Source organism: Schistocerca nitens, chromosome 5 (genome assembly GCF_023898315.1).
Source record: "Schistocerca nitens isolate TAMUIC-IGC-003100 chromosome 5, iqSchNite1.1, whole genome shotgun sequence".
NCBI lineage: Eukaryota > Metazoa > Arthropoda > Insecta > Orthoptera > Acrididae > Schistocerca > Schistocerca nitens.
The window spans coordinates 104,282,748-104,354,836 of record NC_064618.1 but is presented as its reverse complement, the minus strand read 5'-3'; positions in this window follow the sequence as shown (position 1 = coordinate 104,354,836).

The following is a 72,089-nucleotide window of genomic DNA, read 5'->3' as shown; positions in this document are numbered from 1 at the left end:
AATAAAAAGGTGTTAGCATGTGGACGTAAATGTGCTGTTCCAGTCTCTTCTGTACCTAAGGTCCATCACCGTTCCCTTTGGATCCCTACGTAATTCGGTGCTCTCCGATACACACTATCAAACAGCGGAGGAGTGGTACTCACGCGTCAAGTTTAGGTTACAATATCTCCGGATGTAATTAACATTTTACAATGCAACAAACGGCACTGATTACATATTTGTTTATATGTTCAGATGTGCTAACAAAACTAACATGGTTCCATTTAAAAAAACGTATGTTTGTGTTAAAAAACATACTTCCGTGCATTTTTGTATGGTTTATATTAAACAATTATACTAGCCCGTCTCCTCACGTTCGGTCTGTGGAATCGGTTCGTCGGTATTTGATGTGGTTTACGAAATATATCCAGCGGTAACGTTAGGTGACTCACCCTGTATATAAGTTTATGACATCCAGTTTTATAAATTTCCTTTTTCTGACGGACACACGTCCAAATCGTCCGCTCATAGTAAACTCTCAAAACGCTGACATCTCTCTCTCCCCACATCCACCACTGCTGGAGGCTCGCCTCCAACAGCCCAACGCTACGCGCTGTTCACTTACAGCTGCCCAACATTCCACTAGCGAAGATTCCAACAATGAGTCCAACCAATCACAGACTGCGCACAGCGCACTCAGCGATTTTCATACAGATCGCTACGTGGCGTTACCAACGTCCTTGTTGGTGCTTCACGTTTGATGTTTTTCCTGTGCACCCGTGAAGTTTCGAACCGTTCTGGCAGGTGGCAAAGCCTTAGTTCAGCGTCAAAATGGCCTGTACAAACGACTCACGTTAGAAGCAGCATGCTCCTATTGAATTCTTGTGTGCAGAAAAATAAACTGTTTGTGTGCAGTGTATGGCGATGCTGCAATTGATAGGAGAACAAGTGAGTGGTGGGAAAAGAAAGATACAGCCTCAGGAAATGCAGAAACAGAGCTCCATGATCAGTCACGCTCGGGACGTCCTGCCACAGGCATCGCTCCAGTTTAGAGGCATACGTGAGGACTCCGAATAAATTCAAGAACCGTTTCCGACGTGTTGGATCGGACATGGATCCAGCAAAAATCTTGCACGAACACGATAATGGTCACCCACACACAAGTTTGAGAACACGGGAACACATCGCCAAATTGGGTTGGACTTACTTGTCTCATGTATCCTGAAGTCCAGATCTGGCACCCTCGGACTTCCTTCTGTTCGGGCCGCTTAAAGATTCCTTACAAGGAACACACTTTGAAGATGACAAGACTGTCAGTCATGCAGTGAAAACGTAGCTATGTCTACAGGACAAGAGCTTTTACCAGCAGGGAATACATGCTCTTGCACAACGTTGGCGAATGGACATAGAACGTGATGGTGACTACTTAGGAAACTAGGACATGGACAAGACATGTTGATGTATATTGTCACCAAATTCTGACTCTTAACAATAAATATATTCTGAGAAACACAATATGGGGCATTAATTATTGATCGACCCTCGTAATCTCCATTCTTGATTATGACAGTTTCCCACTTTCTTGCAACATCTGTATTCCGGACAGGATACCTTCATTGTTGAGCTGTCAGATTGCTCGGGTCACATCGCTGGACGCCTCATGAGTTGTATCAAAACGCTTTCCACGGTTCCACAGAGGTCCTCCTTCAATTTGGGAAACAAATCAGTCTGGTCGACTCATATGAGGACTAAATGGTGGGTGGAGAAGTATTTTCCATCCATATGTGTCGATCGATTCTCTCACTGCTAGGGCAGTATGCGGTCTTTCATTATCGTTCACAATAAGGACACTAGCTGGTTACATGTCAGGCCTTCTTTGACTAATTTTCTGTCGCAAAACAATTTGCAGGAACAACTTGTTACAGGCGTTCCCTGGAGCACTCCATTCGTAGCAATGACTCCATTCATGTCACGCGCAAAGATCATCACGAGTTTAATCTTTGATTGTTGGCGTTGGAATTTTTTCTGTCGTAGAGAATCGTAACGTTTCCACTCTGATGACTGACACTTTAGTCCTGGCTCAAAATAACGCATGCAGGTTTCATCAACCCCCAACAGTCCGTTTCAGAAACTGTTCTCCTTCTCTTCGATAACGTTGATACAATTCTTCTGCAATGCTGTTCAAAAATGGCTCTGAGCACTATAGGACTGAACATCTGAGGTCATCAGTCCCCTAGAACTTAGAACTACTTAAACCTAACTAATCTAAGGACATCACACACATCCATACCCGAGGCGGGATTCGAACCTACGACCGTAGCGGTCGCGCGGTTCCAGACTGAAGCTCCTAGAACCTCTCGGCCACACCGGCCGGCTGCGATACTCTTGCGACCTGCTTGCTGATCTTTAGAAAGATCATGCAGCAGCCATATGGTAGCAAGTTTTCCCATCTTTAAGTTTTAAGCTATGATTCTGTAAACTGAAATGAGACATTCTGTCCTCATGTGCAATTTTCTCATATGGTTTTCCGAGACTCTCAAAATATCATTAACAGTGTTCTGAGAGGTCTAGTCTACTGCAGTTGGTGGGCTTCCATTTCTTGGGTTATCCTCAGTGTTTAGCAGAGCTACACCCAAGCGAACAGACTATCGTGATACCGTGCTACAATCCAATACACTATTCCCACACGCCTCTCTCAAAGCTTTGTTAATTTCAGTTGGTTTCTTTCCATGTAGAGGCTGTATTTAGCTGTAGGGTTGTTAGTCACTACGTATAATGCTAACACACCAGATTTAAGCTTCCATTTTAAAACCAAATTACTCACGACACGGCCACGTGAAACAGAAAATACACATACGACAGTGACGCTAAAGTCTCGCTCACAAATGACGTCAGTGTCAACCTGATCACGCCAGCATAACGTCCGCCCATGAGCAATGTCCAGGACTTTTGAAACGAATCTTGTATTTAATAATAAACGCGGTTACTTTCAAATATTACGATAGCTTATATCTGAACACAGACATTTCAGTTTATTTACTTATCGTATGGCATTACACACATGAATAAAATATGGCGTTTCAGCCTTCGGTCGCTATACTTTATTTTCAATTACCGGTTTCGGGCTAGCTGCCCATCTTCAGATAATATAATGTAGTTACAGAGTAACTTGTTCTGTACGGACAAGTTACTCTGTAACTACAATATATGATCTGAAGATGGGCAGCTAGCCCGAATCCGGTAATTGAAAATAAAGTATAGCGATCGAAGACTGAAACGCCATATTTTATTAATGAACGATCGCGGAATTCCCATTGAGGCGATTATGTCTAGTTTTGACTACACACATGGTTTACACGGGCTGTGTGATAAAATATACACTGATTAGTGAAAACATTATGGCACTGCCCACAGCAACCTTGGATCCGCCTGGTGGCGTTGCGGGTACGTGAAGAGGTAAGAACAGTAAGCAAGTGGAGCAGACATGGACGAGAAATCACTCTAGCGAAGATACGAGCTGCAAGTAGAGAAATCCATTGTTACGCAGATCCTGTGGTCGAATTTTCATGTGCAGAAGGCGTGAGCATCTACGGAAAGAGGTAGAAGGACTGTGAAACTACCACTAGGCACTAAATCGTTGTACGTCCACGACTCTTCACAGAACATGGGGTTCGGAGGCTTGTCTGTATAGACGTTGATCAGTGTTATCTCTGCTGAAAGAGCACAACGCTGGTGCACGCACAGGTCTTTCGGAGCACATCGTTCATCGTACTTTCTCGAACTATGAGCTCCGTAACAGACTACCCCTATATGTTCACATGTTGACTCACGACATCGTCAATTAGGATCGCAGTGGGGACGGGACAATCCGAATTCGACCGTCGGCCAATGTAAACGTGTCTGCTCTTCATGTGAATCACATTTTTGCTACACGTGGTTGTGGTGGCCTACACAAACGAGGTGAACGGTGGCTCGAAACGTGCAGTGCGCCACGGACGCAGAGTGGTGGGAGCAGTATAATGCTGTGGGAGATATTCTCCTGCGTTTGTATGGGACCTGCTATAGTAATCGAAGATGCGGAGACAGCTGCGAACCATCTGCATCCCTTCATGCTCGATGTCTTCCTCAATGGCGATGTCATCTTTCGGAAGTATAATTGCTGTGTCTGGAAACCAGAACCATGCGACAATGGTTTGAGGAGCATTATTGTACTCTCACGTTGATGTCTCGACCACCTAATTCGTCTGATTTAGATTCTACGGAACCCGCCTGGATCGCTATCGGGCGCCGTCACCAGGTACGCAAATGAACGGCACGTTATTTGCGCAAATTGCCGCGTGGGTTTAGCCGAGCGGTCTCGGGCGCTGCAGTCATGGACTGTGCGTCTGGTCCCGGCGGAGGTTCGAGTCCTCCCTCGGGCATGGGCGTCTGTGTGATTGTCCTTAGGTTAAGTAGTGTGCAAGCTTAGGGACTGATGACCTTAGCAGTTAAGTCCCATTAGATTTCACACACATTACATTTGCGCACATTAGGTGTCCTGTGGGTAGACATGTCATGCCACATACCTCAAAAAACCTACCAAGCAACTGTTAGTTCCCTGATACGCAGAATTTGTGGTGCGTTTCGTTCCAAAGATGGACAAACAAGTTATTAAACAAGTGGTCATAATGTTTTGGCCATGAATACATAAAAGGCGTATACAATAAGACATCAAAAAACATAGCATAGTAGAAAACTGCGTAACTTATAGCTTCATATTCTGACATCCAGGCTGGTGACCCATTCGAGGCAGGATGGAGTGGCCTTCAGTAAGTCAGCCACGTTGGTCTGATAGGCTCTCTGTTCATAGAAATCAATACAATGAAATGAATACCCTTAGCTGCACATAGGCGTTGATATACGTTAAAGGGGCAATTGAAATTGTGTGCCCCGACCGGGACTCGACCCGGGATCTCCCCGAACCGGTGCACACATTTTCAGCTGTCCCCGTTGACGTATATCAATACCGGTTTGCTGCTAAGGGTATTCATTTCATTGTATTGACTTAATTATAAGTTAATTCTAACGAGCTGCACGATCACCGATGGTATCTGTTCTTTGGACAAGTCCGAAAGAACAAATACGTTCTTCATATATATAGTTAAGGCTCACCGTCCATTTGACCATCTTCTGTGCGGATGCACACACATTGCCCGAACTCTACGGGAATCGGCAAAGTCACAGTAATGAAATGGACAGGGGCACTACAAATATAGTGCGGGACAATAAGTTGGGAATGTGGGTCTCATGGGAGGCGTGCAAGAGATAAGTCCCTGCAGCCGCACTATCCTCTGTGTCCTCGGTGGCTCAAACGGATAGAGCGTCTGCCACGTAAGCAGGAGATCCCGGGTCCTAATACCTCTGAGGGTGGACCTCTTCTACTACAAGGTCTTTGCTCTCCGTACTTTGACAGGAATTAGTGCGGCCAAAATGAATCCAGTAAACATCGGCTATAAACTGCGCAACTTAAGTGTTATCAGGGCTTGTTCATCTTTGCTGCTGTGAACGAACAAGTGTTGGTAACTCTTAAATACACAGTTTAGAGCCCGTATTTACAATTGATTTTTCATCCATACTAACTCCTCCCAAAATATCGAAATCAAGGAGGTTGCAGCAGAACAGGACCACTGTGTGAGGTATCAGAACGATTTTCGCTTATACTTTCTACACTATCGTTTCAGGGTCCCTTATCTCAAATTTATACATTTACCCTTCTTCATCACCGCGGAAATTTTATAACATCACCGCGGAACCACCGGGTATTTCAACAGCGTCTATTCGTTAGGTGCTGTCAGATCTATAAAGACTTTTTTAGTTTCAGGAATGATGAGGAAGTGGGAGAATATCTGTCATGGGAACTTAACTGAAAAGGTTTTCGAGGACGCCGGAGCTGGTGTGATGACACTGGTGGTGGAGGTGGTGATGATGGTGCTGGTGATACTAGCATGGTTGTAGCAATGGTGGCTGCTGACGGAAATGGTACTGCAAAATAACGGGAAGTAGCAGATTTTGCATGCGAGGCCGGCTGGTGTGGCCGTGCGGTTCTAGGCGCTTCAGTCTGGAACCGCGTGACCGCTCCGGTCGCAGGTTCGAATCCTGCCTCGGGCATGGATGTGTGTGATGTCCTTAGGTTAGTTAGGTTTAAGTAGTTCTAAGTTCTAGGGGACTGATGACCACAGATGTTAAGTCCCATAGTGCTCAGAGACATTTGAACCATTTTTTTCTTGCATGCGAGTAGTAAGACTGGGAGGATTGTTTGGGTTGGTGTTAGTCCGCCGCTGTGGACGAGCTGTTCTAGGCGCTACAGTCTGAAACCACGCGACCGCTACGGTCGCAGGTTCGAATCTTGCCTCGGGCGTGGATGTGTGTGATGTCCTTAGGTTAGTTAGGCTTAAGTGGTTCTACGTTCTAGGGGACTGATGACCTCAGATGTTGAGTCCCATAGTACTCAGAGCCATTTGAACCATTTGGTCGGTTTTAGGAAGGAATTACTGGAAGAACAGGTGGCGGAAGCGAATACGGAAAATAGCTACAAAAATATCTCTCAGCAGGGATGGTATACAAACGTGTAAACATGGTTATGGTGGGAAAGATAACTTCGCTGGTTAGTATAAAACTGGCTGTATGATACAATGAAGGAATTACAGTCCACAGTAATGGCAGGGTGAAATGTAGTGTGGAAGATCGTGCTGGAGACTCGGGCGACAGTGATATAGTTTGTGATTGTGCAGGGAAAGTTTGAGGTAGCGACAGATTATATGAATTACAGTTTTTAAGGAAAGTTCGCAACTCAGGCAAGGGCAAGGGCGAAAAGCCTGGGGATGGCACTGTCTGTAGATGTTGATAACTAACAGCGAAGCCGACGGTATGGCAGACTATGGGTAACTGCTATGACCTCGTAAAAGGGGTAACTGCCAGTGAGAGTGATGACTTGTGGTAAGATTATGTTTGCCGATGCACGTGATGGCTGGTGGTGTAGGCTATTACTGCGCATATGCGTCAACTTTGAGAATAAAGGCATTGGTTGGCGGTAAAGGTGATGCTCGGGGAAAGGTGGTGAGCAGCGGTAAAGGCGATGATCGGTGGTAAAATTGATGACTGATGGCAAAGGCGAAGTTGACACTGTAGGCGATGACAGTGGTTAAGGGTAATAACTGACCTTAAAGTTGATGAGCAATGGCAGTAAAGACAATGATTAGGGGTAAAGGCGATGGCAGGCAAAAAATGCATTTTCTGGTACTAAATGTAGTGACTGGTAGTAAGGTGATGGCTGACAGTAAAGACGATAACTGGCAGTAAAGGCCATGACTAGTAGTAGTAAGGGAGATATTTGGAATTAAAGCCGATGGCAGGTGATAAAAATTGTGAATGGCACTAAAGGCAATGACTGAGAGTGTGGGTATTGACTGGAAGGCTAACGTTGAAACCAATGACCGGCCGTAAAGTAGATAGGTGGTTCAAATGGTTCAAATGGCTCTGAGCACTATGGGACTCAACTGCCGAGGTCATTAGTCCCCTAGAACTTAGAACTAGTTAAACCTAACTAACCTAAGGACATCACAAACATCCATGCCCGAGGCAGGATTCGAACCTGCGACCGTAGCGGTCTTGCGGTTCCAGACTGCAGCGCCTTTAACCGCACGGCCACTTCGGCCGGCTAGATAGGTGGTAATTGCGGAGATAAGTGGAATGACTGATTTCAAGGTTGATTACTGGCAGTAAATGAAGTGACTGGAAATAAACGCTATGACCCCTGATAATGACAATTATTGTCATTGTAAAGGCGATGGCTCATGATAAAGCTGCTACTAAAGACGACGACAGGCAGTAATGGCAAACAGTGACAGGGAAGGTGATGATTGGCAGTAAAGCCAGTGGCTGATAGTAAAAGCAATGACTGGCATCAAATGCATTGACATCGCGAATAACGAGGATGACGCAGTAAAGAGGATGAAGGACGTAAAGGGAATGAGTGGAGAGAAAGTCTATAACGGGTGGCGAAGAATTCCGTTGACGACGTAATATTATTTATTGATGACACTGAGTGTATTCCAGGCAAGTTACCTAATGGTTTGGTGAGGATTACAACCTTCACACAGCAGCCACAAAAAATATCGACCTTTCCTGGCGGAGGGGAGGACGACGAGAGGAGGTGGCTAGTGTGCCTCGACGTAGCAGATAACCATCTGATAAGTGAAACAACTACAGGGGTTTATGGACAGGCTACGATAATCTTAAGGACATTAGGATCTTTAAAGGAAAATGAAAAATTATTTGTGGTAGGGAACTAGAATTCGATAAGGAAAGGAAATCAAGGAAAAAAAGTAAGAGGAAATGGACAGGGGCATAGGAATGAAAGAGGAAGCCGGCTGATAGAGTTTTGCATTGGGCATAATTTAAACATCGGTAACGGTTGCTTTACGAAAAAATCATGAAGCAGGTTCTGCGCATGGAGAAGGTTTCTTAATGATAAGGAAGAAATTTGTAAAGCAGATTTTGAGCTGGAAGTCATTTCCAGAGCTGGATGTCGACTCCGTCCATATTTCATTGTTTATGAACTTCAGACTGAAACTCAAGAAACTGTAAAAACTTAGGAAATTAAAGAATGGGGCCTAGACAGATGGAAAGAATCGTTATTTGTTGAGAATTCCAGTGGGAGCATTTGGAAATGTTTGACGGAAACAAGTGTAAGGAATATTACAGAAGATGTATGATAGATATAGTTCACAGACGGTACATTAAATGCTGCAAAGAAACAAATAGGGAAAATAAGGAAAAGTCGAACCCCAGTAAGAATCCTTGGATAACAACGAAGATATTGATAGTAACAACGAAAAGACAAGTATAAAACGCAGGAAATAAAGGAAGTGAAAGCGAATGTAGACTTTTAAACATGCTGGACGTCTTAGCAAGAATGGCCACACGAGGCTGTAGAAGGCACCTCTTTCCAGAGGAAAGATAGGCGCCGACTACAGGAAAATTAAAATAACCCTTGGAGGAAAGAGAATATGTTGTGAAAAAATTAAGAATTCAAATCGCAGTGTGGTGCTAAGAAAGAAGGGAAAGCTGAAATGTGAAGGTAATATGTAGGAAAGTTGTAAAACATAAACAAACTTGAACGAAATAATATAGAAAAGGAGGACTAAATAAATGAAGAACAGATGGAAAATATGATACTGTGAGACTAATTTGACAGAATACTGAAAGACAAGACGAATCGGGGCCCTGGACGACATTTACTCAGAATTACTGAAATCCTTGGGAGAGGTAGACATGGCAAAGGTATTCCACTCTGTATACAAGACATACGACACACGAGAAATATCATCAGACTTCTGGAAGAACGTAGAAATTTAGTTCCAAAAGAGGCAGTGGCTGACAGGTGTGAACATTAGGGAACAATACTACAGTCTAATAAAAACACAGAATAGTGGGAAATCTGGAAGAGGCAGGCCTCGGGGAACATCAGTTTTGGTGCCGGGGAAATGTAGGAGCACGTGAGGTAACAATAGCACTTATCTCTGAATATATGTTAAAGAAAGGCAAGTCTAAAACTGAAGCGACTCTAGATTTAGAGATAGCTTTCGATAATATTGTCTGCAATAAGGAAAGTTATTCACAGCTTTTGCAGAAACCAGGCGGTAGTTTGGCGCAAAAAGGCATGAAAGGGAAGCCGTGGTTAAGATGGGGTTGTAGCCTCTCCCCAGAGTTACCCAATCTATACATTGAGGGAGCAGCGAAAGAGACAAAGATATTGGGAAAGGGAAGTAAAATTCAGGGAGAAGAAATTAAAACACAGAAGGTTACTGACGACACTATGGTTCTGTCATAAGCGGCTAAGGACTAGGAAGAGCAGTTGGGTGTGAGGGATCGTGTCCTGTAAAGAGATTATAAAATGAACACCAACGAAGTAAAACAACGGTAATGACATTTAGTGGAATCATATTAGCCGAAGTTGCATATAACTTTTCCTGTTTGGTCATCAAAAAGAAACTGAAAGTAATAGACGAGCATTGCTAATTGGGCAGCGAAATAACAGATGATAGTAATAGAGGAAATATAAAATGCTGACAGGCATTAGCGAGAAAAGGATATCTGAAAGAGATGAATTTTTTAACATCTAATTTCAGTTAAGTGTTAGCAAGTCTTTTCTCAATTTATTTCTCCGTAGAAGCCTTGTATGGAAATGATACGTGGTTCGAGTGACTAAAGACCAGGTACTGAATCGAAGTGGTGAATAATGACACTTACGGGGGGGGGGGGGGGGAGGGGAGGGGGGGATCGCAGAGGGAGACAACGGGAAGCACGTTGAAATGGTTATAGACCGTAGCGGTTATTCAGGAATGATAGACAGTCTGAAGAGTGTAACAACATCAACAGCAGCAGCAACAACAACGTAGAGCTATCAGGTGGTTGTGGCGATATTTTGTTGTGTACCATATTGATTTGGAATTACGCTTTGTTGTGTCTATCCTCTACTCCTAAATAATTCTCTCGGCTTACTCTGTGTGGGTGATCTAGTAGCAGCCGACTGGCGAACGTGAGACTAGGGAATCTATAAAAGATACAATCATAGCTTCCAGAAAAGATAAAATTACGTAAGACGAACATTTTGTTAAAAGAATTATTGAAACAGACGCCTTGTCATTGAACAGTTTAACTAAATGGTTGTTGCCTCATGAAATAAATAAATTGGCACTTCCCTCATTGCACTAAATTTGAGTACTTCAGCAGTAGGTGTTTGTTGCTGGAGAGTGTTTTGGAAAGGATGTAGGGTCGAAAAATTAGGGTAAGGTGAACCCCGGACCAAACTACTGAAAAGAGGAAGAAGACGAGTGGGAATAAAAGGAATCGTGACATGGGTATCCCATGAACTCGCCCTTGCCCTTTAAAAATGTGTGTGTGTGTGTGTGTGTGTGTGTGTGTGTGTGTGTGTGTGTGGTGGGATGGCGGGAGGGGGTAGGGGGGGAGGAGGAGCTAAGTATATAAGCAAGGCTCTAAACTTAGCAGAATGTTATCCTACATACAGGTACTACTATATAGGTCAAGGAGTGTTCAGTGGCTGCGAATGTGTCGTAGGATGCGTCTGTCGCTGCAAAGTAGGCTGTTCGTACAGTAGCAGGCGCCGACCAGTCCACAAAATCATTTTTTAAGCAAATCATCCGACTAGAAATACGTTAGAAAAGGAGTCTAAAAGTCTCCACGAACATTTTTCATCCGTTCATTTAAAAGCAAGAAGCTTCAGATAAAACATCTATTTCCGCTCTCAGGAACTTAATTGCGATACAGCCCTCAGTATACACACAAAGTACTTCAAGAATGCCATCTTCAAAAACTCAGCAAGCAAAGCCACAAGTCGGTCAGCATTGGATCGGTCACAGATAACATATTCAGCGTTCAGTTTCTGTCTACATGTTCAGGGAGCTGAAGCCAGTTTAATTGTGAACAGTTTCTTTTTATTTTGGCTTTTCCTGCTTCTGTGTCGTAGGGGCGATTGAGAGTCATAATTGCGTTAATATCAGTCTATAGTGCACAGAGGAATAAAACTATTTACTCTAAGCGAATACCCTTTGTGCTCGATGAAATTTATTGACGCACTGGTTCCTGACGTTAGCTAATTAGCAACTGTAGTTACGTAAAATTAGATAATAATGCTGAAACTAATAATCAAAAGTTACATATTTCAATAATTGTAAGTGATCTGTGCAAAGATAGAAGTGTAGACTGTTGCTATACTACATTACTTTCTTCGGGAGATACACATGTGGAAAGCACCGAATGTAGACTCGCGACCTGGAATCTGTTCCCCCAATGTTCGTAAATCTGTAGCATTCTTCTGAGTTATGACCCCTGCGTTGTCTTAGATTCCGCTTGATTCTCCCATCGCTGGTGCAGGCAGACTTACTCAAACGCTGGAACATTTCCTGCTACCATTGAAAGAAAGAGAAACGTTACATTTTACTCACTATTCCGTTCAATAACGAGGGGAAACCTGCACTTTAGATCAACATGTCATTCGCTGCTGCGAAAACATGACCGGTGCTACAATTTGTCGACAGACGATCGCCTAAAACAACGCAAAAAGGCGAAAGGGCCGACTGCTTTCATGTGGGATCGCATTTTTACCGTCAACAGTGCGACACAAAACTCCACCGCATTCCTGCTGCCGTTTGACAGCGCTTTACGGCCTGGCGCCTCTCTATTGGAACATCATTCCAGCGTGTCACAAGATTAATGGAATGAAATAACAGTGTCGGCGTGTTTTTTATGCCTGTTTTGGAACATTTTATAACAGAACTGAAAATTTCAACAGTGACGACGTGTCGCCCCGTGTGCTGACATTTGTTTTGACTTTTCCATTCATACAAGTTTGCGTGCGACAGCGCGAACAGCGGAAAAGGGGGGAAAATAAAAAAAATAAAAAAAATAAATAAAACAAAACTGCCCAACAGTTAGAGACCGCGCGTCATCCTGCTATGGCCTGTGGCTAACTGGGCTCACGTGCTACGTCATCATTTACATAACGACGTCACAAGTACTAATAATAAATAGCTGCACCAGAATGCTCGGCTGCCTGTTCCACTACAAGTGCGGTTAGGTCGCTACCAGGTGCAAGTAACTGCAGTAATGTGATATCAGGGTTTTCATTAATCTCATCGTTCCTTCCACAGCTTGTTCTGGAACTTGTTCTAGGGGTTTTGTATCACTGCTGTAACATAAGCAGCTAACTAATGCTATGTATAAGCAGTTTTTGTTTCTTCCTCTGCGCTTAACGGTAGAACTGGCTGTCTGAGTTTTGAACCACTGTACAGTCAAGAAAGTATAAAATTGTTAAAGGAAAATCAAGAATACAGAAATACAAGTCACTGAGGAATGAAATGAATACAAAGTGCACGCAAGATAAGACGAAATGGCTGCATGAATAATGTGAAGAAACTGAAAAAGAAATGATTGTCGGAAGGACTGACTTAGTACATAGCAAAGTCGAAAAACGTTCCGTGAAATTAAAACCAAGGGTGGTAACATTAGGAGTGAAGCGGGAATTTCACTGTTAATTACAGAGAAGAGAGCGGATAGGTGGAAAGAGTACAATGGATGCCTCTATGAGGAGGAAGATTTGTCTGATGCGACAGAAGAAGGACTAGGAGCCGATTCAGAAGAGATAGGGGATCCAGTAAAAATTTAAAAGAGCTTCGGAGGACTTAAGATCAAATACGGCCGAAGGGATAGATAACATTCCATCAGAATTTCTAAAATCATTGAAGGAAATGGCAACAAAACGAATATTCACGTTGAAGTGGAGAATCTATGAGTCTGGCAACATACCATCTGCCTTTCGGAAAAATATCATCCACACAATTCCGAAGACTCCAAGAGCCGACAAGTGCGAGAATTATCGCACAATCAGTTTAACAAGTCATGCATCCAAGTTGCTGACAACAATAATATACAGAAGAATGGAAAAGAAAATTGAGAATGTGTTAGATGACAATCAGTTTGGCTTTAACAAAGGAAAAGACACCAGAGACGCGATTCTGAGGTTGCGTTTGATAATGGAAGCAAAAGAAAACAATGATCAAGGCACGTCCATGGGATTAGTCGACCTGGAAAAGGCGTCCGGGAATGTAAAAAGGTGCGAGACGTTCGAAATTCTGAGAAAAATAAGAGGTAAGGTATAGGGAAGACGGGTAATACACAATATGTACAAGAGCCAAGAGGGAGTAATAAGAGTGGATGACCAACAACGAAGTGCTCGGATTAAAAAGGGTGTAAGACAGGGATGTAGCCTTTCGCCCCTACTGTTCAATCTGTACATCGAAGTAGCAATTATGGAAACGAAAGAAAGGTTCAAGAGTAGGATAAAATTCAAAGGATATCTATGACACGATTCGCTGATGATATTGCTATCCTGAGTGAAATTGAAGAAGAGTTACATGATCCGCTAAATGGAATGAACCGCCTAATGAGTACAGAATATGGACTGAGAGTAAATTAAAGAAACACGATATTAATGAGAAGTAGCAGAACTGATAACAGCGAGAAACTTAACATCAGGACTGATGGTCACGAAGTAGATGAAGTTAAGGTATTGTACTACCAAGGCAGCAAAGTAACCAATGATGGACGGAGCAAGAATGACATTCAAAGCGGACTAGCACTGGCAAAAAGGGAATTCCCCGCCAAGATAAGTCTACTATTATCAAACATAGGCCTTAATTTGTGGAAGAAATTTTTGAGAATGTACATTTGGAGCACAGCATTGTATGGTAGCGAAACGTGGACATCGGGAAACCAGAGCAGAAGAGAATCGAAGTATTTGAGACTTGGTGCTACAGACGAATGTTGAAAATTAGTTGGACTGATAAAGTAAGGAATGAGGAGATTCTGTACAGAATCGTAAAGAAATACACTCCTGGGAATTGAAATAAGAACACCGTGAATTCATTGTCCCAGGAAGGGGAAACTTTATTGACACATTCCTGGGGTCAGATACATCACATGATCACACTGACAGAACCACAGGCACATAGACACAGGCAACAGAGCATGCACAGTGTCGGCACTAGTACAGTGTATATCCACCTTTCGCAGCAATGCAGGCTGCTATTCTCCCATGGAGACGATCGTAGAGATGCTGGATGTAGTCCTGTGGAACGGCTTGCCATGCCATTTCCACCTGGCGCCTCAGTTGGACCAGCGTTCGTGCTGGACGTGCAGACCGCGTGAGACGACGCTTCATCCAGTCCCAAACATGCTCAGTGGGGGACAGATCCGGAGATCTTGCTGGCCAGGGTAGTTGACTTACACCTTCTAGAGCACGTTGGGTGGCACGGGATACATGCGGACGTGCACTGTCCTGTTGGAACAGCAAGTTCCCTTGCCGGTCTAGGAATGGTAGAACGATGGGTTCGATGACGGTTTGGATGTACCGTGCACTATTCAGTGTCCCCTCAACGATCACCAGTGGTGTACGGCCAGTGTAGGAGATCGCTCCCCGCACCATGATGCCGGGTGTTGGCCCTGTGTGCCTCGGTCGTATGCAGTCCTGATTGTGGCGCTCACCTGCACGGCGCCAAACACGCATACGACCATCATTGGCACCAAGGCAGAAGCGACTCTCATCGCTGAAGACGACACGTCTCCATTCGTCCCTCCATGCACGCCTGTCGCGACACCACTGGAGGCGGGCTGCACGATGTTGGGGCGTGAGCGGAAGACGGCCTAACGGTGTGCGGGACCGTAGCCCAGCTTCATGGAGACGGTTGCGAATGGTCCTCGCCGATACCCCAGGAGCAACAGTGTCCCTAATTTGCTGGGAAGTGGCGGTGCGGTCCCCTACGGCACTGCGTAGGATCCTACGGTCTTGGCGTGCATCCGTGCGTCGCTGCGGTCCGGTCCCAGGTCGACGGGCACGTGCACCTTCCGCCGACCACTGGCGACAACATCGATGTACTGTGGAGACCTCACGCCCCACGTGTTGAGCAATTCGGCGGTACGTCCACCCGGCCTCCCGCATGCCCACTATACGCCCTCGCTCAAAGTCCGTCAACTGCACATACGGTTCACGTCCACGCTGTCGCGGCATGCTACCAGTGTTAAAGACTGCGATGGAGCTCCGTATGCCACGGCAAACTGGCTGACACTGACGGCGGCGGTGCACAAATGCTGCGCAGCTAGCGCCATTCGACGGCCAACACCGCGGTTCCTGGTGTGTCCGCTGTGCCGTGCGTGTGATCATTGCTTGTACAGCCCTCTCGCAGTGTCCGGAGCAAGTATGGTGGGTCTGACACACCGGTGTCAATGTGTTCTTTTTTCCATTTCCAGGAGTGTATGTGGAAAACACTGACAAGGAGAAGGGACTGGATAACTGTAAAGACATGACGGAATGACTTCGATGCTACTAGAGAGAGCTGAGGAGAACATAAACTGTAGTTGAAGCGTACGTTTTCATGAGAGCTAGTTGAGTTGTTGTAGGCTTTAAAGGACTTTTCCACAGTGAAATATCCTTGCCAGTTTATAGCCGAGTTGATAGGATATTTGGGTGGGGGGAATCTTTCCGAAACATTTGTGGGATGGGAGCTATTTCTATAAAATTTCAGTACAATATATCTAAGGCAAAATATGACAGTTTGTAGTACATGATTATGCGTATTGATCATGTTCATACACATAATAAAATTATGGTTTGGTCGACAAGTTAATCACCTAACCGTTATAAACGTTTGTGTATTCGATTCGACGTGGAATGACGGAAGGAAATAACGATTGCGGAAAGAATAGCTTTCTTTTACGGCGAAATCTCAAACACTTTTATAAGGCGTTTGCTTATGCTAGAAGCTGCTAATTTTATGGAGATTCAATTGCTATTGGCCAATTTCAATATATCTGACGGTACAATGCAGCGTAAAATAAACCACACACCCTGTGGCGTCACAAGAGGGGTCTTGATACGAATTGCTATATTTTGCTGAGGTCAGCGACGTAATTATTTTTCCTAATGCAAGTTGTGCATCTTTTAAAGACAATACAATGAAATAAACAGGAAACCGGGGTTAAAGCCCGAAAAGTCAGCTGAATGATGCCAGAAAAGGAACAAGAGTTAAAAACACCTTCAAGTAGTCACCATTAACTACAACACACTTCAGACATCGATAGTAAAATTGTTGGAAACTTATTGTGGAATCGCTGTAAGCCACACACCGTCGGGTGGCTTGCGGAGTTTGGATGTAGATGTAGATGTAGAGCACAGTGGAGACGTGTTGTCGGATATCCGCAGCAACAGTGAACGATAGTGGGTACCACGTTTTCGATCTGCGAGCATCGGTTGCTGTGTTTCGAGGTTGACTGGGATTGTGTGTGTTGACCCGAACGTAGCTCACCCTCCTCTAAACGACTCAGAGAGAGAGAGTCAGACATACAGACAGCACACACACGCACACATGCACGTTTTACTCATTGCTTCAGCACCGCGCACTTGCACTAACATTCCACGAGAATCTGTCGCCGTTCTCCGAAGCAAAACTTGACACGTTTCTCCATTTTGCGGTGCATTTTTCAGTGACACTGGTGCGATGAATGCGTGCCCATGACCGGCGAATGCCTTTGAGAATGAGAGTAGACGGGTTGACGATGAACAAAGACAGTGTGAGCACTATTGTTCACGACTATTCGCAGACGTTTAGGATATTCATCAACACGTGAACACGGTGATTCCATCAGAAACTTTTCTTGACGGTTTGCAGCTGCTTTACGTTCGATCACAAAGGTGTGTAGTAGGAAATGGTGATTATTTTGGAACGCAGTAAAAGTGATCCTTTTATAGCTTTTGTTTATTTTATTTTATGACACCATTCATCGATCTTTTCAGACGCACCCAGTCTTAATCACAATCCAACACAGGCACCTGCACATAAATAATGAGCGTTAGTTGTCCAAGTGCCTGTTAGTAATTTCTCTTGAGTGTGTTTAATATACTGGATGAACAAAAAGTCTACAGACAAAATTTCGGAAGTTTTTCTGGGATGTTTTATGAATATTTTTTACGCAAGGGTCAATTGCTTCGTTACAGAATAATAATGTAAATACGTTTATTCTGCTTGATGTCCCAATTACCATTGTTTCTCTGAAAATCTATTCACAACAGCGAAATATCCTGGTAATACGCCATCACCGGAGCATACAAGAAAAGTATTTTGTTGTTTGTCTGTTCTGATCCTCAGTCCGAAGACTGTTTTGAAGCCGCTCTCCAAGCTACCCTACACTGTGTAAGGCTCTTCATCTCTGGATAACTACTACAGCAAACATCCTTCTGAATCTGGTTACTGTATTTATCTGTAGGTTTGTCTCTACGATTTTAACAGCCCACATGCTCCTCCAATAGTAGTCTGATGATCCCTTGATGTGTCAGAATGTGCTCTATCAATTGATCCTTTCTTTTAGTCGGGTTGTACCACAAATTTCTTTTCACCCCAATTTTATTCAACACTTCCTCATCTACCCGCCTAGTCTTCAGCATTATTTGGTAGCACCACGTTTCAGAAACCTCTATTCTGTACTTGTCTAAACTATTTTAACCATGTTTCAGTGATGGCACACGTTTCTACTTGACTTTCGAGCAGAAAATGTTGAAGGTTATCTTTGTTTACCTTGAGCGAACTTTCGTTGCATTGGATGATTTTATAGGCCATTTTAGGGTGTAAAGAGTGGGGTCAACATATGTTGGTTTGACACCCAGATCGAATCTGTTAGTAGTACTGTAGTGAGCCCTTTAATAGCCTGCTGGTACGATATACCATTCACCACTCTCATTAACATACTTAATATGGTGTTGATGAGGCAGTCCCGACACTACTCTGTTGGCTGAGTCTGTGAAACTGTGGTGGGTAGGACCTGTGCCACTGTCGTCGTGACATGGGGTGTCTGCTGCCGATAGTTACATTGAGCCACTGTTGAGTCGGGAGAGACGGGGATTTTGTACCCTATGTGATAAGTTTTGGGGTGGAACTAACTGCATTCGAGTGAGGCCCGTTTTCAAATATAGCTGTTACTTCTCGGAAGGTAATAGTATTGACAGACACCATCATCATCATAGCCCAGATTGGCGTATGCTTCCTTCTCTGTTCCCGTTTCAAGTAGATCTCAGCTGATGCTTCCATGTCTTTTTAGGACGCCCGACATCCTTTTCCCCTGAGGTGCATATTTGTATGCTATTTTAGGTAATGCTTCTTTTGGTATCGTTTGAATGTATTCATGCCAATTCTTCCTGTATTTCTCCATTTTCTGAGGTATCCTTTTGACACCCAGTTCATTCTTTCTTTCACTATTTTTTATCTATTTTGTGAGTTTGTAAGCAGCAAGAGGTCTTAGGAATATCAGCTCTGCTGCCTCAGTCCCCCTACTTGGACTGGAGGTTAGAGCCCAAGTCTCTGACCCATAAATTAGAACTGAACCGCCGTCACATTATAAAATTTTAGTACTGCCTATTTTTTAACAGTCTGAAGAGAGTGCGGTTTACAGTACCTACCAACTGCTAAAATTTTTGCAGTTAGTGTTCCTGATCATTGTGTGTAACATACGAGACCTCACAAGTTAAGTATTTAAAAGTATTCATTGGTTCAAGCGGTTTGTTATCAATTATTATTTTTGTAACTAACTGCTTGTTATCGTGGAATATCATTATCTCAGATTTACCTTTAGATGTTGTCATACTATAATCATTTGTCACCTTGTGCGAGGACCAAATTCCTTTCTGTAATATATCTTCTGAGTCCGATTAGATTATCTGATCATCTGCAAACAGGAGCGCATTTACAACTTTATTATTAATTTTATAATGGGGCATTATTTTGTCTGCCACGTCTTTATGACGTCGTCTACGGACATATTAAATAATGTGGGTTTTAAAGGACATCCTTGTCTCGCAACTTACCAGATGTTTCTCGCAAACGAAATTACTCTTTATACTTCGAGTTTATTATGTATATTCACTGACGAACGAAAAAAATATGACCACCTGCTTAACAGCTTGTTGGGCCATTTTCATAACGCAGTAGATCACAGATTCTGGGTATAATCGATTCTACAGTTCGTTGGTAGATTTGTGGAGTATGTGGGACCAGGTGTCTACTTCCAACTCATGTAACTCCCTTAAACAACTGGCAGCTGATTTGCGCATGAGGTGGTGGCGTTCAGTAGCGACCCAGATTGGAAGCGTCGGATTCACATCAAGCGAATCTGGTGGCCAAGACATTAAGGCGAATTCACTGTCATGCTCCTCGAACCAGTGAAGCATGCTTCTGGGTTTAATATAGGGACAGTTAAACTGTTGAAAGGTAACATCATCGTCAGGGAAGACGTCGACCATGAAAGCATGCTGGAGGTCCGCAGCTGGCCTGAATTCTTCGATTACTACACAAGTCCCATGCAAGCGCAGGAAAATACACACATAAAAATGTTTTGCATCACCTCGATTCCAAGAGTTCGGAAACCAGTACAGAAAATTGGAATAAAGATCAACATGAACATCAGTTCATGAAATCCACACATTGCATGTTGCACCACCCTTCAGAGGTGGTGTTTCAGATTGCTGTACACAACGGTACCTCTAATACACAGTAACACGTCCTCTTGCATTGGTGCATGCCTTATTCATCGTGGCATACTATCCAAAGGTTCGTCAAGGCATTGTTGGTCCAGATTGTTCCACTCCTCAACGGCGATTCGGCGTAGATCCCTCAGAGTGGTTGCTGGGTCACGTCGTCCATAAACAGCCCTTTTCAATCAATCCCAGGCATGTTTGATAGTATTCATGTCTGGAGAACATGCTGGTCACTCTAGTCGAGCGATGTCGTTATCCTGACGCAAGTCATTCACAAGATGTCCACGATGGTTGCGTGAATTGTCGTCCATGAAGACGAATGCCTTGAAATGTCCCCTTTGAACAATTATACAAGACTGTGCATAAACTGACACACAATATTTTTAGCGCAACGCAATCTGACTTTCAAAAACCCCTACAAAAGAATGGCCCTGACTAACATTAATCTATACGTTTCACAAATCACTTACCTCACAAAAATCTTGGTTACTCGAACTACTGCAATACAGCGAGCGCCACTACAGCCAGCTAAATAAAAGATTCAAACTACGGAAGGCACTAACTACTGATAGGCATAGTTAGCAAATGAAAGAATTTGGTAGAGATCAAACAATGTATTTACCTTAATAGTCATCAAAATCATCATATATATAGTATTTCATAACATCCAGTCTTACAAATTTCAAAACTCTGCCATCTCTCTCCCCACATCCACCACTGCTAGCGGCTCACCTCCAACTGCGCAACGCTACGCGCTGTTCACATCCATCTGCCCAACACTACAATGGCAGACAACAATGCAAACTAGCCACAGACTGCACACAGCACAGCCACTGATTTTCATACAGAGCGCTACGTAACGTTGCCAATAAGAAAACATAAACAGCCTACTTACATAGCCCCCATGCTCCCCACAAAAAATTTTACAAATTGTTTTGGGCAGTGGCCAACAATGATTTGAAAGAATTTTTTATAATTACAGTAAGAAAGATATCAAATGCACACACTTATTAATACAATGTTGGTCAAAAGCTAAAATTTTCTCACAGTCCATGAAGACAGTCCTGATCATTCATCACAGTAAAACTGCCTGTTTTGGGCACTGGCCAATAATGATTTGAAAACAAACTTGACAAAAGAATGCTACGCTAGCATACAATATAACGTCACAGGCTATCCTACTCACGTAACTCCAAGAAGAAGACAGAGAAATTAATGTTCGTTCTGTATTATTTATACTAGTCACACATTCTCATCTTTGTTTGATATTTATCGTCTGTGGCGGTTTCAGTACTCGCCGACACAGATATTATCTAAAATAAATAATAAAAAAAGTACATAATTTTATACAATAACAAAACATGATACAGAATGTTTTCTCTTTATCACATAATATGTCTTTTGCTAAGAGACGTTACAATGCCCCCTGGCAGCAATTGACTAACGTTAAGAATGTTCGGCAATATGCTGCCACTAAGGTCCGTTTTGTCATTGTTTGTCACCTTATTTGGAATATTCACAATTCACTTGTTTGCTATTTTGCACTATAGTTTTAATCACACTCTTTATGGTTTTCTCACACTTTGCGAGGTGACCGTAAACCTGGTCCCAGGGTCATTACAGTTTTGTGGCTCCCCCATTCGGGCTACGTGCGGTCAGAAAACCTGGGAAAACTGCGCCGGAGCCATGGTCATCTCGCCTGGTTTGTTGTAAAACGCAGTCTGATTGTTCATCAAAAACGGTTGGCATTTATCAAATGTTCACAGATAACGAAGGTTATTTATGATAAAATGTTAAATTTTTAGTCCCCTTGTTGAAAATGTACCTTTTACTCTCTTTCACATTCGTGGTAATATTTGTGTTCTGTGTCACACTAAAAGTCAATCATTCAATAGTTTTACAGTAGTGTAATGGATTGTCTCTACACTTACTCACGACAAATGTTCTACCATGGTAAGGCATTCGTGTCAGTTTGCTTCACTAATATGACGAAAACATATAACATATATCATCGATCAAGTGAATGTTTTGAGTTTATCCACAGTAAACTAAAGAAAAACTGTTTTTCACGAAATTTCGTGTCCTATAAATCATTTTCATGTTAGTACATTCACAGCGTAGATGGTAGTTTTCGGTTGAATGTCGACAATGTCGTACGGAGCGGGCGGTGCCAAGCAATTGCTGCGTAGCGTCGTCTGGAATGCGGCGTGCCAATGACCGCTGGGGTCGACGACCTGCTCGCCATAACAGCGACGGAGTGTCGGGGTGGCGCCCGTGCAGTCGCGAACCGCGCCGAACCATTCACCATTTTCGGCGTGTTGCAGTGGTTTCCCGCAACCGGCTGGCTGGCGGCACGGCACCCGTCTCTGCTTCTCCGCATGGCTCCCCGTCACAACGCATGAAACAAATATTCCACAATGGTGTACTGTCTTTAAGGATACAGATTATTAGCTGTGGAAGAAAATGCAACTTGGTTAAAAGCGTTTATTGTTCAGTAAGCCGTCGCTGCGCTGGTATGCACAGGATGTTTTGGCGTGATAACAGGTTTCTTGTGGCTTCACAAGTCAATCGCATTGTGACACTGGTATTCAGGGTTCGTCACACATACGTTGTACTACACACTTTCATTTGTTCTCACGGTCGATACGCTGCCAGAGCGTCTCTCAACACGCGAAAATGTTTCGGTTCACACACTGTAAACGTTTCCGTCGAGCGATGTTTGTTTGAATCGACTCCGAACGGATCACTAACTACCGGTTTTACACACAGTAAATTTATTGTTCGTTGAGCACTGCACTATGACAGTTAGTCACTCAACACTTGACTTATACCGACGTATATATTGGTGCAGATACAACAGTCATTTTCTGTCCCTACTACACACAATATTCCGTCCTTTCCTAGATTGTTTATGCACATAGTTTATTTTTAATGCATATCAACCGTTCTTAGCATAATCACTCTCATCTACATTGAGTCCATTGTGTTTACCATGTCATTACACACTTTTAATACTATTACTAGGCATATATGGCTTTTTTGTAATCATTTAAAGGTGTGTGATTTTTGGTACATAGCTTTCTTTTCCTTTTTCAGTGTAGCTTGCCAGGTTATCACCCATCTAGCAAACAGATTTTACCATGTGCATGACAGCTGGACTTGGGCATATTGCTCAATAAATACTTCATTTAGTACTAGTATTATTTTTAATGATCTGTCCTACAGGACTACAGTGTAGTTGCCGCGTTGATTGACTTGATTCGCGTACCGCGTAATTAATATTCAAGGAAGTGTACCAAATACACGGGCTTCAATTGAAGCATCGATATATACAAAGCGTAGGTTACACGGAACGGGTTTGTCTTTGATTGAATTCTGCTCCAGTGTCGTTCTGAGATCACTATTGGCAGTAAACGTTACATCACATAATTGTTTCGTACTACAAAGTCAATTTTTGGCCAGTAGAGACTCACTCTCAGGGTTCCTTAATTCTAACACAATTACATCTGTTACATTACTATATGAGATTTCATCATTAATTGTACTTACTTACTACAAATGAAAAATGATTCAAGAAATTAATCATTATTTTATCAACAAAAAGATTATTCATTGCTCGATGAGCATATAGTATTTTAATGACACTAATTGTCTGTAAACAAAGTCTTCCATTTGCATGCTATTGCTCAGTTTACTGATTCTAGTTTCATTCTATGCTTACTTATTAATGCTTTACTTCCTCAAAATTTTAACTACACACAAATTCTTTCTTAAAACTAACATACTTATACTCTAAAACATAATTGAAATCGTCTTACTGCTACTATTTACATCTGACAGGTCATTGAATAAATAATTTTACATCTTTACGTGGATACAATCCTTTTATTTTCCCCGTCTGGGGATGTGCTAACAAATAGCTACATTCGTATGGCACCTTTATTACGTCAAAGGGCCCTGAATATACTAATTGCCACTTACTATTTTGCTTTAGGGTGGCTGAGGATTTGGGGTGGTTACGAATAAGCACCATGTCCCCTACCTTGTATTTCTGTTTGTTAGTTACACCTCGGTCGTACTTCTTTTTTCTCTTTGCGGCACAGCTTGTTAGGTTGTCCCACACCTTTTTTATCTTTTCCTCTCTTGTTTCTGCCCTGGCTGGTAGTCTCGGTAAAGGCGTGAGCCATTCACTCTGTGTCTCGTTAACCCCTTTCAATATCTCTACCGGTGGGTATCCTGTACTTGAGTGGGGTGTTAAATTGTGTATTTCTACAAATTTAGGTACCAACTCAGGCCATTTTGTGTTTCGGTTCCCTATGTAAATTCTAAGGAACTTATTCAATTCTCTGAATGTTCTTTCGACTAAACTTGCTTCTGGATGGAACCGTGATACCAGAATATGCTGTATACCTTGTTCCAGTAGGTAATTTTTCCAAGTGCGACCCGTGAAATAAGTGGCATTGTCAGTCGTTATGGCTTCAGGTTTCCCTACTTGAGGCAAGTATTCTTGATTGATCCGTCTATGGTTTTGGCAGTAGCTGATTTCATACAATAAATTGCCAAGTATTTGGAAAAAATATCGTACATGGCCAGTATATATTTCATACCTCCTCTGGCCATGGGATAGGGACCAGCTACATCCAAAGATACTAATTGAAGCGGCCGAAGTGGAACTATGGGATGAAGTTCAAATTTTGTAGACCTATTATAGTGTTTTGCTTTCTGGCATATAGCGCAAGTCCTAACTGCTACCTGAATTTGGTGTTTCATTCGGGGAAAGTAGCAGTATCTCGCGATGAGTTCTGCGCACTTCCCGATCCCTGCATGGCCCCATGCCAAGTGCGTGTGCCATATTATGACTTTGACGGACTGGTTAGGTATACATACTGCCCAGCAGTCTTCTTTCGTGCTAAGTTTATGATACAAAAGATTTTCCACAATTTTAAAGCCTTGCTCATCTCTATTGTTGGCATCATTTTCAATATTACTAATGATTTTTGCCCACATCGGATCTGATCTCTGTAGTTCAGACATATTTTTACACATATATAGAAAATCCTTTCTGTACGCATTGTCTCGTACTAAAAGCACTATATACTCGGCGGATTGTTCTAGCATTTCTGCCAACTCCGGTAATCCTACCGGCAGTCGCGACAAAGCACCCGCTACTATGTTATCATGGCCTTTTATGTACATAATCTTTATTCGGTATTCTTGTAAGGTAAGCATCCATCTCCTTAGTCGGGTATGGAATAGCTTGCATGACATCAAAAAACTTAACGCCTCGTGGTCACTATACACTTTAATCTCCTTCCCATATAGATAGTAATTAAACTTTTTTACAGCCCAGACTACGGCGAGCGCTTCCAGTTCGGTTGCCGAGTAGGCTCTCTCGCAGCTAGTTAGAGTCCTGCTGGCACAGCCGATAATCTTTATTGTTGCCGGGTCGTTGCCTTCCTCCCACTGGAACAGGCACGCTCCCAAGCCATAGGAACACGAGTCCGTCGTAAGACAAAAATTTTTTGATAGGTTCGGGTGCTGCAAAATATTTGCATTCAGCAGGGCGGTTTTAATTGCTTCGAAAGCTTGCTGACATTTGTCAGTCCAAACCCACTGCACATTTTTTCGCAGTAGATTTAACAATGACGCGTCATTTAACAAATGATTAGGTACGAACCTTCTGAAAAAAGACGTAAGTCCAATGAACGCTTTCAATTGTCTCTTAGTTCGGGGGCTCGGAAATTCTCGGATCGCCTCTAGTTTTTTGTTGTCTGGGCTGATACCAAGCGGCGTGATAAGGTGGCCTAGAAATTTAATTTTATTGCGTCCGAATTTTGACTTTTCTAAATTTGCTGTCACACCTGCTTGCTTAAATTTCTCTAATACTCTATGCAGCAATTCCATATGTTCGTCCCAAGTAGCAGTCGCGATTACAAGGTCATCAACATATACTGTGATTTTTTCTAACAAGTCTGGACCCAGTACCGTGTCTAGAGCAGTAATAAATACTCCAGCACTTACATTCAACCCGAAGGGAAGTACCTTGAATTGGTAACTTCGCCCTCCGAATATGAAGGCTGTGTACTTCCTTGATTCTGGTGTAAGTGGGATTTGCCAGTACGAACTTTTAAGATCGACCGAGGTCAAGTACTGCACTCCGTGGAATTTTTGTATCTGCTCATCTAAATTTTCTGGACGAGTTCTGACAGGTATAATAATTTTATTGATGTCCCGTGCATCTAACACTAGCCGGATTTTTCCGTTGGCTTTTGCCACTGCTACAAGAGGACTACTGTATGGGGAGAAAGAGGGCTCAATGATATCCCACTCTAACATCTTCCGAATCTCTTTGGCCACTACTTCCCCCCTCGACCAAGGGATGGAGTAAGATGCGCGTGTTTTGTGGGGCATCACCTCTATGTGATAGTGGTACCCCTTCACTATTCCTGGTCGGTCGGTAAATACCATGGTACAGGGTGTTTCAAAAATGACCGGTATATTTGAAACGACAATAAAAACTAAACGAGCAGCGATAGAAATACACCGTTTGTTGCAATATGCTTGGGACAACAGTACATTTTCAGGCGGACAAACTTTCGAAATTACAGTAGTTACAATTTTCAACAACAGATGGCGCTGCAAGTGATGTGAAAGATATAGAAGACAACGCAGTCTGTGGGTGCGCCATTCTGTACGTCGTCTTTCTGCTGTAAGCGTGTGCTGTTCACAACGTGCACGTGTGCTGTAGACAACATGGTTATTCCTTAGAACAGAGGATTTTTCTGGTATTGGAATTCCACCGCCTAGAACACAGTGTTGTTGCAACAAGACGAAGTTTTCAACGGAGGTTTAATGTAACCAAAGGACCGAAAATCGATACAATAAAGGATCTGTTTGAAAAATTTCAACGGACTGGGAACGTGACGGATGAACGTGCTGGAAAGGTAGGGCGACCGCGTACGGCAACCACAGAGGGCAACGCGCAGCTAGTGCAGCAGGTGATCCAACAGCGGCCTCGGGTTTCCGTTCGCCGTGTTGCAGCTGCGGTCCAAATGACGCCAACGTCCACGTATCGTCTCATGCGCCAGAGTTTACACCTCTATCCATACAAAATTCAAACGCAGCAACCCCTCAGCGCCGCTACCATTGCTGCACGAGAGACATTCGCTAACGATATAGTGCACAGGATTGATGACGGCGATATGCATGTGGGCAGCATTTGGTTTACTGACGAAGCTTATTTTTACCTGGACGGCTTCGTCAATAAACAGAACTGGCGCATATGGGGAACCGAAAAGCCCCATGTTGCAGTCCCATCGTCCCTGCATCCTCAAAAAGTACTGGCCTGGGCCGCCATGTCTTCCAAAGGAATCATTGGCCCCTTTTTCAGATCCGAAACGATTACTGCATCACACTATCTGGACATTCTTCGTGAATTTGTGGCGGTACAAACTGCCTTAGACGACACTGCGAACACCTCGTGGTTTATGCAAGATGGTGCCCGGCCACATCGCACGGCCGACGTCTTTAATTTCCTGAATGAATATTTCGATGATCGTGTGATTGCTTTGGGCTATACGAAACATACAGGAGGCGGCGTGGATTGGCCGCCCTATTCGCCAGACATGAACCCCTGTGACTTCTTTCTGTGGGGACACTTGAAAGACCAGGTGTACCGCCAGAATCCAGAAACAATTGAACAGCTGAAGCAGTACATCTCATCTGCATGTGAAGCCATTCCGCCAGACACGTTGTCAAAGGTTTCGGGTAATTTCATTCAGAGACTACGCCATATTATTGCTACGCATGGTGGATATGTGGAAAATATCGTACTATAGAGTTTCCCAGACCGCAGCGCCATCTGTTGTTGAAAATTGTAACTACTGTAATTTCGAAAGTTTGTCTGCCTGAAAATGTACTGTTGTCCCAAGCATATTGCAACAAACGGTGTATTTCTATCGCTGCTCGTTTAGTTTTTATTGCCGTTTCAAATATACCGGTCATTTTTGAAACACCCTGTATATTCCGATAGCAGCTGCGTCAACTGTTGCTTTTGTATGTTGCTTAAACTTTCAGATTCCTGTACTTTGGTTTGAAATGCATCAACATTTGTTTCAAAATTTCTATCTTCTATACTCGGATAATAGAGATCCGTCACCGGTGAATAATCATTGAGGTGTAGTACCCAGGGGTTCCTACATTTGATATTAATTCGGTTGCAACATGGCATAAGTACCTCCTTCGATTTCATCATAGACAACTCAATCCTCCTACCGTTATTAACTATGCTTAGTTTTCCCGAGGAGAGGTCGATCACTGCGTCCCTCTCACGGAGAAAATCTACTCCCAGAATGCAGGCCACCTTTAACCCTTTAACAATGAGGAACGAGCTCACTATGGCTTCGCCCTTCTTACAAATCTCCACCTGCACCTGGTACTTAACTAATTGGCGCTGTGCACTTATAGCTCCAGACACCTTGCAATTATTAACCGGGAAAGTCGGTATGCTACGTCCCTTCCCCAGCGCTTTCAACAGTTCTGTACTCACTACACTCACTGAGGCACCTGTGTCGATGATTATATTCACGGCAACATCATTGATTTTCGCTTCTATTATGGCTTGCACATTTTCGTTGCTATCTTTCGTACATTCATGCGGTTCGGTCAGTAGATCTTTATCCATACTGATACCGTCGTTGTATCGCAGCATATGTATTCCAGGCATATTACTGTCATTCGTGTTGCTCTCACTCCACCCCTCGGCCAGCGATGGAGAGCATATCCAGGCCGATTCTAGTTTGTTGGATGGCTTTCTTGCGAGGTACTTGGACGGCTATTGTCCGCGACCTCTACTACGTGTACGTTTTGATTTGTAGGCCGCCACGACTGCGCAATAGGTGCGTTTTGCAGTGGTGGTCTGTTGTTATCGTACCGGTCATTACCTTGCCGTTCTGGGCTTGGTCGCTGATTCTGATTCCAATTGCGATTACTGTCGCTGTAATTGCTATGCCACTGAACTCGCGCTTTTTTCCAGCGGTTGGTCCCTGGCAGTCCGGAATCGTACCGGTCGTCAAATCGACGCTTTTTATTATGGGACGGCTGCCCATACCCGTTCTGACTTCTCCCATTATTGCAATTTTGCAAGTGCTCTTGCCGCTTGTTACCACCCCCACCATTTCCATGGTTGTGGTTTTGTGCACTATTATTTCTGTCATGTTTACACCCTAATCCATTGTTCCGTGAGTGATCACACGCTGCTTTTGCGTCTTCCTGGATTAAGTCTATTGAATCTAGAACAGACAGGAAATGTTCCATGTCGCTCTCTGGTACGTGTATTAATTTCTCTTTGATATGAAGGGGTAAATGTGATTTCAGGAGTCTTATTATGTCTCTTGGTGAGATAGGCTCATCCCAGTAGCGCGTCTTGTTTATATACTTCTCGAAATACCGTCTCAAATTCCCAAGACGGGGTGAGTATGGTTCGGGATTGTATACTTCTTTTCTTAGCCGCTCTCGTATACAAGGCGACCAGTATTTCGACAAAAACGCCCTTTCGAACTGTTCATACGTCATGTAGCTGTCTGCTACTTCCGTAGCCCACAACGCTGCATCACCCTGAATGTATGACATTTCGTATTGAATTTTCTGTGCTTCGTTCCACACACTAGGCAAGATATTTTTAAAGCTTTTTATGAATACTACTGGGTGTACTGACTTCCGTTCAGTAGTAAACGTTTGAAACTGCCTATTTTTAATCAAACTTTCTTCAACCAATATTTTTGGACTATACTGGTTTGCTCCTGGGACATAGGCTGTGTGCTCCGAACCGAAGCTACAGCTCTTCGCATTATCGCCTAAAGATTCACCATTGTTGCGTCGCGTATAAGTTTGTGCGTTGCCAAAAACATTGGCTGTTGGCGACATAGTTTCATGTTCAAGATGTTTGCTGCTCTGTGCTAAACCCTTTTCCAAGTCGGATATCCGTTTGCTAATATTCACTTGCCACTGCGGAATATCTTCACTGAGTATTTGTTTGATGGTTTGCACGTCGTTCTGTACCTGACTATTTACTGCGGTACTGAACGATTCGGAATCTCTATCTGCCATAGCTGCTTGTACCTTAGAATTAATATTTTTGTCGATCTCACTCTCCTTCGCTTCTAGCCATGAGTTGAATTCGGTTTCGATTTTAATCGCTTGTTCGTTCCACTTCTGCTCTACAAGCTGTGTGGAATCTATTTCTAGCTTTTCTAATCCGTTGGCTAAGACACCTATCTCGTCTACCCTGTTAGTGTTTGCTACTTGCAGGTTGTTGACCTGTACAGTCAACTCCTGCACGGCCTTAGGTATCGACTCATAATTCTGTTTCATACAGGCAATCTCTTTTTTCATAATTTCTAACGATTGCACAAGTTGCTGGTCCCGCTCAGCTTGCTGGCGATCCCGCTCACCCTGCTGGGCAAGAAACTTTTCCTCTAGCTGGCGATCACGCTCAGCTTGCTGTGCGAGAAAGATCTCAATTTTTTCGTCCTTTTCAGCTTGTTGTTGTGCAAATTTTGACTGGTAATCCAGCACGCGCTCTAATATCGCCTGAAGTGAATACCCACCAGACAGATTACCACTCTCTGGTTCCTGCTTTTCTGGGGTTGGTGCAATTTCTTTATCTACATCTCCTTGAGCACTGGTGGGCGGTGGCATCACTTCCTGTGCCCCTGCCCCCACATTTTCGCATGGTATATCCTCAAAGAGAGTACTTGTACTGCTTAATGCACCCGTTTCTACATTTCCTGCACTAACTAATGGCTGTTCCTCAGTATCCATATTGCTCGGACGTTGACTACGCAATTTAACCATATTCATAAATTACCTACTCGAACACAAGATCTGACAGTTTTTCCACTTGCACACAAAACATGTTAATTTATCTACAATACACTGCACACTAAAAATTACTATCTACACTTAACTTTGCCCTGTCATAAACACTAACATCAAACTACGCACACCACTAGCGATATGAGATCACTTCACTGGAGTTAAGCTTCTACAAACAGGACAACTACACTGTAGTCTTACCTTTAGTTTATCTGATTTCGGGGTTCGGCTGCCCCCGGATTATGTAGTCGTTACAGTTTGTCAGTTCTATCAGGATCGTTTCCTCTGACTCGCTTGCAGTGGTGCGTTTTTTCATGAAAGAATTTTTGTACATTCATTAATACATGGCATTAATCATGATACACATACATACATTTATCACTAAATACATACATGTATATAACAATAGACAATGAAAGAAAACACATAAAACAGTTATTTTCGTGGCCACTGCAAATTCGGGCCCCGCGTTTTTGGGCGACAGTTTCGCTTCGTGTCTCTTGTCTGTTTGTTTTGTTTTATTATTATTATTATTATTCGCGTAACAACCCATATATTAAATGAAATATGTTACTACAAAAAGAGACCCGAAATACCTTTTAGTGATGCTGTGCTATGCCTTTCTTTGAATCATTAATTTTCAACAAAACAAAATGTATTATGTTCCCATTGTTCTGGATATGGCTTTCTATTAAAGGAACATTTTATCGTTACTGTAACTCGCCCTAAGGTTCAACATATCTTCCTTACTTTATAGTTATTGAAAAGGTTAATGAAAATTTCGTCGTTATCAATACTGATGTTACAGTACGCAATGATTGTTCAACATCATAATTCTGCAGTGGATTTTTGTTAACAGTAAAACAATAATAAGTACCACGGCTAACACGAGAACATGAGACATTTATCGGAGAAAAAGATGTTTTTACTATAAGGTTGCCAGACCAGAACTACGCACAGCAAGATTTCTTTTATGTGATGAAAATAAATTATCTTTTTTTCACTATTCGTTCTATATTATCAGTAGCCCGCGTCAACCTGTAAAACACATCATAAAATCTGCTGCTCTGCTCTGCAATTCCGAAGGCTGAAAGAAATAATTTTACTTCACTATTACCTGACCGCTTCTGTGCGGTATGATAGATTTCATTTACTGCAATTTAAATGAGCCGCGGCAGCGGCTGGTTCTTTCGTAGCGCCGCTCTGCGCCACGAATAATATTTAAACAACTGAAAATGTCTTAAAGGAATGGGATAAAATACCAGGCAAGCTTGACATAAATCATAATGCAAGGTTTCACTAAGTAACTCTATTCAAAACATTTAAACAATTTGATTAATTACACACCGTTTTAAAATCTTGCTTAATGGCGTCCCTCTTACAAACTTGACAAAAGAATGCTACGCTAGCATACAATATAACGTCACAGGCTATCCTACTCACGTAACTCCAAGAAGAAGACAGAGAAATTAATGTTCGTTCTGTATTATTTATACTAGTCACACATTCTCATCTTTGTTTGATATTTATCGTCTGTGGCGGTTTCAGTACTCGCTGACACAGATATTATCTAAAATAAATAATAAAAAAAGTACATAATTTTATACAATAACAAAACATGATACACAATGTTTTCTCTTTATCACATAATATGTCTTTTGCTAAGAGACGTTACAGCAGACAACAATGCAAACTAGCCACAGACTGCACACAGCACAGCCAGTGATTTTCATACAGAGCGCTACGTAACGTTGCCAATAAGAAAACATAAACAGCCTACTTACATAGCCCCCATGCTCCCCACAAAAAATTTTACAAATTGTTTTGGGCAGTGGCCAATAATGATTTGAAAGAATTTTTCATAATTACAGTAAGAAAGATATCAAATGCACACACTTATTAATACAATGTTGGTCAAAAGCTAAAATTTTCTCACAGTCCATGAAGACAGTCCTGATCATTCATCACAGTAAAACTGCCTGTTTTGGGCACTGCCAATAATGATTTGAAAAAAATTTTCAGAATTACAGTAAGAAAGATATCAAACGCACACACTTATTAATACAATGTTCGTCAAAAGCTAACATTTTCTCACAGTCCATAAAGACAGTCCTGATCATTCATCACAGTAAAACTGCCGTTTCTTTTCTCAAAGTCTGAGCAGTAAAACACAATGCTCACAGAAGTAGTGGATTTCCATGCAGTCTTGAAGAAGTAGCGTTGTCCTTCCAAAGGAAAGACAGTGCTGACTCTTGACATGCTGACAGTTAATGGGCCACAACAGAGCAAACCCACCACAGAGTCAGTCGAAGTTTTGATGAATATTGGTAGGTAGGTCATCACAGAGCAGACCCACTGTAGTCCTGGTAGAGATTATGGTATTGGTGGGCCACCAGAGGTGCAGACCCACTGCAGTCCTTGTAGAAATAATGGTATTGGTGGGCCATCAAAGATGCAGACCCACTGTAGTCCTTGTAGAGACGGCCAGCAGCCATCTGTTGCGACTCTGCAGGTGCACAATCACCATCAAAGAGTCTTGCGGAGAATATTGCAAGTACATAAACCACCACTTGTGCACTCACAAAGTTTTTGGAATTGTCCTTAGAACCAGAATCATTCTCACTAACCGCTTTTTCGCAATAAAGAACAGCGGTAATTGTTTATTTCCTATTGTACTTCGACGAAACGTGAGTAATTCATAGTCATACTAACAGTTTTTGTCAGTATTTTGCATCCTAGTCTAAAGTCCTCCATGAACTAAATTTAGTGAAGAGCTGCATTAGCGTAATGGTTAAAGTGTTTGGTTGCAAGGCGAAACGTTCAGAGCTCAAATCTTGGTAAGTGCTTAATATTTTCTTTATTTAAAAACAATATCTAAGTATCTTACTTCATGAATTTTATTCGTTTGAATGTAATTTTTTGAAATTTCTAGTGGCGACTGAAATCAACCATACAGAAAGTATACGCTATGGACTTTTACTTCTGCAAACTCTGCAAAATTTCGTGCAGTGGTTTACTACATTTAATGCTGCACAACAACTGCGTTGAACATCGAAACAAAATTCAGTCGTTTATGGGGGGAAGGTAACAGTCAAGAAGATGTGTAAAAATAAAATTTTTGGGGCAAATAGTTTTTGTGAAATTGAATGATAAGTGTACCAGTCCCCTGCTGAATTATTAACACACGTGCAAACACTAACAGTCCCTACTTCTCACGTATTGTCCATTTACTATGACCAATAGAAACGTGTGCAGTGAAATGTAACTTAAAAGTTACTTAATTTGATGAACTGGTGTCAATTACAATTTTATAAAACAAGAATACAATAACAAAGGTACAAAATACATCATTAAAAACATAATAATACAGATAACATTTGTAGGAATACAGGCTTTACAAAAGAATAGAAATATACATATACATCAGTGTTACAGGAATTATGACATAAGTACAGACATAAAAGATCAGAATATCTTTTGAAACATCAACTTCATGCATGAGCATTAAAACAAAACAGAATAAATAATGTCTAACAGAATAAATAATGTCTAAACATCAGAAAAATTCTACAACGTAAATCTTATTAGCTAAACACATAAAGACAGGAAAAACACAAATTCACATAGCATAATAACACAAAGGTACAGGGCAGGGTTTGTTTTCCGTGTGACATTTGGTACTGCAGTCCAACCCAAAACTTCATTCTGCAGATCTTTCCTCTTATTTCACATTTGCTCCAGCCAAAAAAAATCCTATCCAAGTATACTTTCTGTATTCTGTTCACACCCTCTTTCAAAAATAATTTTTCTCCACTGTACACTACTTTTTTGGCCAAACCATTTTCTTATAGCCTCTCAATACATTTCTTCCAATTCATCATAGTTAGTTTCTTATATAATCTACCTCCTCTTAAGATAACTTAAATCTACTGAGCTCAGATGCTAAACTAAGGGACGAGGCAATGCAGCAGCACAAAACAATTAATACAAACAGAAATGAAAAAAAATGGAAATTGTCAAAGCAAGCTACAGTAAATCTAAATTACCAAGCAATGCAACTTTACAACTAATATGAGTCAATGTGCAGCAACAAGAAAAATAAATCAGTAGTAAAACTAGCTTAACAGAGTAATACAAAGTGAAATTTAGTAGCACTATGCCTGGCAAACAGCAGCAGCAAATGAAATAACTTATATCTAAACATGACATAGCTCAAGCAAAAAAAAAAAAAATAGTAAACTAAATACAACAATCTAGATAAGGGGACTGTCTATTCACATCTTAATGTCTATGTAATTAAAGTGGTGCACCACAAGAAGCTATTCTACCAAAAAAATTACCAAGTAGCTGAAAAGAAAATTCCGTATGCAATTCCTGTGAAGGGAAATGTCTTTTTATGCTCCTTCGTTTTTTTTTAATAAATCGTAAAATTATTTTCTGGATCTGTAGGCAGAAAATATTTATATTAGTACATCTATTAAATTTTATTTTAACCAATGCTGCTGCAACTAGAAACTAAATATTAAACAAAATGAGCAAATCTCTCAAATAGAAAGACAATAGATGTAAAATGTTTCTCATCATTTCATTAGGCATTTTAGTAAATATCATAAATTAAGAGCTCCACAGTATACTCATATGTTTACAAGTTTGAGCATGTCGTATTTGCGATTCTTTCTACAAAGGAATGTCAATAGCGAGGATAATGGCCTCACCTTTTTTTTCTACGTGTGCCTCTGGAAAGGCACACACTAATGGCTTTTTCTCCAGGCGTCTGACACAGCTGGGTGCCCACGACGCATTACGTGCAGGTGGTCACTTAACTTTCTTATGGAAATATTTACGACAGCAGTTTCCGCTACAGAGACAGTCTCATATAAAAATATTTCACAGGTCGAGAATTTGCGTTGCAAATGTGTAGAAACAAAATCCTATGAATATAACAGTGTCCAAAAAATTTTCAGTGGCATTGTGATACATTCACACATGTACACACATTTCATAACTCTTAAAATACGATTCTTGGTTTCCAACAACCTTTTCCACAAACCAGAGTCCCTAACCACAACTCATTATTCCTTACCTTATTCGTCGACACTTCTTTAATATTTCATCATAACAGATACGTAGCATACTCAAATAACTCATATAGAATCAGCTTATTGATCATAAACATACCGCAACAGCATAATACACATAGTCATCGTAATAATAACATCATAACACCTCAGTCAACTCTCAAAATCGTCGTAGCTTCCTCCAATAATTTAAAAACCTACAAAAAAAAATTCTCTGCTCATTTCAATAGTGTCATCTACCTCAAACGTACTTTAAAATCATACTCCCTTACCAAATACATCATTCAAAGCTCTCATAGTATCACAATGGTTCCGAAAAAGTATGAACAGTTCACAAAGTACAGACAAAATACAATTTCGTAAGTGTGAAGTTATCCAACAGTGTAATTACGTAAACATCTGTCACTGCTGTAGTAAAAAAGTTTGTCTCTCTCAGTTAAATGATCAGATAGCTGTGTAATTCTGTGTTACAGAAATAAGGTACCGATGTGTAAAGTTGTATAAGCAAATACCATATTAGCTAGGGCTCCTTGTGCTTGCCAAACACATGGTACACAAAGTAGGCGTGTACCCCCCTGAGGATTAATGTAATTATACCCTCAGGTGTTACAGATTATTGCAATGGAATAAAATGTATCACGGAAAACTTTCTTTGTAATTCAAAAACTTTTAAAAATAAATGTTTTAAGTATAAAATTAATCACTTAAATACATGTACTGTAGCGCTAAACTGTGCATCTTGTTGTAAGATAATCTTTGTGGAAGTGTCGTAGTTGTCGTCCTCCGAAAGCTAAGTTCTGCAGAAGTCAATGTACTTACCTCATGATAAACAAAAGTGAAATGCTTTGCGTATAGATATCTTAGTTATTACGCTTATTGCCATGACGAAGAAAGTACTGTGCTGTAACGTATTGTTGTGCTACGGGAAAGGCTGTCTCCTTGTAGCTATACCACAAAAGTTACTACTAAAACATGTTTTACTTTCCAGAATAATTCAGAAAAACTGTGGAGATAAAATACAGATACACCGCAAAAGCAACATTGTAAATTGTCACTCATTAGTAGTGTCGTGATAAAATCGTGTAGCTGTCACATAAACTAACCACTGTGTCATCTGGTATCTCACTGAAAGTACTTTAAATCCAGAATTTATTTTCAAGTAAACCAAAATGTTGCATTAAAATCTCATTAGCAGTACCAGTATATGTTCTATGTATGTAAGCCTTAATAGTCGATACGTAACCGTGCAACTAACAAGCAAGAATGTACACACACAATAATACTGTGTACCGAGCGAGGTGGCGCAGTGGTTAGACACTGGACTTGCATTCGGAAGGACAACAGTTCAATCCCGCATCCGGCCATCCTGATTTAGGTTTTCCGTGATGTCCCTAAATCGCTCCAGGCAAATGCCGGGATGGTTCCTTTGAAAGGGCATGGCCGACTTCCTTCCCCATCCTTCCCTAATCCAATGAGACCAATGACCTCGCTGTCTGGTCTCCTTCCCCAAAAACTAACCAACCAATAATACTGTGTCGTCTGTTCACAACAACAATGTATTCGCAATTTCTGTTTAAATAAGTTCTCTTGGTTCTTGGCTGGATATTTAACTTCAAACATTGTTGCATGTTAACAGATTCTAAGTCTGACAAAGCATACTAGTAATGTAAAGTGATAAGTTATATGGCAAAGACAAAGTTAAAAAGCAGATTATCTTTCAATAAATATGGTGCAATCTTTTACTCTTCATAGTACTCAGAGTTTCAACTTGAACACAATTATCATGCGGTATACGTCGGTAAAGAATACTGGAATTTTTCTCAAGGTTAGCGTCTATGTTATTTTTCTCTGAGCCACCGGCGCACGCAGCTGCCTGCGGTGCGAGTCATTGTCTGTCTCTTTGTTGGCGCGCGTCATTATTGGGATTAGGAGACCTAACTTCTACAAATTCACCTTGCCGGGAAGGCCCTGCCCTGTTTAAATCCCGCCAGTTCTGATGCAGTTCAGGTCTGTCGTTAGGAATATATCGTGTGTCGTCAAGTCGGTAGATTCCGTAGTTTCTTCCTTGTCCGTCACGTGGTGGAGAATTTCTCCCTGAATCGTAACTGTGCGCCGAACTGTTGCGTCTGAAGCTATTCTGTCTCCCTTGATAATAATTGTTTTGGTTCCCATATTGTCTGTTTCCATGGTTATCTCTATCATATTCATTACTACGGAAATGCGATCTTTCTCTGTAACTATTACTCTGCCAGTGGTTGTCATACGGGTGGTGTCTGTTTTGGTCACGATTTGTGTTGTGAGAATAGCCTTGTCGTGTCCAGTTATTATTTCTTTCATCGCGGAATTGCGACAGATGTGACCTGTAATTGTTGTGTTCCTGTTTTCGCGTTCTGCGATTGTCAGTGTCAATTTCTAATTCTTGTAAGAGTCCCTGAAAAGCTTCAATGTCGTCTTTGCAACGTCCTGCAAAAATAATATGTCATAAATGTTCAGGTAATTTGATTAAGCAAATGCGGATGAGTTCTGAGGGGCTGTATGGGTTTGACAGGTACTGATTCTTGTGCAACATGTCTTCAAAGTATTTCACAAGACTGGAAAATTCAGATTGTTCGAAATGTTTCATCATTATGATGCTATGTTTTACTCGGTCTTGTGTGGCTTGAGACCAATATGCTGAGAGGAAGGCATGGTAAAATTCTCCTTCACTGTGGCAATCGTGAATGACCGATCGCATTCTTACAGCTGGTTCATTCTCCAAGTAGCCACACATAAATTCTAACCTGTGCTCCAATGACCAGTTGGGAGGAAAACAATGAGAGAATTGATGGAGCCACGCTTGTGGATGAATGTCGTTCGCAGAATTATTAAACGTTTTGAATTTACGTGTAGTAATGAACAGCTTATAGTCAAAATCATCGTGTCGGCGAGTAGCATATCGGTCATTGTTACGTCGTGTCTTCGGTTCCATCTCAAAATTTGGTGCACCTTGCCAATTACTTTCATAATTTCCGAAATGCCCTGTGTTATTACTCTGTGGCTTTTCCGTATTTCTAAGTTCCTCTTCCCGTGTTGGAGCGCGAGTGTCCTCTGAAATATGTAATTTTTGTATTACTTGTGCCAACTGATCTTGTACTTCCCGGATTTCTCTTTTGTATTGCGTATTAATTTGATTCTGATTTTCTTTGAATTTCTTAATTTGTTCATACTCTTCTGTGTCAGTGATGGCTACAGGTCTTGTGTCATTCAGATCATCATCTACCTTTGCAGATAAGTTAGTGAACTGATCCGAAAGTTCGGCTACTTTCTCCGATAGTGTACTTATTTCCTCAGTGTGTTTTTCTGAACCAAGTTTCAGAGTGTCCATTTGTGTTGAAATCGTATCTACTGTGTCCTTTAAGTTTTCTTGAGTTTTTGCAAGTTGCGTAACCGAATCGGTAGATGCAACTGAGTCAATTTTAGCTTGCAAGGTGTCGTGATTTTCATGAACAATAGTCTGCAGTTCTTTTATGGCTGCTTCGTGATTCTGTATTGCATCTTCATGACGCGAAAAATTGGTTGGAAATGCTCACAAATTTGTGTTTTTACGCCATTGCAGACTTTTTGACATTTCGATTCGATGTTATGTAACTCAGTAGTTAAATCTTCACGTGTTTGTTCAAGCGTGACGTCTAACTTTTGAAGATTTTGTTCCATTGTGTCTAACTTTTCAAGATTTTGTTCCACTGTGTCTAACTTTTGAAGGTTTTGTTCCATTGTGTCTAACTGTTGCTGTGTTTGTCTCTGGTGTTGTTCCATTGTGTCCAACTTTTGAAACTTTTGCTGTGTTTGTCTCTGATTTTGTTCCATTTGTTGCATTAGCTGTAATAACAATGCATTAGTGTCTGGAATCTGTTCCTCTACGCTTTTCGGCAGTACATTTGCACCGGCAACATTGACATTTTGACAAGCAGAAAATGTGTCTTGACTTATTTGAGAAAACGGTGAGGACGCAAAACCTGAATCTACAGTATTTGCAAAATTGTGTCCTGTCATTTCGGATTCCTGAGGCGAGCTATTGCACACCGATCGATCGATAATGCTTCCCTGTTCACTAATTGTTTCACTGGCTACGCCATTGTTTGCCGCCCGCTCCATTTCCCTATGCACAATTAGCAAATTGCTATGTTGAACATTAGTTAATTCTTTACACCCAGGCGCTAACACACTGCTTTCGTCTTCACTGTCATTTCTCAGTTTACTTTGGAGCCTAGTATTACGTTTTTCACACGCCATTATTGTCACAATATTTCACACGATAACACAGAAAAGCACAATTTGAAGAGCAAAAATAAGAGAACACATTAACATAGCACTGAAAATAATATCTAGTTAATTGCAGCTGCGAAATACTTGGTGCAAATCTACATGCATGCCACAACTGTTTTACTGTACAACACTGAAAAACTACAACTACAAAGGAAATTCTCTCTATGATTACGCGCTAACAATAAACAATAGCTACACTAATTACACAAACTACAAGAAAAAATCAGAAGATTCCAGTGAGGTATTCTCGGCTAAGGGTCGACATATGAAACGTCCCCTCTTTAACAATTATACAAGACTGTGCTTAAACTGACACACAATATTTTTAGCGCAACGCAATCTGACTTTCAAAAACTCCTACAAAAGAATGGCCCTGACTAACATTAATCTATACGTTTCACAAATCACTTACCTCACAAAAATCTTGGTTACTCGAACTACTGCAATACAGCGAGCGCCACTACTGCCAGCTAAATAAAAGATTCAAACAACGGAAGCCACTAACTACTGATAGGCATAGTTAGCAAATGAAAGATTTTAATAGAGAACAAACAATGTATTTACCTTAATAGTCATCAAAAGTCATCATATATATAGTATTTCATAACATCCAGTCTTACAAATTTCAAAACTCTGCCATCTCTCTCCCCACATCCACCACTGCTGGCGGCTCACCTCCAACTGCGCAACGCTACGCGCTGTTCACATCCATCTGCCCAACACTACAATGGCAGACAACAATGCAAACTAGCCACAGACTGCACACAGCACAGCCAGTGATTTTCATACAGAGCGCTACGTAACGTTGCCAATAAGAAAACATAAACAGCCTACTTACAGCCTCGATAATATGCTGCCGATATGGTTGCACTATCGGTCGGAGGATGGCATTCAGGTGTCATGCAGCCGGTACGGCGCCTTCCATGATCACCAGCGGCGTACGTCGGCTCCACATAATGCCACCCCAAAACAGCAGGGAACTTACACCTTGCTGCACCTGCTGGATGTTTCTAAGGAGTTTAGCCAGACTGGGTTGCCTCCAAACACGTCTACTACGATTGTCTGATTGAAGGCATATGCGACACTCATCGGTGAAGAGAACGTGATGACAATCTTAAGCGGTCCATTCTTTACGTTTTTAGGTCTATCTGTACAGCACTACATGGTGCCGGGGTTGCAAAGATGGAACTTGCCATGGACGTCGGGAGTGAGGTTGCGCATGGTACAGCCATTTGCGTACAGTTTGAGTCGTAACACGACTTCCTGTGGCCACACGAAAAGTATTATTCAACATGGTGGCGTTGCTGTCAGGGTTCCTCCGAGTCATAATCGGTAGGTACCGGTCATTCACTGCAGTAGTAGACTTTGGGCCGCCTGAGCGAGGCATGTCATCGACAGTTACTGTCTCTCTGTATCTCCTCCATGTCCGACCAACGCTTAAATTCACTTACCTTGTTGAGAGCCCTTCCTGGCACAAAGTAACAGTACGTACGTGATGGAACCGCGGTATTGACCGTCTAGGCATTGTTGAACTACGGTCAACACAAGCCTTGTACCTTCTTCTTGGTGGAATGACTGGAACTGATGGGCTGTCGGACCCCCTACGTCTAATAAGTGCTTCTGATGCATGGTTGTTTACATCTTTGGGCGCGTTTTGTGACATCTCTGAACAGTCAAAGGGTGTGTGTCTGAGATACAGTATCCACAGTCAGCGTCTATCTTTAGGAGTTCTGGGAACCCGGGTGATAAAAACTTTTTTTGATGTGTGTATAATGAAGGCGTTTGTGAAGACGACCATGAACCTGGTGTAGCACAAACGTGATCCATCTAACCAGCCGACTCGTTTCCGGTGATACACTGTGCCACCTTGATGATACCGAACACACTACAATCATAACTGACAATGTCATTGGGTCGACATGTGAACACGTAGAGAGGTCGCATGCTGCGGAGCCCGTTGTTCAACAATGTGCACTAAATGCTGTGCTCCGAAACGTATGTGCGTCCACAGGCATTGCGCTCTTTCGCCAGAGGTGCCACAGGTCGCCATTTGTCCTACTATACTGAGTCGACCACATTCTGCGAAGAGTCGTGGACGGCCAGCCACTTAGCACCTAGTGGCAGTTTCACTGCCATCTATCACTTTATGTAGGCGTTATATCTTCGCTAGTGTAATCCACCATTCGTTTCAGCTCGATTTTCTTACTGCATCATGTGCCTGCAACGTCACCAGGAGGCATCGAACCTTGCACTGTGCAATGATCGAATCCTGCCTCGGGCATGGATGTGTGTGATGTCCTTAGGTTAGTTAGGTTTAATTAGTTCTAAGTTCTAGGCGACTGATGACCTCAGAAGTTAAGTCGTATAGTATTCAGAGCCATTTGAACCATTTTTTTGTGCAATGATCACAATGTTTTGACTTATCAGTGCACATATTTTTTATTTTACTTCTTACGCGCTGGAATTTACTATTCTTTCCCAAAATTTAATTCTGTTAATTTTATCAATAATTTCTCATTGTCAATAAAAGCTGTGGATGGCGGGTGATTGTATTCTCTATGTTTCTCAATAATTTGGCACACTGGAAAAACAATATCTAAGAAAGAACTTGAGAGACAGAATTTTGTTACTTTCCTTGTTGAACCGTGCGTGTGTCGTGTTCGCGCCATTATATATTTCACATCCTGTTTTTAACTTACTTCCACCTCACTACGTTAATTTAAATTACTACTGAGTTGCTGCTTTGTCTGACCGTGAGCAGCGTTAGCAGCGCGTATCAGTATGTGCCCTCTCGTAGTATCTTTGCTCGACTGCTATTACTTCCCAGTCGTTGTCTGTCGTGTGTGAGTTCACGTCGCGAGTTCAAGCTCGCAAGGTCGAGGTCGCGAGTTCTGGCGGCCAGTCAGTTGGAACGCGTCTCGAGCGCAGTCCGGACCTGCCAGTCGGGGAGTTCGGCACTAGTGCAGTCGGGTTGGAGCAGCAACGAGGTCTGCGTCGACACGTCTCGCCCAACCATTGCCGCCACGCATCACTTAATCCGGGCCACGGTCTTGGTGGATCGTCGGTCGGTCGTCCTACCGGACGACACGTTTTGGCTCGCCGACCGTTCATGAGTCGGCTGTGTGTGTGTGTGTGTGTGTGTGTGTGTGTGTGTGTGTGTGTGTGTGTGTGTGTGTGTGTCTATTCCCGATTTGTATTGGTGTGCGCTTAGGTACTGTTGGGTATCGTTCAGGTCTTCGTGCAAGTGTTTGCAGGTTGTGGGTGTAGTTGGCGTGATTTACTTGGACAAGTTATTTGTCCGGCCGGGGTCGCCGAGCGGTTCTAGGCGCTACAGTCTGGAACCGCGCGACCGCTAAGGTCGCAGGTTCGAATCGTGCCTTGGGTATGGATGTGTGTGATGTCCTTAGGTTAGTTAGGTTTAACTATTGCAATGTTCTAGGGGACTGATAACCTTAGAAGGTAAGTCCCATAGTGCTCAGAGCCATTTGAACCAAGCTATTTTAAAAATTGTCGGCGTTCTGGCTCTGAGATGTCGGTCGTCTCATCGGGCGACGTGTAACTGGTTCTCTTAGCGCTTCTGGGTCCCTTCAATTACCATATTGTGGAACTTGGGTTGGTCCTTTCCTGGTTCAGGGATATCGTTTAGCCAGTGGGCGTGTTTCCTCTGCATGGTTGTGTCCGAGCCAGTATTTCCGCCGTTGTGTGTCGGGAAGTGAGTGGGAGACGTACCAGCAGTGCAGTCGCGACGGGGCAACAGCAGTCGGTCGGTTGTTGCGGACCAGGGAAGTTATCGCTGCGCGGTGCATTCGGCTGGGTCCGCTGACGGTCCCTGCGCAGTGTCGGAGCGTGTGTGGAGCTGTCCGATCGCTACGAGCTTCGTGGTTCACCGACCCAGGACGTCAAAGTTAAGTAGTGGTTTCAACTAGCCAAGCCACGTCCTAATAAGTTGTGGTGGTTCGTTTCGTTAGTTCGCTGTTGGGGAGGTTTTCCTTTGAGCAACACCGAGTGTTTCTATTGCTGAAATTTAGCCGCCTTGCGGTGCAGTTAACTATATTGGTTGGCTACAATTCGAGTTCACCAGCGGAATTTTTTGCCTTTTGGCCGTTAGTGTTCTGGTTACCTGCCCTGGCCACTAACGTAATTACAGGCATCGTCGTTTTTCTCACCTGTTGTCGGTGCCCAACATGGTGTGTAATTTTGACCGCTGATACATACATCATTGTGGATTATCACGTTCGTAACCTTTGGTGTTTGAGTTCACATGTACTGATTGATGGCAAGCAAGTGGTTTTGTCGGTCGGTCCGTGGCTGTCCCCTCATTGGGTTCCGACGGATCAATTGCAGTTGGGCTCACCACCTGCCTGGCCTAAGTGAGCGAGGGCACACCGACCTCCCTGGAGGCTTCTGAGTGCCACCGGTCTTCAATTATCTGTTTTCAGCTACTTAAAATTTAAGGCTTTTGGTTATTTCATCTTTCTTAAAAATTTTGCAAAATTCTTAAATTTATCTTTCAAGCTTAAACATGCGGCCTTCTGCCTTTAAAGATTATGGTAACATATATATATATATTTTTAATTTGAAACTTAATTGTGGCCTTACATATGTTTGTTCTATCTTCTTTGCATTGCTGTTCAGAAGAGATCTCCACTCCGTCGTAATCTCAGATTTGTAGACAGCCCTGCAGGATTCATGGTGTCAGTTCCCTCCAGCACTACTTCAGTCATTATTCGTGTCCACGGCACGTCGTGTTGCGGCACTTTTGTTTGCTATCGTGGCCCCACACGATATTAGGCAGGTGAACCAGTTTCTTTGGCTCTTTAGTGTATATTGGGCAGGTTCGAGATAGGGTAGTGTGAACATCGGTACAATGGGTATAGGTTGGTTGACTGGCCCTCCCATAGGTATCACATCTGTGTGTTCCTGCAGAGTACACACATCTTGTGTTAATTCTGCAGTGTTTGCTGCCGCTTTCATAACGCAAACTTGTACAGCATTGTGTGACGGAGGGTACGTACACGTCCACTGGGCAGCGAACTCCATCGTTGTAAAGAAACAGTGGTAGTTGCTGTCACAAAAACTGCAGACATCTTTGTTACCTTTTTCCAGTTCAGAATTACAGTTCTATTAAATTTCCTGATGTCTGCATCTTTGCAGGGACGCCTCATTTCCGTGAGTAATTCGTTGCCGGCCACTGTGACCGAGCGGTTCTAGGTGCTTCAGTCCGGAACCGCGTTGCTGTTCCGATCGCAGGTTCGAATCCTGCCTCGGGCATGGATGTGTCTGATGTCCTTAGGTTAGTTAGGTTTAAGTGGTTCTAAGTTTAGGGGACTGATGACCTCAGATGTTAAGTCCCATAGTGCTTAGAGCCATTTGAACCATTTTTGAAGTTATTCGTCCTCTGTAATAGAGGTTTCAACATTATTGATGGTGCCTTGTTCAATAGTGGAGGACTTCGGAATGTAGGCCTCCTACTTTGCTTTGTCTACGAACGACCATTGAAGTAAAGTTAGGGTAGTTAATCGAGACAAAGTATCAATTTTCACATGGTTTTCCCATGCCACAGAAATACTAATTATGTGCCTTAATAATGAATCTGAGTCCCTCCTAATGAGTTTGCCTAGTGGTGTAGCGTGGATCAAAATGGTTCAAATGGCCCTGAGCACTATGGGACTCAAGTGCTGAGGTCATTAGTCCCCTAGAACTTAGAACTAGTTAAACCTAACTAACCTAAGGAGATCACAAACATCCATGCCCGAGGCAGGATTCGAACCTGCGACCGTAGCGGTCGCGCGGTTCCAGACTGCAGCGCCTTTAACCGCACGGCCACTTCGGCCGGCTAGCGTGGATCCCGCCTAAGTTTCTGTCCCCTGTCGGTAGATGCGTATATAAGACATCAGAGTAACTTACATGTTGGTGGGTGGTACTTCCTTCTTTGGTGGCGTCGACACGTAGCAATTTTTCCATATTGTCCCGTTGGACGTCTTGTCATTCTTCCACCGTGCGGTCGCGTTTGCGGCTCTGCGAGGACTGCAGGTCTCTTCCTATAGTTGCGTAAATAGGCGGAAAGTTTTGGGGTGTGTCTGCGTTGTGGGACGCGATGATTGCGTCGCTAAGCACTGTACGGGTGGGTACATGTATTGCTTCGTTATCTATTTCGTTACAACGAGGCTGGTTTTGTGAAGTTTGTGGAGCAGGGAGACGGCAGTAGTCACCGTCCGTGGTGGTGATCGCAGCATGCCGAAAGTTTTAACGATTCGACAGAGGCTATGGGAGTAGAACAAACACCGGAACCAGCCGTGACTGTATGCGCTCCGCGAGGACTAGACGGGTAGGAAGTGTTTATACTTTAGCGCACAGCTGTTGTCGTTCCTTCCGCTTACCGGAGAGAAATGTACTGTGAAGTTGTGTGTAATGAAGTACTATTTGAGAGACGCTACTAAAATATTCTGTCAGATCTTATTAATGGTTCCAAGTGGTGCAGAGACTGGACAGTTGCTTTTAATCTTCAGAAATGTAAAATTTTGCAGTTCACGAAACGAAAACTCATAATACTCCATTACTATAATATGAATGAATCGCAGTTTGAATCGTTCAGCTAGTACAAAGACCTGGGTGCAAAGATTATAAGGATACGGAATGGAACGACCGTATAATCTTAGTCGAAAGTAAAGCAGGTGGTAGAGGGCGTTTCGTTGGTAGAGTATTGGGGAAATGGAATAAGTGTGCAGAGAAGACTGTATACAAAACAGACGTGCGGCCCATCCTTGAATAGCTGAAGTGAGTGGGCCCATATAATATATGTCTAACAGATGATGTTAAACGAATACAAAGAAAACCAGCACGAATTGGCACAGGTTTTTTCGACCATCGGAGAGTGTCACAAAAATGTTGAAAGAAATAAACTGACAGACGCTTGGAGAGATGTAAACTATCCCGTGACAATTTATTTAAGATAGTTTCTAGAACCAATTGTAGGTGAACAGTCTATGAAAGTGTTACAACAACCGCTCCCATATGGAAGACGAGGTAAGACAAAAGCGGGGAACTCAGACACTTTTGAGCAGTCACTCTTCCAGCGCTCCATAAGTGAACGGAATGGCAGAGGGCGCTAATAATGTGCCTAATGGGATGTTCCCTCTGCTGCCAGTCACTTCACAGCGGCGTGCGCAATAGAGATGGGTACATCGATGTAGAGGTAGATACAGACTGGAGACACAGTGCGCTCTACTGCACTGAGTCTGCAGCCTTAGTTACACCTCCACTACAAAGCTGGCTTCAAGCAGCTACACAGTTCGCAAGTCTGTTCCACAACAATAAATGGTTATCTGATTGGACACTGTAGACTCTTTGCGAATTTAGTTTATAAGCAAGCTAAACCTCCGGCTGTATGATATTCTTTCGTTTTTATCTTTCATTTGCTTATAAGATTATAACCTCAGATGTTTCAGCAGTACCTGTGTCGCCTTTTTTTGTCCAGTTACCGTTTGTCGTGTAAATATCCTATTATTTATTTCCAGTAACCCATCCAGCTACGATTCATTATAGAATCGAACTACCGTGTATGACACAGCATTAAATGAGTGATTACTTTACAACAGTTATAATGCATTAGATGTTTGACGTTAAGTGTTCAAATCGTCCACGGTTGGAGAAAAGATAGCTTATCACGAATTTCAGTGTTAATGATGTCATACCTCCTGAACTATGTGTCGTACCGTGATATAATGTTGCAAGGAGGAGGAGATTAGTGTTTAACGTCCCGTCTACAACAGGTCACTAGGGACGGAGCACAAGCTCGAATTAGGGAAAGCTGGGGAAGGAAATCGGCAGTGCCCTTTGAAAGAAACCATCCCGGCATTTGTGTGAGGCGATTTAAGGAAATTACGGTAAACCTAAATCAGGATGGCCTGACGCGTGTTTGAACCGCCGTCCTCCCGAATGCGAGTCTAATGTGCTAACTACTGCGCAACCTTTCTCACTTGTAAGGGTGTACGTACATTAAGTGGTATGTGGATACTGTCTGAAAAGTGTTGAAAACAGAGTTAGTAGTAAAGAAGTAAATAATTAAAATGTTATGCTTGGTACTGACTTTTTGCTGTATGGACAGCGAAAAAGTAATACGTGACATACTTTCTTCCGCTAATTGTTTAGCAGTTGGTGTCAGCGTGGAAAAGTTTTGAAGAGGTTTGAAATTATTTGTAAAGTTTGTAAGAAGTGGTTAGTGCTCTCATTACCAAAAGTTGCTAGAATATATTCTGGGTAATTTAAATAATTTGAGTTAACGCTATCACAAGACTTAAACACAGTACTTATACTTCTGCGTTAATTTTTATGACGTAAGAGTATATCCCTTAGTTATTAGATTATGAAACAATCTTACATTTTTAAATTCCGATAGTAATTATACGACATACTGAAAATAGTATCATTGTGGCCCATGGTAGCCGTACATAGGTATCAGCGATCATTCAGCTGTTTAAGGATACACGCTGTGCTAAAGAATTAAGGGTTTTTTTGAGTCGTCAGTCTTCTGACTGCTTTTATGCGGCCAACCTCTTCATCTCAGAGCAGCACTTGCAACCTACGTCCTCAGTTATCTGATGGATGTATTCGAGTGTATGTTTTCCTCTACAGTTTTTGCCCTCTACAATTCCCTCTCGTACCATGGAAGTCATTCCTTGACGTCTTAACAGATGTCCTACCTTCCTATCACTTTTCACTGTCAGCAGTTTTAACATATACCCTTCCTCTCCACTTCTGCGCCGAACCTCCTCGTTCCTCATCAGTTCACCCAACTTTCAACATTCGTCTGTAGCACCACATCTCAAATGCTTCCATTATCTTCTGTATCGATTTTTCTCACAGTCCACGTTTCACTACCATATAATGCTGTGATCGAAATGTATTCTCAAAACTTTCTTCCTCAAATTAAGGCAATGTTTGATATTAGTAGACTTCTCTCAGCCAGGAATGCCCTTTTCGCTATTGCTAGTCTGCTCTGGATGTCAAATGGCTCTGAGCACTGTGGGACTTAAGATGTCATTCTTGCTCCGTCCGTCATTGGGTATTTTGTTGCCTAGGTATTAGGATTCCTTAATTTCATCTACATCCCACGTTTAATACTGATGTCAAGTTTCTCGGTGTTCTTATTTCTGCTACTTCTCATTACTGTCATCTTTCTTCGATTTGCCGTCAATACATATTCTATAGAGTGTTCATTCCGTTCAGCAGATCATATGTCTTCTTCACTTTTACTCAGGTTATCAATGTCATCAGCGAATCGTATCATTGAGATCCTTTCATCTTGAATTTCAATCTCACTCCTGGATCTTTCTTTTATTTCCATCATTGCTTCTTCGACGTACAGATTGAACAGTATGGGCGAGACAGTACATCCCTATCTTATAACCTTTTTAATTCGAGCACTTCGTTTTTTATCGCTGTTATTATTCCCTCTTGGCTCTAGCACATGTTGTGTATTACCCGTCTCTCCCTATAGCTTACCCCAGTTTTTCTCCGTATGTCGGACGTCTTGTACTATTTTACACGGTCGATCGCTTCTTCCAGGTCGAAAAATCCTCTGCACCAGCCTTAATTTTTTTTCTCATCCTTGCATTACCAGCAACGACGTCAGAATTGCCTCTCTGGTGCCTTTATCTCTCATAAAGCCAAACTGATCGTCATCTAACACATCCTCGGCTTCTCTTAAACTCCGTCATTTTCGCCTATTGTGATGCAGAACTCTGAAATTAGGCTTAAAGATACCTACAATCTTCGTGTGTGGTTGTGCAAAAGTGTGGCCCGGGCGAGGAGACCTTCGGGCACAGTGACTCTTCAAATAGCAATGTTTCAACATATGCGAAAAGAGGCCATTGTTCACAAGTTCATGTGCAGTGTAGTGTGTTAATGGTGTCACATTGGCACCAAAAATCACCACAGTTCTGCCCAATGCCACTTGGACGTGTCTCACGATGCGAAAGTTGTTACACCCCCTCTTACGCTTGTTTCATCCCTTCGTTTGACGCCTCTATGATGATCGGAACCGCGACACCCAGCGTTGAACTTTTATTTTTCTTATTGTACGTAGGCTGTTTAGGTTTTTTTTATTGGTAACGCCACCTCTGTATAAAAATCACTGGCTGTGCTGTGTGCAGTCTGTGTCTAGTTGGCATTGTTGTCTGCCATTGTAGTGTTGGGCAGCGGCAGCTGGATGTGAACAGCGCGTAGCGTTGCTCAGTTGGAGATGAGCCGCCAGCAGTGGTGGATGTGGGGAGAGAGATGGCGGAGTTTTGTAATTTGTCATGAACTGCTATATATATTATGACTATTAAGGTAAATACATTGTTTGTTCTCTATTAATATCTTTCATTTGCTAACTATCCCTATCAGTAGTTAGTGCCTTCCGTAGTTTGAATCTTTTATTTAGCTGGCAGTAGTGGCGCTCGCTGTATTGCAGTAGTTCGAGTAATGAAGATTTTTGTGAGGTAAGTGATTTGTGAAAGGTATAGTTTAATGTTACTCAGGGCCATTCTTTTGCAGGGATCTTTGATAGTCAGATTGCGTTGCGCTAAAATTATTGTGTGTCAGTTTAAGCACAGTCATGTATAAATTGTTAAAAGGGGACGTTTCATATGGCGACCCTTAGCCTAGGATACCTCACTGGAATCTTCTGATTTTTTCTTGTAGTTTGTGTAATTAGTAAAGCTTTTGTTAATTGCTAGCACGTAATTGTAGAGAAAATCTCCTTTGTAGTTGCAGTCTTTCATTGTTGTACAGTAAAACAGTTGTGGCATGCATGTAGATTTGCACCAAGTATTTTGCAGCTGCAATTAATTAGATATTATTTTCAGTCTTATGTTAATGTGTTCCCTTAGTTTGCTCTTCAAATTGTGCTTTTCTGTGTTATCGTGTGAAATATTGTGACAATAATGGCGTGTGAAAAACGTAATACTAGGCTCCAAAATAAACTGAGAAATGACAGTGAAAACGAAAGCAGTGTGTTAGCGCCACCGAGTAATAAATTAACTGATGTTCAAGGTAGTAATTTGGTAATGGTGCATAGGGAAATGGAGCGGGCTGCAAACAATGGTGTAGACAGTGAAACAATTAGTGAACAGGGAAGCATTATCGATCGATCGGTCGGCAACAGCTCGCATCAGGAATCCGAAATGACAGAACACAATATTGCAAATACTGTAGACTTCGGTTTTGGGTCCTCACCGTTTTCTCAAATGAGTCAAGACACATTTTCTGCTTGTCAAAATGTGAATGTTGCCGGTGAAAATTCAATGCCAAAAAGCATAGAGAAACAGATTCCAGACACTGATACATTATTATTGCAATTAATGCAACAAATGGAACAAAATCAGAGACAAATGGGACAAAAGCTTCAAAAGTTAGACACAATGGAACAACACCAGAGACAAACACAGCAACAGTTAGACGCAATGGAAGAAAAGCTTCAAAAGTTAGACTCAGTGGAACATACGCTTGAACAAACACGTGAAGATTTAACTACTGAGTTACATAACATTGAATCGAAACGTCAAAAAGTCAGTAATGACGTAAAAACACAAATTTGTGAGCATTTTCAACCTATTTTTTCGCGGCATGAAAATGCATTACAGAATCACGAAGCAGCCATAAAAGAACTGCAAATTATTGTTCATGAAAATCATGAGACCTTGCAAGCTAAATTTGACTCGCTTGCATCTACCGATTCGGTTACGCAACTTGCAAAAACTCAGGAAAACTTAAAGGACACAGTAGATACTCTGAAACTTGGTTCAGAAAAACACACTGAGGAAATAAGTACACTATCGGAGAAAGTAGCCGAACTTTCGGATCAGTTCACTAATTTATCTACGAAGGTAGATGATAATCCGAATGACACAAAACCGGTAGTCTTTAATGACACAGAAGAGTGCGAACAAATTAGGAAACTGAAACAAAATCTGAATCAAATTAATACGGAACACCAAAGAGAAATCCGGGAAGTACAAGATCAGCTGACACAGGTAATACAAGAATTACGTATTTCAGAGGACACTCGCGCTCCAATACGGGAAGAGGGACATAGAAATACGGAACAGCCACAAAATAATAACACAGCGCATTTCGGAAGTTATGAAAGAAATTGGCAAGGTGCACCGAATTTTGAAATGGAACCGCCGACACGACGTAACAATGACCGATATGCTACTCGCCGACACGATGATTTTGACTATAAGCTGTTCATTACTACACGTAAATTCAAAACATTTAAGAATTCTGGCAACGACATTCATCCACAAGCGTGGCTCCATCAATTCTCTCATTGTTTTCCTCCCAACTGGTCGTTAGAACACAGATCAGAATTTATGTGTGGCTACTTAGAGAATGAACCAGCTGTAAGAATGCGATCGGTCATTCACGATTGTCACAGTGAAGGAGAATTTTACCATGCCTTCCTCTCAGCGTATTGGTCTCAAGCTACACAAGACCGAATAAAACATAGCATCATAATGACGAAACATTTCGAACATACTGAATTCTCCAGTCTTGTGAAATATTTTGAAGACATGTTGCACAAGAATCAGTACCTGTCAAACCCATACAGCCCCTCAGAACTCATCCGCATTTGCTTAATCAAATTACCTGAACATTTACGACATATTGTTTTGGCAGGATGTTGCAAAGACGACATTGAAGCTTTTCAGGGACTCTTACAAGAATTAGAAATTGACACTGACAATCGCGGATCGCGAAAACAGGAACACAACAATTACAGGTCATATCTGTCACAATTCCGCGATGAAAGAAATAACTGGACACGACAAGGCTATTCTCACAACTCATACCGTGACCAAAACAGACACCACCCATATGACAACCACTGGCAGAGTAATAATAGATACAGAGAAAGCTCGCATTTCCGTAGTAATGACTGACAGAGATAACCATAGAAACAGACAATATGGGTACCAAAACAATTATTATCAAGGGAGACAGAATAACTTCAGACGCAACGGTCCACCGCGCAGCTACGATTCCAGGAGAAATTCTCCACCACATGACAGAGAGAAAAGAAACTATGTAAACTACCGACATAACGACAGACCTGAATTTCATCTTGAACTGGCGGGATTTTAACAGAGCTGGGCCCTCTCGGCAAGGCGAATTTGTAGAAGTTAGGTCTCCTAATCCCAATAACGACACACGCCAACAAAGAGACAGACAATGACTCGCACCGCAGGCAGCCGCTTGCTCCGGCTGGCTCAGAGAAAAATAACATAGACGCTAACCTTGAGAAAAATTCCAGTATTCTTTACTGACGTATACCGCATGATAATTGCATTAAAGTTCAAACTCTGAGTACTATGAAGAGTAAAGGATTGCACCACACTTCACATGTAAAACCGTTTATTGTATGATAATCTGCTTTTTAACTTTGTCTTTGCCATAAAACTTGTCACTTCACATTTCTAGTAGTCTTTGTCAGACTTAAGAAACTGTTAACATGCAACAATGTTTGAAGTTAAATATCCAGTCTAGAACCTAGGGAACATTTTTATACAGAAATTACGAATGCATTGTTATTGTGAACAGACGACACAGTGTTATTGTGTGTGTATATTCTTGCTTGTTAGTTGCTCGATTACGTAACAACTATAAGGCTCACATACTTAGAACATATACCGGCACTGCTAATGAGATTTTCATGCAACATTTTGGTTTACTTGAAAAGACATTCTTTATTTGAAGTACTTTCTGTGGGATTAAAGATGACTTAGCACTTGGTTTCTTTGACAGCTACACAATTATATCACGACGCTACTAATGTGTGACACAATTTACATTGTTGCTTTTGTGCTGCATCTGCTTTATATCTGCACAGTTTTTCTGAATTCTTCTGGAAAGTAAAACATGTTTAATAGTGCCTTTGTGGTATAGCTACAATAAGACAGGCTTTTTTTTATTAGCACAACAATACGTTACAGTGTAGTACTTTCTTGATCACGGTACTGTACGTAATAACTACGATATCTATACACAAAGCATTTCACTTTTGTTTATCATGGGGTAAGTACATTGGCTTTTGCAGAACTTAGCTTTTGGAGGAAAATAACTACGACACTTCCACAGAGATTATCTTACTGCAAGACGCACATTTAGCGCTACAGTACACGTATTTGAGTGATTAATTTTGTACTTAAATCATTTATTTTTAAAGATATTTGAAGTACAATGATACAAAGATTTTCCGTGATACATTTCATTTCATTCCATTGCTGTAATCTGTAACAGCTGAGGGTATAATTACATTAATCCTCAGGGGGGTACACGCTTACTTTGTGTACCATGTGTTTGGGAAGCACAAGGAGCCCTAGCTAATATGGTATTTGCTTATACAACTTTACACATCGGTACCATATTTCTCTAACACACAAATTACACAGCTATCTGATCATTTAACTGAGAGATAAACTTTTTTTTACTACATCAGTGACACATGTTTACGCAATTACACAGTCGGGTAACTTCACACTTACGAAATTGTATTTTGTCTGTACTTTGTGAACTGTTCATTTTTTTCGGACCCATTGTGATATTATGAGAGCTTTGAATGATATATTTGGTATGGGGTCACGATTTTTAAAGTACGTTTGAGGCAGATGACACTTTTTACATGAGCAGAGAATTTTTTTTAGGTTTTGAAATTATTGGAGGAAGCTACAACGATTTTGAGAGTTGACTGAGGTGTTATGATGTTATTATTACGATGACTATGTGTATTATGCTGTTGCGGTATGTTTATGATCAATAATCTGATGCTATATGAGTTATTTGAGTATGCTACGTATCTGTTATGATGAAATATTGAAGTGTCGACGAATAAGGTAAGGAATAATGAGTAGTGGTTAGGGACTCTGGTTTGTGAAACAGGTTGTTGGAAACCAAGAATCGTACTTTAAGAGTTATGAAATGTATGTAAATGCGTGAATGTATTACAATGCCGCCGAAAATTTTTTGGACTCTGTTATATCAATAGGATTTTGTTTCTACAGATATGTAAGGCAAATTCTTGACCTGTGAAATATTTTTATATGAGACTGTCACTGTAGCGGAAACTGCTGTCATAAATATTTCCGTAAGAAAGTTAAGTGACCACCTGCACATAATGCGTCGTGGGCACCCAGATGGGCGACAGTCGCGTGGAAAGAAGTCATTAGTGAGTGCCTTTCAGAGGCACAGGTAAAAAAAAAAGAGGCCATTATCCTCGCTATTGACATTCCTTTGTAGAAAGCATCGGAAAAAACGACACGGTCAAACTTGAAAACATATGATTATACTGTGGAGCTCTTAATTTATGATATTTACTGAAATGCCTAATGAAACAATGAGAAACATTTCACGGCTATTGTCTTGCTAATTGAGAGAAATGCCATATGGCTTGCTTTATGTATTTATTTACTCATTTTGTTTAATATCTAGTGTCTAGCTGTACTGCAGCATTGGTTAAAATAAAATTTTATAGATGTACTAATATAAATATTTTCTGTCTACAGATCGAGCAAATAATTTAAAAAAAAATGAGGCGGCACAAAGACATTTACCTTCACAGGAACTGCATTCATAATTTTCTGTTCAAGTACTTGGTAATTTATTTTGTAGAATAAGTTGTGGTGCACCACTTTAATGACATAGATATTAAGATGTGAATAGACATTTCCCTTTTTCTGCATTGTTGTCGTTAGTGTAATATTTTTTCTGCTTGAACTTTGCCATGCTTAGGTATTAGTTATAGCATTTGCTGCTGCTGTTTGCCAGGCATAGTGTTACTGAATTTGACTTTGTGTTAGGCGGCCGAAGTGGCCGTGCGGTTAAAGGCGCTGCAGTCTGGAACCGCAAGACCGCTACGGTCGCAGGTTCGAATCCTGCCTCGGGCATGGATGTTTGTGATGTCCATAGGTTAGTTAGGTTTAACTAGTTCTAAGTTCTAGGGGACTAATAACCTCAGCAGTTGAGTCCCATAGTGCTCAGAGCCATTTGAACCATTTAAGCACAGTCATGTATAAATTGTTAAAAGGGGACGTTTTATTATGAGTTCCCGAGGAACACATTTCAGACATTTTGCATCCAAGAATCGACACAAAAGGGAATCAGGAGATGGCGTAATCGGCATGAATGAAGTGACGCCTACGTATGGTTTTGAATGGTAACTAGAGGCTCCACCGCGTATGACAGAGCTAAAACTGAGGTCACGCTGCTCTCCAAAAGGGTAAAATCAGTGATATGGCTGTCCCTAGACCTTAGACGAGCTGTCAGTCGTCCTGGGATTTTCAGTAGTGCCAGGATTACTAAGACCGTCGTTGGGTTGCACGTTGCACTGTAGAGTGTGGTTTTCACCCGCGAAATATGTGTGAATGAGCGCACCAAGCAACGCGGCGGTTTCATTGACACCCTTTATGCCTGAAATGGTTTCCTCTGCAATACTTAAAGAATATCGTGCGACTTCAACGTGGAGCGTCGCAGTTGTGATCTCCACTGCCAAGGCGTCAAGAGAAGGGGTGCAAAGTGCGATAGGCAGAGGTGCGGGCAACCTTACCATCATGTGACAAGTTCACGGTGGCGTTGGGCTGAACTGTGGTGAAATTTGGTGACAATGTGACGCCACTAATCTACTGTACGCCTCACATGAACTTCAGAGCTGTGGCCTTTTTCTTGAAGTGTCTCCGAGACCGGCGGTAACGTCTCAGGGGGCCAAGTTTTTGCACCATTATAGAGGAAGTTATTGGGCACCTTTGGAACAACGAGAGACAGTTACAGTGCTTCGAAAAAGTGAGCTTTTAAATGTCTTGCATAGTGTAGATACCTATCTCCTCTGCTACAAATATTTCACGATTCTGCTGTACATTTCACAGAAAGCTGATTTAAATAATACGTAAAACTGTCTCATAATCCCCATTATTTCCATCATTTCACTGAATTTTCGCTTACTGGCGACTTGTTTATTCTTCGAATTTCATAAGCTGCTAGTTACGTTTTTGTTCAAATGTAATGCAGTTTTTGTACTCCTTTCATTTGTGTTTACTGCTATAACGATCTGTAACGTAACTACGTGAAGTTTCTCACCATATTAATTAACTGCACTCTTGTCGGGTCTGCAACTGGACCGTACAGACATTTTGATATAGTATTTCCACGGTGCATCTGGCCGGCATCTGAATCTTGCTAGACTTAGCCTACAGCGTTCTCATTTGAAGATAACGGCCAGATGAAATAGTATTCTGTCAAGATGTGTGTAAGACCCGTCTGAAGACCAAACAGCAAGACAACGTCCTGTAATATTTTGCCGACGTCAGACAGTCTCCTGCAGCTCCAGCTCCCACACTTTTCACCCTTTGCCATTCAGTGCCACGTATTTGCAGTTCCCAATACGTGATTTCAGTTAAACTCGTCACCAACCTTCGTATGAGGGTTCGTAAGCCCCAACCGTTGTCTATCGGCATTGCTTTGTAAGAGCAAACCACCACATTGCCTTTAGCTATGAATCTGGAAAATTTTGAAATGGTAGGTGTTTTGTGCGTCTATGAACACCATGTGACTACATGGATGGTGAAGTTAAATATCAGGGATTATAAATTTGTTTCGTTTTCATGTAGAGTTAACACGCAAAAAGAAGTTGCAAGATATGTAACAATTGGACACAAAATCAAGAATATAGAAATAAATAGTTCTTATGTTTCGTTAATCAGAATATCGAAACTCGCGCTTTTGAGCTACTGCAGAATACTTCTCTGGTAATTGTGACAGTCTTCAGTTATTTATGAGAAATCTAGATGCATAACAGAGCTACCAGTCAGACAACAAGAAGCAGTTAATAATTTGTGCAGATTTCAAAGAAAATTTTTCAAATGAGTCAATTTTTCGTGTGCAACAATGTAGTGGGGCACTGATTGAGAATATTTTTGTAGACTTTTCTCAGGCTGAAACATGTCATGAGTACCCGAATGCTAATGGATAATAATGGACAATAATTAATGGAAATAGTCAATACGGCACCTTACAATCTTGAGAAGTGTTCACACAAGGCTATGAGGCTTGTTAATTAGAAGAGTAAGTTAAAATAGTTGGTATGGGATGAGATATAAGCAGAAATTTATTCCATAGTATATACCTACCAACATGGTTTCTTTCCTAAAAATTAGTTAGAAGCTCGATTAACAAACAAGTAAGCTGTGGATGACAAGGCCATTAAAATCTCAGGCAAGCGGAAGAAGGAAATTTATGTAAAGGCAGGAGTAAGTCAAGATCAGACATAGGTTGCATACTACAACAAGTACTGTAGTATTTTAAGTGAAGTCATTAAAACATAAGAAATAAGTGCACACTGACAGAAATAAATAATGCGAATAATAAGGTTAAAACAGTATGGGATATTGTCAAATGGGAGACAGGACAGCCAGTCTGTGTACAAGATACCGTAATAATTAGAATAAATGACATGTTGTGACTGATAATTCACAAGATGCAAGTAATTTTACTATCATTTTCTAAAGGTAGCAGCAAAAATAGGATTAGATGGCTTAACTGAAGACACAATAACATATTCAAAATTCCACAAAACGTTAAGCAACTAGAAGTAGCACAACAACCTTCACTGATATTAACAGAATTTAAAAAATTCTAAAAAAGTAGTGTTGATGGAATTTGAGACAGAATTCTGAAAAGTTGTTCCAAGTTTTGTTCTTAGTACTATATGCAACGTATCACTGGCACAAGGCATTTTACAGACAGGTTACAAAATGCAGCTATTAAAATTACCTAACAAGAAAGATGACAAGATGTACCAAAATAATTATCGTCCAGTTACCTTACTGACACGTTTTTCTAAAATGTCCGAAAAAGTAACTTGCTGAAGACTTATCTTACTCTTAAGTGGAAATATTTTCCTTACCATATTTCAGTTTGGATTCCAGAAGGATTGCATGCTTGAGAATACTGTTTATACATTCACTCATCAAATAGTACAAGCCTTAAATAATAAAATACCACCAGCTGGCATTTTTGTGGTCTTTCCAGGAGGTTTCGTTGTTTGGATCATGTTATTCTCTTAGAAGAATTCAAATTCAATTTCAATGGGATAGATGGTTTTATGCATAGTTCAAATGGCTCATACTTAACAAACACAAATGCAAAATGTTGTGCTGTATAATTGAAACAGCCTGGGAATGGTATAAACGTTTAATAACTGGGGAGAAATCACAAAGGAAATCCCACAGGGTTCAGTTTTCAGTCCACTCTTATTCCATGTGAATGACGCTCCACTTAATGTTCACAAGAATAGTTTGCACTTTTTCAGACGATAAGACTGTCATAATACATCCAATTAGAAAGACATTAACAGAAGAGATGGTAAATGATATTTTCCAAAGAATTATGGACTCTCCATAAAGTTTGAAAATACACAATATATTCAGTTCTGTAAAGCAAAAGTCATTCCAACAATTGATGAAGAACATTAGGAAGAGTCAGTAAATAGTTGGGTAGAATGCTCCAATTTCTAGGTTGTAAATACTGAAGATAAACTGAACTGGAAGCAGGATATTGCTGAGCTTCTCAGTCATGTTCAACTAATGTTGGAAACAAAGGAATCAATCTATTGACATACCTGCCAACACAGCAGCAGGTCATCCTTGAAAGTGTTAACTCTGTAGGTAGCAGGACGAGTTCCGAATAACATCTCACAAGTTCAGAACCACACATGTACATCCTGAAGATTTTCGAACGAAGTAATCAGCCGCACTTTGCTTTGAAACCACAAATTTAGAAGCGTGTGGCCAGATCAAATTCTAGTTCGTTCACGCTGGGACGAGTAAATTCAGAAACAGGATTAGTATAAAGTCTTATCCCCATCATAGAAATTTATTTCTCAGCATTTACTCTGTATGTAACTGTTGGCCATGTTGCACATGTAAGATTAGCTCACGAAGGTTTTCATGAAGACAATGCCACATACCTAAGCCGTTTTTGGAAATGAAAGCTTAACTCATTAATTTTCTATAGATAGTCTTATGTACATGCTCTGACAACATCTGTTGTCTCTGATCTCTGTTTCCAGCTGCAGGCAGTGTACTTTCGGAGTGCCGCTCCTAAAATGACGCCCGTGCAGGAGAAAGAGCTATGTAACTAGACTTCATGAAACAACGGCCCCCTGCTACAGTTCAGCGAAAGTTCCTAAGAGCCTACAGTCGAAATTTGCGAGATGTGTAAAGCACTAAACAATGGTGTGAGAAGTTTATAAACTGTCAGTGTTAGTGACAAGGCAAGAAGCGGTAGACCCGCGGGGCGAGTGACAGCATTTCAACGCAGTCCGCGGAAACTGACGCGCCGCCTTTCCAGAGTAACAGACATACGTCAGAGCAGTGTAGTGAAGATTTTGCACACACGTCTGCATTACAATGCACACAAATCACCACTGAAAACAGAAGCTGCCCAGAACTCGGTGCCTATTTCTCAGACCAAAAACGGCCACTCTACTGGTGTTCCACGTGGGGAAGAGACTAACAAACCAGCCAGTGGGACCCGAACCACCGATGTCAGCAGACTTTATGGGAGAGTTCAGACTGCAAAAGAGTTTTTCTGGAAGCTCTGGATAGGGAGTATTTCAATCTCTTATTCTTCAACTTCCAACAAGTGAAACACCCAAATGGAGAATCGGTGAGATTCCGAGTCGGTGACGTCGTCTTTCCGCAAGAGGAAGTTCTGCCACGGCACCCAAGGAAGAAAGCAATGACCTGAATGAAGGTAGAGATCAGGTCCCAGATATAACCATGCTTGCAACTGGCGATGGAAGACACCTCACCAGGTCCGGCCAGCTGGTTCTACCATTAGACGTGGACCCGGCTGAGGAGGATGCAGGTAGTCGCTAAGTGACTTTTCTGGACTGTATTGCGTCTCTCGTTTGCTAATCACAGACATTACGCCACTTCCATGATACACTGAAGAGCCAAAGAAACTGTTACACCTGCCTAATACCCCGCGAGCACGCTGAAATGCCGCAACACGACGTGGCATGAACTACACTAATGTCTGATATAGTGCTGGATAGAATTGACACCGTGAATCCTGCAATCTGCCTATAAATCCGTAAGAGTACAAGGGAGTGGAGATCTCTTATGAACAGCATGTTGCAAGGCATCCCAGATGCGCTCAATAATGTTAATGTCTATGGAGTTTGGTAGCCAACGGCTTAAAAATAGAAGAGTGTTCCTGTAGCCACTCTATAGCAATTATTTACGTGTGGGGTGTCGCATTGTCCTGCTGGAATTGCCCAAATCCGTCGAAATACACAGTGGACACGAATGGATGCAGGTGATCAGACAGGATGCTTACGTACGTGTCACCTGTCAGAGTCGTGTCTGGACATATCAGGGGTGCCATATCACTCCAACTGCACACGCCCCACACCATTATAGAGGCTTCACCAGATGGAACAGTCCCCCTCTGACACTCAGGGTCCATGGGTTCATGAGGTTGCCTCCATACCGGTACACGACCATCCGCTCGATACAATTTGAAACGAGGCTAGTCAGACCGGGCAACATGCTTCCAGTCATCATCAGTCATCAAGGGTACACGAGTGGCTCTTCGGCTCCGAAATCCCATATCGGAGAACTTTGTTTGAATGATTCGCACGCTGACACTTGTTTATGGCTTAGCCGTGAAATCTGCAGCCATTTTCGGAAGAGTTGCACTTCTGTTATATTGCACGATTCTCTTCAGTTGTCGTTGGTCCCGTTCTTGCACGATGTTTTTGCGGACGCAGAGATGTCGGAATCTGATGTTTTACCGAATTCCTGATATTCGTGGTACACTCGTGAAATGGTCGTACGGTAAATTCCCCTCTTCATCGCTACCTCGGAGATGCCGTATCCCATCGCTCGTGCGGTGACTATAACACGATGTTTAAACTCACTTAAATCGTGATAACTTGCCATTGTAGCAGCAGTAACCGATCTAACAACTGCGCCAGACATTTGTTGTCTTATATATGCGTTGCCGACCGCAGCACCGTATTCTGCCTGTTTAGATATTCCTATATTTGATTTGAATACATGTGCCTATACCAGCTTCTTGGCTCGTCAGTGTATATACTCTTATGTTCTGTGCAAATGAAGTTTTATGTCACTTAACCTTAAAACAACTCCTTATTGTCCCTCAAGCGCGTTCTTCTGCGGAAGGTCACGCTGCCCACCACACACACTACTCGCTCCCCAGTTTACTATCAGACCGTACTCGCGCTCTGAATGTGAGTGTTTCTGTGACGTGAATACATCAACGGCAGTCAACGCATCCTCCGCTACCTCGAAATAAGCTCTTCACTCCCGTCACCTCTCATTTCCTTGCCACTCACGTCGCAGAATTTTCTTTCAAATATTCCCCAGCTAATTAACGAGTCTGTGAAGTGAGCTCTCCTTTACGAAGCTTTACACTCAAAGTGTAGGGAGATTAAAGACACGTGTAAGTCTCGCAGCCTTCAGTTAAGACTAAATATTGGAACATCAACGTGTACCGTGAAGGCAGAAGTCAGGAAATGAATTCGAGAGGTCTTAATAGACAGACTGTTTGGAACGATATTTAAAGCACGTGCATCTTCTTGCAAATCATTAACAGAAATTAGAGCGAGGATATTCAGAGCAAAGGTATGTAATTGTATGCGATGTAAATTACCTCACGCATAATGTTGGTACTTGCGCATATCCAGAAACTTCCTAGCAAAGGGAGACTTCCGTGGCATTACGGTCATAAAAGTCGTTTACAGAAGTCTGTAGAAGAAGCTGACTTCGCACGCAAATTTGTTTGATGTATTCATCAGCACTCTAAACTAATTTTTATTACAAGTAAAAGAGTACACTGAAACAAATTTGGTAAACATCTACAGAATTTATTTGATCATTAATCCGTTGAGCATATTTCGATTGGCTAATGGCACGGTGAAGCAAACTCTCACCGAAAAGTTTATTTATTTATTCTCGCTATCAAGTCAATCTATTACCCTTGTCGAAGTCTTGGAGAACATATTTTAAAACAAACCTTAAAACCACATTGTGTTCCTTAACACTTCCACTAACATCTAAACTGGACGAAATATACAAACGTGAACATATTTTCTGGTGTGCACAAAGATGTGTTATAGCGGCGTGACTATTTATAATGCATGTGATGGTTAGCATTGGAAGCATCGTGTATCTTTTCGCGAGCGTTCCTGTTGTCTGTAGGAAGTTAGCAACGCCGCAAGCCAATGGCAAAATGGAGGGGGAGCTGCGAAAATCAAGGATTCGTGGAGGAACCGGCAGTTGACCCAGGACACGAGCTCAAGTAGCAAGGTGCGAACACGTGAGCGTAAATATTCATTAGTACTCGATTACGCTTTCGGCAATACATCACTAGTAACTGCAGGAACCGTAAAATATCTGTAGGTAGCATACCGGAGACACCGAAAGTGGAATGACAGTTAGAAAAAGCCTATACGAGGCTGTGAATCACTGGCAAAATTTCATCCTGAAGGTGGCTTACAAAACACGTATTCGACCAGTTCTCGAATATTGATCATCAGCCTGGGACCCTTACCAGGTTGGATCAAAAGTGTAAACATAGAGTATCTAACAGCGAGGAGTAGGTTTCGTTACGGGATAATTTAATAGAGGCGATAGCGTGACGGAGGCTCCAGCAAACTGTAGTGGGTGCATGGGAGGAGTTGTGCAGCGCGGGAAATACGCTGCTGAGTTTCCCATAGCATAGACCGTGTAGTGCTTTGTGGACTTTGCGGTGTTACACCTCGCCTGCCCACCGCGTCCGCTAACAAATGAAGCCCAGTCACTGACGGTAATGACATATTGCATGGTCTTAGAAGCACGAGGCTCGACCCTACCTTCACTTTTCACATTGATTAATCGCAGGCCGGGGTGGCCGAGCGGTTCTAGGCGCTACAGCCTGGAACCGCGCGACCGCTACGGTCGCAGGTTCGAATCCTGCCTCGGGCATGGATGTGTGTGATGTCCTTAGGTTACTTAGGTTTGAGTAGTTCAAGTTCTAGGGGACTGTTAACCTTAGAAGTTAAGTCCCATAGTGCTCAGAGCCATTTGAACCATTTGAACCACATTGATTAATCGCACCTAATAATGGGGATTTAGATGAACAAGTCTCGCGATACCACAACGATAGCAACGGGAAGATTCCAAATTCGACTCCTTAATTGCTACAGAGTCAGCAATCATGATTTGCAAAGCAACAGGAGGCATGAAAATGGGAGGGATATGTGCACTAATGTTAAAGTATTTGTTACACTAAAACTTACGAAAATATGATCAATAAATCCCCTATTCGGTTGAGATGAACGACAGAGAGAGAGAGAGAGAGAGAGAGAGAGAGAGAGAGGGGGGGGGGGAGAAAGAGACAGCGCAATGAGGTAAACGGTGCAGCGGAATTACCGACCGAGGTGGCGCAGTGGTTAGCACACTGGACTCGCATTCGGGAGGAAGACGGTTCAATCCCTCGTGCGGCCATTCTGATTCAGGTTTCCTGTGATTTCCCTAAATCGCTTCGGGCAATTGCCGGGATGTTTCCTTTGAAAGGGCAAGGTCGACTTCCTTTCGCAACCTTCCCTAATCGTATGACCTCGCTGTTTGGTCCCCTCCCTCAAAACAACCAACCAATCAAGAAGCGGAATCGCCCTTTTCACCGTATTGTGCCACCAGCGGCTTGCGGTTGTCTACGAGTTTCTCTGTGATCGACACGTACCCTACTTGTTGACTACTCCAAGATACCGACAAAAATGAGGGTGTGTGATCCTGTGACCAGTTTTCAAAACTCGGTCCCACTGTATGCTTACAGTGGTTAGGTGCTGTTTTCTATTGCCATCTGAAACGACACTTCCTACAGAAAGCTATATCTGCCTTACCAAAGAGCTCTAAGGGAACTTTCCAGAACAGTCGAGTTACCATTAACTGGTTGATTCAAACAGCCAACTTCTTTCCAGAAAATTATCCCTGCGCTTCTTCTTCAAATCAAGGATCTTGTGTGACTGTCACAGCCATCTTTCTGGCAACCAATAATTACACTTTGAAAGGCGACGCCTTAAAATTAACTAGGCCCAAAATCTCTACAGAGGGAAACATTTTCGTCTCACCCTCGTTTCGGGGACACACAGAAAATTAAAAAGGGAAAATTTTTTGTTTTAATTAATAACTTAACTAGGATACATACCCGGCTTTACCAGGTATTCATTTTGTAAATTCTCTATTAGAAACGAAAACAAGGAATGAAATTCATTTGTAGTGCAATATGGAAAACATTTCGTTTCAATTTAAACACCTTCAAAATTATGAAACAGTCATACAAAGAAATACGCACAATGTACAAATGTATAAGTATAGTACCCTAATTAAGAAACGTAGTATATAAAATACAAATTTTTTTAATGTTTATTTAACTCAAAACTTGGTTAACAACAATATTTCTAGTTACATGACCAAGAGTTAACGATGTATAAACCCTCTTAAGTGAGCCCACCCCTGGGCAAGTGACATAAAGTCGTCTATGAGAAAAACAAGAACATATCAAATTCACTCCACAGTATATAATAGACTACCTCCGTGACCCCTTAAAAGTAATGCCAAATGAAAGACTCACTGTACACTGCAGTCTCTTGAAGTGAAAGAGGGCATCTGTCGGAGTAAGGAGCATCTCTTGAAATGTGTGCCGTACAATGATATTTTTGTATAGGTACATTCAGCGGTGTATGTGGATACTGTATTCTAAGTACCTTGCGAATAAAGTTAGTAACAAAGAAGTAATAAATTTAAACTTCATGCACAATGCGGTAACTTTTGACGCAGCTCAGTGTTGATGACGTCATGTCTCATGAACTTGTCTGGTACGACGATATAATATTGTAGGTACATTTAGGGGAAGATGTGTATACTACCGATGAAATTTATTGCAACTAGAGTTAGTAGCTGCGACTGCTTTGCACGGACCTCACAGTTTATGCCATAATATCTCCTGAACTATGATAATAGGTGATAGTTTCCCCTACGGCGATTCCTGTCTGACAGAAAGAGGAACGTGTGCCAAGTTTGGTTGAAATGTGTCCAGTGGTTTAGGAGGAGACCTGCAACAAGCACACTTACGGAAATACGTACGTCCACTTTTATAATATGGATGAATTTCCTGATAAAATTACTGTAGTATCACAACGCGGATGCAGGTTTTCTTTACAAGTTCTTCTGCGTTTATCTGTTTACAGTGTTATGTTGACCAACAAGGAACTACGGACGTCTGGATAAAGACCCTGGCGCTAGGTTTCCGGGAATTTCTAGTTCGCTTATCAGACTATAAATGAAGTCACTAACGAACTTTTCTGCTTCTGTGGCAAGTCGGCTTCGCCATTTCCTTTAAACAACCCTGCCTGTAACGCATGGTAATCACCCCTTCCCCTATAACGTTTCAGAACGCGGATAAATATTGTACGTTCGTGCTTCTGTAGTGTGGTGGAGGACGGCTGATGTTATTCACCGAACGTAATTGAACCGATAGTTTGAAGAAGGAAACGAATCCCAAACCTCCTTTTGTGGCGAAAGACAAAAGCTTTCTCCTGTTCTTATTTTTAAGTTTGTCTTAACCAGGAAGTTAAGAGAGTTTTTGTATTAACCGGCTATCTCAGTATCTTGGAAAGATGTTGTAGCATCTCCTGAAAGAGGGACCACGATATTAAAAACGGAGGATTTGTTCCTATCTTCAGACTTTCTATGAATTATTCATTTAAACTTCTTCTTACATCAGAAATAAATTATTTTCACAAAATATATGTAACATATACTAGTCACAGAGACTGAAAGCATTATCAGGGAAATTTACTTTGGAACTCAAAAGTGACCTTCACTTTCTCCGTCCTCTGCAGTAGCTGATCTCATCAACACCTCGTCATGAAATAGTCAACACTATTATCTTGCCTACGTCCTGAATCTTTCTGTCCTTCACTGTAATTTTTTTACTGTACAGCATTCCCTCTGGAATGTGGGATCCTAATGGGTTGTCCTTTTGCAGCAGAAAACATCGTAACATCGAATCCGCCCTTTCTTGAGGACTGGAGTAAATCAATGTCTTGTTGTGGTGTAAATTCTGCCTAGTCTGCCATACGTCAAACGGATATCAACTGCGTTTTTTTAAATAGGAACCCCCATTTTTTATTACATATTCGTGTGGTACGTAAAGAAATATGAATGTTTTAGTTGGACCACTTTTTTCGCTTTGTGATAGATGGCGCTGTAATAGTCACAAACATATGGCTCACAATTTTAGACGAACAGTTGGTAACAATTAGGTTTTTTTAAATTAAAATACAGAACGTAGGTACATTTGAACATATTATTTCGGTTGTTCCAATGTGATACATGTACCTTTGTGAATTTATCATTTCTGAGAACGTATGCTGTTACAGCGTGATTACCTGTAAATACCACATTAATGTAATAAGTGTTCAAAATGATGTCCGTCAACCTCAATGCATCTGGCAATACGTCTAACGACATTTCTCTCAACAGCGAGTACTTCGTCTTCCGTAATGTTCGCACATGCATTGACAATGCGCTGACGCATGTTGTCAGGCGTTGTCGGTGGATCACGATGGCAAATATCCTTCAACTTTCCCCACAGAAAGAAATCCGGGGACGTCAGATCCGCTGAACGTGCGGGCCACGGTATGGTGCTTCGACAACCAATCCGCCAGTCATGAAATATGCTATTCAATAGCGCTTCAACCGCACGCGAGCTGTGAGGCTGGTCCCGGCGGAGGTTCGAGTCCTCCCTCGCGCATAGGTGTGTGTGTTTGTCAAAAAAATGGTTCAAATGGCTCTGAGCACTATGGGACTTAACTTCTGAGGTCATCAGTCCCCTTTAACTTAGAACTACTTAAATCTAACTAACCTAAGGACTTCACACACATCCATGCCCGAGGCAGGATCGAACCTGCGACCGTAGAGGTCGTGCGATTCCAGACTGCGGCGCCTAGAACCACTGGGGCGGCTGTGTTTGTCCTTAGGATAATTTAGGTTCAGTAGTGTGTAAGCTTAGGGACTGATGACCTTAGTAGTTAAGTCCCATATTATTTCACACACTTTTTTTTTTTTTCGCACGACAGCTACGTGCCGGACATCCATCATGTTGGTAGTAAATCGCCACTCTTTGACGCAGTGAAACATCTTGTACTAGCATCGCTAGAACATTACGAAGGAAATCAGCATACAGTGCACCATTTAGATTGCCGTCGATAAAATGGGGGCCAATTATCCTTCCTCCCATAATGCCGCACCATACATTAACCCGCCAAGGTCGCTGATGTTCCACTTGTCGCAGCCATCGTGGATTTTCCGTTGCCCAATAGTGCGTATTATGCCGGATTACGTTACCGCTGTTGGCGAATGACTCTTCGTCGCTAAATAGAACGCGCTAAAATAATCTGTTATCGTCCCGTAATTACTCTTGCGCCCAGTGGCAGAACTGTACACGACGTTCAAAGACGTCGCTATGCAATTCCTAGTGCATAGAAATATGGTATAGGTGCAATCGATGTTGATGTAGCATTCTCAACAGGACGTTTTTGAGATTCCCGATTCTCGCGCAATTTGTCTGCTACTGATTTGCGGATTAGCCGTGACAGCAGCTAAAACACCTACTTTGGTATCATCATTTGTTGCAGGTCGTGGTTGACATTTCACGTGTGGCTGAACACTTCCTGTTTCCTTAATCAACGTAACTATCCGGCGAACGGTCCGGATACTTGGATTATGTCGTCCAAGATACCGATCAGCATACACAGCACACGCCCGTTGGGCATTCTGATCACAAAAGCCTTACATCAACACGATATTGACCCTCTTCCGCAATTGGTAAACGGTCCATTTTAACACGTGTAATATATCATGAAGCAAATCCCGTCCGCACTGGCGGAATGTTACGTGATACCACGCACTTACACATTTGTGACTATTACAGCGCTATCTATCACAAAGCGAAAAAATTGGTCCTACTAAACCATTCATATTTATTTACGTACTACACGAATATGTGATGAAAAATGGGGGTTTCTATTTTAAAAAAACGCAGTTGGTATCCGTTTGACCTATGGCAGCGCCATCTGGTTTCCCCCTTCAAGCTAGACAAGTTTCGTTCATTGTAGTTTTTTCCTTTGACGCTTATTTCGTGAGATACTTGGCCCGGTCACCATCAATGGATCACAAAGCATGTTACAAACTACGTCCGCTCCACGTTTACCTTCTCCTTTAGGATAAACAGGTATAAACATAATTTCGTCAGATATCACCTTTCATCAGCAAGCAGGTTTGGTAAAAGGAGACTTTGCATATCGTCAAATACATGTGTTCCAAACTTCAAGGTTGATACAACAATGAGCTTTCAGTTCTCTCTGTTTGAAGTGAAAGTCCGATGAACATTAATTGTATTTTCGGCCACGGGTCTTCGCTTTGGGCTGCCGTTCAGATGTCGACTTTTTATGTTTGCAGTTAATCCTTCACAAGTACTGAAGACATTGAATTGAAGACGTCGAAATCTGTAATCACAATTTTCTTGGAAGTGCTTTCTGTTGTTGCTATTCTGACAATCAGTCCACAGACTGGTTTGATGCAGCTCTTCATGCTGCTCTATCCTGTGCAAGCTGCTTCATCTCCGAATAATCACTGCACCCTACATCCTTCTGAATCTGCTTAGTATATTCATCTCTATACCATTTTTACCCTCCACGCCTCCCTCCAATACTAAATTTGTGATCCTTGATGCCTCAGTTAGTGTCTTACCAACCAGTCCTTTCTTCTAGTCACTTTTTGCCACAAATCTACAAATTCTCCTTCTCCCTAATTCTATACGACATGGGCCCAATCGGTCGACAATCTTCAACACATTGGTGAAACTGCATCAAGCTGTAATCATTCGGGTTTAACTAACATGACTGGAAATGGGGAAAGTGTTGGATTTACGTAAAATCGTGTCCCTTTCGTGTTTCATTTTGTAGTTGGACTTGCCATGGAAGACGTTGTACCTTTGTTACCGTTTTCGGTCTCACTGGAACACATTCTGATCAGTATATGTTTCTGAGTGAACCCTCTCTAAATTCAAATGACTGACCGATTCTTCCATTCGCAAAATTATCTTTCTGAAGTTTATAAATCTATCTACACGTATTTACACACGACCATGCTTGGAGGGGGTGCTAACTGCTCTAATCGAAGGTTTGTCTTTATCTAAAACGGGAAATTTTGTATACATGTTTCTGTCATACATTACAATGCGTTTGTTATGCGTTTGGATTCCACGAAGTCACTATCTTACGCCTCTCTTATATTGACCACGTGTACCTGTTTTTTTAATTCGCACATTCGTCAAGTTATTGGAAAAACAACTTATAATATATATCCTACTTATAATAAATAATTTTCAGTGGTCTTTTGATTGGAAATTAAAAGAATTTAGAAGATATGATCATTTTATGCGGTATTGGGCTACAATACCTGATATATGTTCTATAAAATGGTCACGACCAAATCAGTAAATGTTTGCAATTACATAAATTATTTTGGTCAATTGTATATACCGAGTATGTAATGTTGGAAAACTACATGTTTTTTGTAATTTACATAAGAGTAATATCTATAAACCACAATTATTTTCAGCATTATGTCCTGAGTGTTACATTAATGAAATTGTTAATAAGAAAGATAATGAAGCACTGCAAGAATTAACTAATGTACATGCATATGTTGCTAGCAGACCTTATATCTATGAAACTTATTCTCCAAGTCAAGATCAGTTTGCTTTGCAGACAATAGAAATTAGCTGTAAAAGTGTTACCAATATGTTTGAAACAATACTGCAAATGAGATCAATTCTTTTTTGCAATGTATGTTTAAAAGCAACATTTGGAGAAAGAATACATACAAAATTTGTTGATGAATATATTTATCATATGTCACAAATACAGACTAAAGTGTAATTTTGAAATGTTTTAGGTTACTGAAAAAAGAAAAGGAAGATATATATTATTTTCATCCAAATCAAAAAGGAATGAACAATTTATTTGAAACTAAAGCCATGTCCAACAATAAAATTGGTGCTACGGTTTCCTCTTCAGACTAGTCTGTCACTGAAGACATTACTGACCAAGAACCTCCTAAAACCCCAGGTACAGATCTAGAAGTTGATGAAGCAGAAGCAGAAGAAGAAGAAGAAGAAGAAGAAGAAGAAGATGATACCATTACAAATTCAACACCTAAGAAAATGGGCAGGAAAAGGAAACTAGAAAGTACTGACAGTACTGATTCAGTACCATATTTAGAAATTATAACTCTACTAATTAAAATTGTTTAGTTATATCAATCAGAACAAGAATGTATATATTCCTTGTATGGTTATATAATCACTTTATCGTAAAATATACGAGCATCACTATCCAAAATAGTGAATTGTGTACAAGACAAGTGGAACCGTTCCAAAAACCAGAACATTTCGTTGATTTCTGCAATATATTCAAATTCCAAAGCAATTTGTCACATAACGTCTTCAGGCCGAACCAACACTTATTTGCAAAGGGTCGCAAATGCTGGTCTTCAAGTTAAATGGCAGCAGAGGAGGCGTGATCGTAAATTATTGCTTCCACC